The sequence below is a fragment of the Anabrus simplex genome, chromosome 2, assembly GCF_040414725.1.
Source record: "Anabrus simplex isolate iqAnaSimp1 chromosome 2, ASM4041472v1, whole genome shotgun sequence".
Lineage (NCBI taxonomy): Eukaryota > Metazoa > Arthropoda > Insecta > Orthoptera > Tettigoniidae > Anabrus > Anabrus simplex.
The window spans coordinates 598083614-598155702 of NC_090266.1; positions in this window are offsets into that span (position 1 = coordinate 598083614).

Here is a 72089-nt window from a genome sequence, read left to right on the forward strand (position 1 = left end):
GTAATAGGGAGATCGTTGGTTCCAACCCCACTGTTGGTAGCCCTGGAGATGGTTTTCCGCGGTTTCCCATTTTCACACCAGGCAAATGCAGGGGCTGTACCTTGCTTAAGGCCACGGCCGCTTCCTTGACATTCCTAGCCCATTCCTGTCCCATCGTCGCCATAAGTCCTATCTGTATCGGTGCGACACATTTCTAGAAAATAGAACTCAGGTTATTAGGGTAGGTGGAGCGTTATCTGATCCTGTAATGATTAAGAGGTGGGGAGAGGGGTTCCCGCAGGGCAGTATTATTGAAACTTTATGCTTTCTTATATACCAGGCGGTCCGCGAGCGCCGTGCTTTCTACTTATTAATGTCCCGCATGCAGTAATGGATGCAGTGGGATGCCCGCTAACTCTTTTCACAGGGGTACTACTGCCAGCAGGCAAGCTACGTCAGAATATGAAGAAATAACAACCAGACGGTCACTCGCAGCATGTCCCGCATGCAGTAGTAATGCATGAGATGCCTAATCACTTGTTTTCGAAGGAGCGACAACGCGCTGTATTTCGGATGTGAAAGAAATAACACACTGCACACGTTCTATAATAGGGTGCATTCATAAATTCGTCAAAGATGCAGAAAAGAAAATGTAATAACTTACAGTAATTGTTAGTTCTGAGTGAGTGCATTGCTATGCAGATTTTAAATGCAAGGGATATCCATCCCATGATTTTAATTCCCTGTGAGATATCCCAGCTATATGCATAAGTTTTTGCCGGTTTTGTGGTAAAGAAAACACGTAATTTTCAAGGGAAATTCATTTTTGTTTTTTTCAAATTATTGGCCATCGGCTTCTACACAATTCGCCCATCTTTCAGGTTATTTATAAATTGCATACCAGAAATACTGCTTTACTTTGGTGGCAAACCAATAGTCAAGCCATTTTCCAACTTCCTCGAAATTTCTGAAGTGCTGCTCTGCGAAAGCGTGCCCCATTTATGCGAAGAGGTGATAAGTCAGATGGCGCCATGTCGTGGCAGAACGGCAGGTGAGGAAGGATGTCCCACCCATGCGATTTCAAGGTGTCTTTCACTGGTTTTGCTGTGTGAGACGGCGCATTGTCGTGTAACAAAATCACTTTGCCATGTATTCTGATCCATTCAGGTCGTCATTCGATCAATGCGCGATTTAAATTAATCATCTGCTAGCCTTAGCGCTTCCCATTAACAGTTTCGCCAGGCTTCTTTTTTTTCTATTGGCTTTACGTCACACCGACACAGATATGTCTTATGGCGACGATCGCCAGGCTTCAAGTATTCATAATACACAATACCGCTCTTGTCTCACGAGACACAAAGCATGTCTTCTTGCCGAAGCGATTTGGCGTTGGTGTTGAAGACTGGATTCTCCAGGTGACAGCAACGATTTTCTCCGCTTAGGGTTTTCAAAATAAATCCATTTTTCGTCACACTTCACAATTCGGTACAGAAATGATTTTCTTCCGTGGCGTTGAAGCAGCATTTCACAAGTGACTTCGCGATTGTCCATTTGCCGTTCATTCAAATCATTTGGACCAATTTACCGAGATGATTGATCTTCCCCATTGTTTGCAAACGTCTGCTGATTGTTTCTTGTGATATATCTAATGCTTGTGCTAGTTCTCTTGATTTTGAGTAGGGTCATCATATACGTAGAGTGCGCACTGTCTTTCACATTGAAGTCACCACGTCTAAATTGTGGAAACCATATCTCACATGTTCTAATCGATGGAGCGTATTCACCATATGTTTCTACCAGCAAACGATGACTTTCAAAAAAAATTCTTTTGATTAAATAAGAAAAGCAATGCGTGCCGCAAATGTTCATTTTCAGCAACAAATGTCGACATGATCACTGAACGATGCAACACAGACGCTAGTGTTTGGTGGACTCAACATGTGTGTGTTTGTAGGTTATTGTCAGACGAACAAACTGACGTATGTGTAAAATTCATACGCTGCGTACTGTTCGCTGGTGCCATCTCTTAGTGAAACTGGAAAAGACTTATCCATACACCTGGTAGGTAAAGTCGTTTAAGTCCATGTGACGATTTCATGTCGTGATAGCGGAGTGTAAATTGGTAACTGACCTAAGGAACGAAGTAGATTTCGACTCAGTGTTCTAGGTAGCTTACTGCTGCTTGGAGATTTATTTTTGTTTCTTCAACTTCACGTAGCGAAATAAATCACGTTTAGGAAGCATTGTAGGTCAGCGTGGTGGTCTTGGCGGATTGAAGAGAGCCAGTATGTTTAACGCGTGAGTTTAATTAAAGTTTAACTTACTGAATAGTTTATGTTGTCATACTAAGCTGACATTGCAGGCAATTTAGTTCATCGTAGCATCGGTCATATAAGAGTTTGCTTGATGTGCGTGATTGTCGATGATGACGATGATGATGATCTAGGTCAGCGGCCTACAGAAGGTGAGATTAATGACAGTTATTTCTAGGGGGCTGATGCTGATGACCTAAAGAAGTACTGAAAATTATCAGTACAGTTCCTTTGAACTGATGGAAAAATGCTATAAAATAATTTAAAATGAGCTTTAAAATATTGGATCGAACTGAACTCTGGTGAATGTGTAACAGTGGTTTTACAGGTAATACAGCATATCCCTGTTCAGTTCACTACACAGCTCTAATTTACTTGCAAGTGGATATAAATATGGACATGATGTTTCGATGGATGTAGTGCCCCCCGAATAACCAAGGAACACTTGTTGTTCTTCGCACTCGATACAGCTTTCAGATGTTCTTTCCGTTTAATGTGCGGTTTTACAGCGAACTTCATTTTCTCGCCCACTACAACACTACACAATTTACAAAACCTAGAACACCCCCATCTGTTGTAGACACGTCTTTTCCAAATTCATTCACTAGATGATTTTAAAAGAACATCTTGTGGGGTTTCACTTTCGGCATTTTTTTTGCACAGAACTATAATAATAACTTGGGGGATGAATCTGATTTTTTTTTTACAAGTTGCTTTACGTTCGACCGACACAGGAAGGTCTTATGACGACGCGACGATGGGATAGGAAAGGGGTAGGAGTGGGAAGGAAGCGGCCGGGTTCATAATTAAGGTACAGGTGAAAATAGGAGACCACGAATAATCATCTTCAGGGCTGCCGACATTGGGGTTCGAATCCACTATCTCCCGAATGCAAGCTCACAGCTGCGCGTCCCTGATCGCAAGGCCAACTTGCTCAGTGATAATTCTATACTGAAGCGGAAAGTTACAGAACTGTTTCTTCCAATCCTTTCTCTTTTCCATTTGTTCCTGCGCGGGGGTGAGTGACGGGCAGTAGGGGCTGGTGCGAAGGCTGGTGAATTCCTCGTGCTTGAGACACGTAACGAAATATTTCTCCTAAATATCCGAATTCTGCGTTGTGTTTCTGCAGATACTCAGGAACACAATTCTCACAGGTGTAAGTCCTTCCCTTAAACCTTTCTTAGTCACCAACAACTGCTGGTCAGTTTTCTTGCTAATGAAGGATATTTAGCAAATTGTATCCATACATTTTTTAAATACATAGCCACTTGTATACTTTTATCCGTCTGGCATAATGAATGCTTGCATACATTAAAATCATTTTAAAATTATCAAAAAATGCTATATATTGACCTAAAGCCTTCCTTAAAGTTGAAATAATGACTGATAGTCCCTAATCGACAAAAAATTGAAACGAATTCAAAATAGAAACGTGTTATTACTGTATATTTGTTATATCGCAGAATGAATTTCTTTACTAACTGAGCAACGCTCTGTTGCAAAGGGAAAACAAGAATACATTAAAAAAATATGCGCCCCACAGTTCTATGTAACTCTCTTCATTTTTGTAGTGGGGTCGTCCCATGCTGTAGATGTAAATTACATATACACTATTACTAGTTAAATAGGGATGTGAAATCAAGGCTTCACATCACAGGCCGTCATTACAGGAGACTAAAATGACACTTCCTGCACTACATCACATTCGTTGTGTCTAAAGACAATCCTGTGGAAGGTAATAAAGAATGAAGAATCAGAGTGAGTGGCTCAGGTGGTTTACTGAGTTAGATCCGGCTCAGTCCAGTGGTATTTGAAAGTTCTCAAATACACCAATCTCATGGCATTAGATTCACTGGTACGTAAATGAACTCTTGTAAAAAACAATTCTGGCACCATGGCGTCTCCGAATAACGAAAAAGTACGGTAGGTAGCGGGACGTAAAACAGGCAACATAATAATATATAATATAATAATATTCTTCTTCTTCTTAATCTGTTTACCCTCAGGGTTGGTTTTACCCTCGGACTCAGCGAGGGATCCCACCTCTACCGCCTCAAGGACAGTGTCCTGGAGCTTCAGACTTTGGGTCGGGGGATACAACTGGGGAGAATGACCAGTACCTCGCCCAGGCGGCCTCACCTGCTATGCTGAACAGGGGCCTTGTGGAGGGATGGGAATATTGGAAGGGACAGGTAAGGAAGAGGGAAGGAAGCGGCCGTGGCCTTAAGTTAGGTACCATCCCGGCATTTGCCTGGAGGGGAAGTAGGAAACCACGGAAGACCACTTCGAGGATGGTTGAGGTGGGAATCGAACCCACCTCTACTCAGTTGACCTCCCGAGGCTGAGTGGACCCCGTTCCAGCCCTCGTACCACTTTTCTAATTTCGTGGCAGAGCCGGGAATCGAACCCGGATCTCCGGGGGTGGCAGCTAATCACGCTAACCACTACACCACAGAGGCGGACATATAATAATATTACGTAATAATATTAAAACATTTTAAAATTATCTACAAATGCTATATATTGACCTAAAACCTTCTTTAAAGTTGAAGTAATGACTGATCGTCCCTAATCGACAAAGAATGCAAACGAGTTCAATATAATAACGAATATAATAATATTATATAATAATATATTTTTATTATTATATTATTATTATTATTATTATTATTATTATTATTATTATTATTATTATTATTATTATTATTATTATTATTATTATTATTATTATTATTCACGAGGAGAATTGTTGTTATTGTACAGTACGATTGCAAAGAGCCTGTATTACTATAGAATACAGTATTCACATGCTTTTACCACCATGAACGTTTAGAATACTGTAGACAAAAAATTACGTATGAGGAACGTTCTTCTGCTACTTGATTCCATGATAGTTGACATGGCAGGATTAAGTCCACAATATCATTTATGCGAAATAAGGATCCATACGAGGGTTTCTCGAAAATTTGGGCACTTTGATGTACATTGCACTGGATTACTTTGCCTCTGGTATCTAAGAAGATAAAATGCGTAACGTTCTAGCGTTAGCGAGTTTGGTTCTTACCGGAAAGCCCTGGGTTCAGTTCCTGGCCAGGTCAGGATTTTTTTTTTTTTTTTTGCTATTTGCTTTACGTCGCACCGACACGGATAGCCTATGTCTTATGGCGACGATGGGAGAGGAAAGGCCTAGGAATTGGAAGGAAGCGGCCGTGGCCTTAATTAAGGTACAGCCCCGGCATTTGCCTGATGTGAAAATGGGAAACCACGGAAAACCATCTTCAGGGCTGTCGACAGTGGGGCTCGAACCCACTATCTCCCGATTACTGGATACTGTCCGCGCTTAAGTGACTGCAGCTATCGAGCTCGGTCAGGAATTTTTACTTGGATATGAGGGCTTATTCGAGGTTCACACAGCCCTTGTTAGAAGAGCATTAAGGGGTTGTCTGAAAACCAAGAATAACGGCCGGAAGGATACGTCGGGTTGGTTCGTCAGGTCTTCGGCATAGCAGCATTTGATTAGTAGACTAAGGTTTATCAGGGCTGTGACACCATTCGTTATTTATCTAACAAGATATCGATGCAATATTGGAAATCGAGATCCCTTCGTGAGAGACGGTGCCCTGTCAATACAACCGACTGATGTGTTAAGAAATACGTTTATTTAAGTAGTATAATCACATATTGTGTGGATTGACTATATAAAATATAGTATACTTAGAGTCATATAGAAGCTGGAACACCCAAGAATTATTGTACTTGAATTGTGCACCGTGGGAACGTCCCTGCTTGGTGATCGGAATGGAAATACGTCTCTCACGCCGAAGGACGACTACTTGCTTTCACCACTGCGTCATTCCTTCTTACAAATAGTCTCCTTTTCCTTAAGTAACTGTTTCCCGATATAGAGGTAGGAAGTCAAAAGACAACGTCAAACGTCGTAAAATATGAGGAATTTCTTCAATGAGAGCGTGCATCACACGAAGGTCCCCCCAAGTTTAGTGATCCCTAATATAACCATGGCTCTCTTGTGGAAGATTCGAATTATCACCGTGCATTTCCGAACATTCATTTGAATGTTTAAACAAAAGCGACACATAGACAAGGTTGATGCCAGACAGTAAGAAAGATTAAAACCTATGGTTACATTCTATTCTCATGTATAAATTTTAGGACATTTGTTGCTAGTTGCTTTATGTCGCACCGACAAGGATAGGATTATGCCCACGATGGGATAGGAAAGGCCTAAGAATGGGAAAGAAGCGGCCGTGGCGTTAATAAAGGCACAGTCCCAGCATTTTCCTGGTGTGAAAATCGGTAACCACGGAAAGCCATCTTCAGGGCTGCCGACAGTGAGGTTCGAACCCACTATCTCCCAGATGCGAGTTCACAGCTGTGCGCTCCTAACACTTTTAGGAATAGCAATGATGAGATGTGTTTAACATGTATTCAATAATTACTACCAGCCTCCACTGTTTTGGTGGAACTTCAACATTAAAGGTCCGTTAATATGTCAGTAAATCTACCTTCTCGAATCTATCACATTTTCTTCCTTCTTTCTTTCTTTCTTTCTTTCTTTCTTTCTTAATCTGTTTACCCTTCAGGGTTGGCTTTTCTCTAGCACTCAGAGAGGGATCCCACCTCTACCGGCTCAAGGGCAGTGCCCTGGAGCATCAGACCCTGGGTCGGGGCTACAACTGGGGAGGATGACCAGTACCTGGCCCAGGTGGCCTCACCAGCTATGCTAAACAGGGGCCTTGCGGGGCGATGAGGAGATTGGAAGGGATAGACAAGGAAGAGGGAAGGAAGCGGTCGTGGCCTTATGTTAGGTACCATCCCGGCATTTGCCTGGAGGAGAAGTGGTAAACCACGGAAAACCACTTCCAGGATGGCTGAGGTGGGAATCAAACCGACCTCTACTCAGTTGACCTCCCGAGGCTGAGTGGACCCCGTTCCAGCCCTCATACCACTTTTCAAATTTCGTGGCAGAGCCGGGAATCGAACCCGGGCCTCCGGGGGGGGGGGCAGCTAATCACACTAACCACTACACCACAGAGGCGGACATCTAACACATTTTAACACAGTAAAGTTTTGACCAACCAAACTGCGATTGGTTATCACAACTTTAAACAGAGGGTGGGAAGGCATAATGAAAATAACATAGCCTATTACTGAAATGTTGTCACCCACATAAGAAAACAGTAGGTAAATTACTAATCAGTCCTATAAAGAGGGACTGCCTGGCCGAGACGGTAAAGGCGTGCTCGGTTCACCCGGAAGGACGTGGGTTCGATTCCCCGTCAGGAAGTCGAAAACTTTAAGAAACGAGATTTCCACTTCCGGAGGTGCACATGGCCCTGAGGTTCCCTACACCAAAAATGAGTAGCAGGTTACTTCCTAGGTGCAAAAGCGGCCGGGCGTAGAGCTAACCACTCTACCACATGAAGTGCCGAGGTTACGGGTAGTGGGAGCCTTTACCTTCCACCTCTCCAAGGGCCTTCATGGCCTGTACGGAGATGAGAAAATGGTGCTATAAAGCAAGTTTTCAATGTGATCACTTTGATCTGGAGTTGCGATCCGTGTAAAAACATTTTAATGTTTGTGTGCGGTAAGAAGGAAATACTGAGTTATTATGACAAACAGACAAAAAGACTTTTTACGATTCACCAACCACTTCTGATTATAATCGGAATAACAATTATACAATCGCACATAAAAACTGAGGTAGAATCACCATTAGGCCTAAATATTTTAGGCCAGTGTTTTTCAACCGATGTGCCATCACAAGTTGAAAGGTGTGATGTGAATATTTACTTATTGTAATAATTATATTTCTTTATTATCAAAGTTGCTGTTCTCATATGCTTGTATTGCATTCTCTGTCGCAGCACTGATGAATTAAGATTATGTTCGTTTATTATTTATTGCATGTAGTGAATTTGTATGTATTTTAAGAAACTAAATAAAAATTGTTTCCTCACAGTTGCTATATGGTAGTTTTGCTAATCGGTGTAATTTTACTTCTCGCCTCTACCTCTGAGACATGCAAATTCTTTGTTATCCATGTCACATGATCTGTGCTCGTGCTTTTCCAAAAATTTCCGGGATTAGTAAACCTTTCCTTTATTCATTTAATACATTATTAAATTGCTTTTGTACTTGCCCCCTTTGTTAGTGCTTATTCAACTTTATTACTTTCTTCCTTTATTACTTCCTTCACGGACGTTTTGTTAGACATCTCTTTGAAGCATATAAGTCCCACTTCTTGAAATAATTCTATTTCTATCATAACTGTGCTCTTAAGTAGTTAAAAATTGTGTTTGCTGATCAAATACAATTTTCTATTATTATTGAATTATTTAAAGGTGGGCAAATTCATTGCACGGAGTGTTCCGTCAACGAGTGCACGAAGTGAATGAATTGAACCCGATAAAAAGTGTGCACCGGCAGTGTAGTGATGTGATAATTATTTAACTTACGGTTATTTGTGGTATGGTGGTAAAACATGCCGAATCACTGAGTGCGGCGAAAAACTCAGTAATGCTGTTACGCTTCGCAGTTAACTAAAATTATATTTGTCAACAAAATATTCTTCTCTGCCAAGCAAAGATGTCATTTATTTTTGTCGGTTGTTGGGACAAAACAAAAAAACGTTCATGACTACAACAGTACGTGTTCCGGAAAGGAGTACAGGAAGATAGCTATGAGGTAACATAACCTATCGCAAAGCCCGAAAAGAACCGCATACAATAGTTGAAACATTATTAATGCCTGCCTTTAAATCGATTAGGTTTAGAAGGTGCTAATAAAATTTAATATTTTCTTCTCTTTGGTGGCACAATCAATCACTGAGTTACTGTCATGTCCAGTGATATCGAAGGCATTATGATGGAGAAAATCAGCAACAGTCCACCGGACGAGTTGGCCGTGTGGTTAGGAGGGCGCAGCTGTGAGCTCGCTTCCGGGAGATAGTGGGTTCGAACCCAACTGTCGGCAGCCCTGCGTTTGGTTTTCCGTGGTTTCCCATTTTCAAACCAGGAAAATGCTTGGGATGTACCTTAATTAAGGCCACGGCCGCTTCCTTCCCATTCCTAGGCCTTTCCTGCCGCATCGTCGCCTAATGACTAATGAACAAGTGCTCCAAAATGAATTAAAATGGAAAGCTTGTGTTAGCGTCCGTACAGGTGGAGCCACTCCCATGACAAACCCAGTGAAAGGATTTGCAACTCAGGTACACGAAGTCAATCCTAAAATGTAATGCTATCATTGTCTTATTCACAGCGAAGCTATTTTTGCTAAATCTTTACCATATTTCCTGACAGATGTGGTGAACAAAGTAGTAAACCTCGTCAAGTCATGACACCTACATTCGTGGTTGTTTTCCGTTTTGTTGAGAAATGGAAATGGAAATGCTACACTTAAAAATTCGGTGGTTACTACAAGGTAATATGTTACCGCGAGTATTGAAACTTAAAGACGAGGTACGAGCTTTTTTCACTGTTGAGGGGCATGAGTACGCGTATTTATCTGCAGTTGATGAATTTTACTGTACCGGGAGGTACACCCGCCCCGTTCATCCAGATGAAGCGCCTTGGAGAATGCCATCTGTAAGTAGTTTGGACTTTTCTCTAGAGATGTCTCTACTAAAAAACTGATGTTATGCCCTCTGGTGTGAAGGGGAATTATTAAAATTGTTAAGTAATTTTTTATTTTAAGGTTTACTACACTGAGTTGATTATTCCTTGTTTTTGGTATGTTAACACTTTAAGTGCTGAGTTACAAGTTGACTGTTTTCACATTGAACAGAAATGAGTCTTCTTCTTCATCTTCCGCTTTTCGTACACCTGTGGGGTCGCGGGTGCGAACTGTGTCACGAATGTGGATTTGGGCCTGTTTTACGGCCGGATGCGCTTCCTGACGCCAACCTTATATGGAAGGATGTAATCACTATTGCGTGTTCCTGTGGTGGGTGGTAGTGTAGTGTGTTGTCTGAATATGAAGAGGAATGTGTTCGAACAAACACAAACACCCAGTCCCTGCGCCAGAAGAATTAATCAAAACGATTAATATCCCCAAACCAGCCGCGAATCGAACCCGGGACCCTCTGAACTGAAGGCCTGAACGCTGACCATTCAGCTAATGAGTCGGACACCAAAAAGAAATGAGTATGATCATTTATTTTATTTGTAACGGAAAAATATACTTTTTTGATATTTCCGCACTCTGTAGTGAATTAAAATTCATAAATTTTAATAAATGCACGAGCCAATTTCTGTCCAACAATAGTAATAATGGGCTATCTCCGGTTCTCTTCAACTTTGTTTTAGAGCAGATCATCCGCGAATGGCAAAACGAACTGGACATAAAGGACTGCTCAACCAAGTATATTTGTATATTGGAGGATAACAAATGGCATCAAGATCAACTGCCTTGCATTCGTAGATGACCTCGTAATCCTGTCTAGAAACATCAACACAGCTACAGAGCAGATAAAGCACGCCTCCTTTGAAAAAAATTGGTACAAATATATGACGAACACCAAAAGAGGCCCTCATCACTTGAAGACAGATTATAGTAAGATGGAAATGGTTGAGAACTTCAAATAAATCGGAGTAATCGTAAGCTGAAAACTAGCGATAGTGAAGCCACCTACACCAGGAGAGAGACGATGGCCGCTGCTTTTCGCAGGACACATGCTTAATACTACAGGAAAGCCATCTCAAGGCGAGCTAAACTAAGATAGTACAGTAATCAAAACAATGTGTTGTATGCTAGCAAATGCTTCCGAATGACAGGAATGTTGGGACTAAGTGAAGCCGATAAATTTGAGCGGAAGATCCTTCGCAAGATAATTGTCCCCAACATCGTGGGTGGCCAGTACATGTTACGTGGAAGGGAAGAATTATACCAAGAAAGTGAAATATTGATTGAGTCAATGCAAAAAAGAAGACTCAAATTTCACGGCCATCTGTTTAGAATGGACAAGAAGAGGTTGACGAAACAGATTTTGAAAAAAATTGGTAGTAGACGTAAAGTTCAGAGAGGTAAGAAAGCACCTTAGACAGTCTTGGTTAAACGGAGAAGACATCTTAAACAGAACGATGTAGAGATCAGTGATCGATAGCTTCAGAGGCTTCCTTGACGAACAGAAAATGAATAGGGGATGGACAGAGGAAAGAAGACACGCTGCTAGAGAAAAAATTGTAAAAAATTTGGGCTGCAAAGAAGGCTACCACTAATGTATGATTGTTGCATAACGTGGTCTCAAATGGCTGTAAACGAATGTAATAATAATAATAATAATAATAATAATAATAATAATAATAATAAATAACATATAACATATAATATATAAAATAATATATAATAATATAATTATTATTATTATTATTATTATTATTATTATTATTATTATTATTATTATTATTATTATTATTATTATTATTATTAAAACACTATGTTGATCGCACGATCATAATGGCGTATGGTAGCTAGTTGTGTGGCGGCGAAACTCCCTAATATTATGTAATATCTGTGCTTTATACCTTGTGTATGCAGCTAGAAGGGAATGTACATGAAGCAATTAGAATTTTACTGTTAGATAACAAAGACGTGTGCAACGAAACACTGAAATAACTGTAACATTTCAAGTAAAATTAGTACCAAGTGTGTAGGGTGTACGTAAACCAACAGTTGTGAATACATTGTTATCAACAGACAGTTTCAAACTGAATGAGTACGATTGCAGAGGAGTTATCGATTCTCCGTTTCGCAACATCAGCATAATGAGTTCTTGTGTAGAGCACGGTAACTCGGTTGGCAAACAGAACCGTTTACAGAAAATTGAGTAAGGAGCTCCTCAGGGTTAGCCACATGGAAAGTGAACTAGAACTGGGCAAGAGTTTAAAATTAACTCACGAGAAACTTGACAACAACGCTGATTTAATTAAGCTACAATCGAAAACAATAGCTGAGTGCTTGAAAACTGAACGAGGAGAATCTGCAAGTGAAACCGCAGTTTACTGATGTGACATTGCAGCGTGACGAGTTAGAATATGGTATAAGGAATGCCATCGATATTCATGGAATTCCTGAAGGTAAAACGGTAGACCTATTTGAATTAGTGAAGGCGTTAGGTCGAGAGTTGGACGTAAAATTGAACAACTACCAGGTGTAAGCATAAGTTTCTGCCGGTTTTGTGGTCAAGAAATCACGTAATTTTCAAGGAAATTCATTGTTTTCTTAGTCAAAATATTGGCTTTCGGCTTCTATACACCTTGCCCATCCTTCAGTTAAGTTATGAATACTATGCCAGGAAAACTGCTTGTCTTGTGCGGCAAACCATTCGTTGAGCCATTTTTCAACTTCCTCGAAATTGCTGAAGTGCTGCTCTACAAGTGCGTGCTCCATTAATGCGAAGAGGTGATAGCCAGATGGTGCCAGGTCGGGGCAGTATGGTGGTTGCGGAAGGATGTCGATTACAAGGTGTCGTTCACTGGGTCTGTTGTGTGAGATGGCGCATTGTCGTGTAACAAAATTATTTTGCCATGTCTTCTGGCACATTCCGGTCGTCTTTCGATAAATGCGTGATTTAAATTAATCATTTGTTAGCGATAGCGTTGTGCATTATCGTTATCGCCGGGCTTCAAGAGTTCATAATACACAATGCCGCTCTGGTCCCACCAGATATAAAGCATGGTCTTCTTGGCGTTTAAACTTTTGAATTCATGTCTCGCGTGTTCTAATCGATGGAGCGTGTTCACCATATGTGTCTACCAGCAAACGATGACTTTCAAAAAAAAATTCTTTTGATTAAATAAGAAAAGCAATGCGTGCCGCAAATGTTCCTTTTCAGCAACAAACGTCAACATGATCACTGAACAGTACAACACAGACGCTAATGTTTGGCGGACTCAACATGTGTGTGTTGGTAAGTTCTTGTCAGACGAACAAAGTGACGTATGTGTCAAATTCATACGCTGTGTACTGTTCGCTGGCTCCAATTCTCAGTGAAACCGGAAAAGACATATACATACACCTGGTGAATGATTTAGACCTGTCACAGATTAAGGAAACAATACAATCAGTCTTCGGCGGGAATCATCTTGAAAATTGAACATTTTATTCGGAGACGTAAAGTGACGATTAACCGGAACGCATCCCAGCTTGGCTTTCAGAGTAATCAAATATTCTACATAAACCAGAACTTGACCCGCTCCGTATCGTGAAGATTTATGGGCATGTGCGTAGATTTATGAATGGAAAGAACTACGCGTATTTATGGATGGACCCCTGGGACAACATTAAGCTTCGCAAGGGTACTGGTAACTGCATAATCTAAAAACACTTGAAGACGTCGGTGAGTTGAAATAAAATGATCTGTCTGTCAGATTTACAATAGATTCAAATTTAATTTATTACAGTTATCAGAATGTGAGAGGAGTTTATACTAAATTAAATTAATTTAAATTGTGGTATTCAGTTACTGCACCACAAGACTAGCAGGGTCCATTTAGTGTTCATCAATTATTGTGTCTAAAGGCGTGATGTCATTTATTTACACATTTAGATTGTGAAGTAAACCTATGAACTCTCCTGACATACCCCTTACCTTGTTAGTAGGCTGTTTCCTACAGTCAGAAACGTCAACAGGATATTCATATAAAGCGCTGATAACGCCTTCAGCTCGATTGTCATACGTGTTTCCTACCGCTGGAGAAAAGACTGACCAGGTTTTCCATTTTCAGGCACGTGTCTTATAACGAGGATTTCCTAAGTAAGATGTGAGCGCAATCACGTAGGTAGAAGAAAGTACATTTTGTGTTCATCGCAGGGTAATCACCGCTAGTAAAGCTGCAAGATGTTGTTAAAATGAACCAAAGCAAACTTTCTTCCTAGTTCTAAAATACGATGGAGCCTACTCTCTTCTCTCATGGAACCATGAAGCAGAACACAAAAAATCATTATCATAAACACGTTGGTCATCAAGAGAGGAGGCATGTACATGTCCGTATGAAAAATGAGAGAGTGTAATGAAGGCTCTCACTCATGTCAACAAAGATCTCCGCGAGAAAGTACAGTTGTGAATAGAGGTTCCAAGCCCGTTGAATGAACTTTGGTAAGTTTGAATCTAAGTATTGTATTGTACGTTGCCAGCAAATATTACCTTAATATGTGGAGTTTACACGAATCCCTTGCACACCTTTTTTCCGGGCAATATTCGACCAAGTGGAGGAACCCTTCTTGTAGAGCTGACATGTCTGTATCTACCCCAGAGGTTCTGGGCTCAATTCTCGGCTAATTTAAAAGTGTTTACCACCTACTGAGAGTCCATCAACCAAGAATATGTGGCAGGTAGTGAATATGGTAAGAAAAACCAAACAATTTGATTGAGGAAATAATCACTATGACCGAATACACTCCAGTAGCTGCAGGCCTTCTACAAGGCTATAGACACGAGAATATGACAATACTGCAAAACACTGAACAAGGATTTCCTAGTAAGAGGAGAAAACATCCACTTTCGTAATGACAGCATTGACACAACTCTTTCACGCTATTTTAGAGCTGTGTTTGGTTGTATTATGACTATTATTATTATTATTATTATTATTATTATTATTATTATTATTATTATTATTATTATTATTATTATTATTAATGAAACAGTCAGTAGCCTCCGTGGCTCAGCCGGCAGCGCGCTGGCCTCCCATCCCTGGGTTCCATGCTACAAATCCCGGTCACTCTATGTGAAATTTGTGCTGGGCTAAGCGAAGGAGGGACAGGTATTTTCCGGGTACTCCGTCCGGTTTTCCCTGTCATCTTTCATTCCAGCAACACTCTCCAATATTATTTCATTTCATCTGTCAGTCATTAATCATTGTTCCAGAGGAGTGCGACAGGCTTCGGCAGCCGGCACAATTCCTATCCTCGCCGTTAGATGGGGGCTTCATTCACTCCATTCCGGAACCAGTCAAATGATTGGAAACAGGCTGTGGATTTTCATTTTCATGAAACAGACAATAAATATTCTTTAGTGCCGATGTTGTATGCTTTTATAAACACTAGTTAAGTAACAGAGCTGTTTTATAATTTGATACGTAGACTTACCCAAGCAAGGAAGTTCTTCCTTATAGAAATAAATTCTCTGAGTTCAAACATGCAGACATGAATTAGAGAGATGTGTTTGGAGGCACTTGTGTGGAGTGTTGAATTTTATGCAAGTGAATCACTGACAATAACTACTACAGAAAGGGAATAGAAGCATTTCAATTGCGGCATTACAGGAGAATGCTGTAGGTGATATGGAGAATTCGAATCAAATTGGATGAAGTGATGATGATGATGACGTTTTTTGTTTAAAGGGGCCTAACAGCCAGGTCATCGGCCCCTAATGGTACGAGGTGTAACGAAATGAAAATTAAAACTTCGAAATGTATCCAGTGACTAGAAGCTAAAACGAATGGTGATGGGAAAATGATCGTGAAACAATCAGTGGATCCAATTCACAATGTGTTAATTATTGGGATGATGCTTATTATCTAGAGTGTTCCAAAATCCAGGTCACCGGCCCCTCACAATGGTGCTAAGCACTAGTAAAAGAGACCGACTCGTTGGCTGAATGGTTAGCATACTGGCCTTCGGTTCAGAGAGTCCCGGGTTCGATTCCCGGCTGGGTCGGGGATTTAACCTTCATTGGTTAATTCCAATGGCCCAGGGCCTGGGTGTTTGTGCTGTCTCCAACATCCCTGCAACTCACACATCACACATAACACTATATTCTACCACAATAACACTCCGGTATCTATACATGGCAGATACCGCCCACCCTCATCGGAGGGTCTGCCTTACAAGGGCTGCGTTCGGCAAGAAGTAGCCACACGAAATTAGTATCACTAGTAAAACAGAACCACGGTGTTCCTCCTACAGTGGTACTAATCATAGGTAATGTAGACTCGTGGTGTTTCTCGCATGGTGGTAGTAATCACAGTTAATTTAAGCCACAAACTTGGTACCACTCGCAGGTAGCATGGCGTTTCGCTCATAAGGAAACCACTCACAAGCAACGCAGACTCATGGTGCTCCTCACCTAGGTGTACTAATCACGGGCGTATGTATTCCCGTGGTGTTCTTCACTTGGTGGAACTAATCACAGGCCACGAATACTCGTGGGGTCGCTCACACAGTGGTACTAATCATAGGCAATGCAGACCCATGATGCATCACACATTATGGTAACGCCCACAGGCAGCACAATCCCATGGTGTTCCTCGCGTAATAATACTACTCTCTGGAAACGCAGACCAATGGTTTTCCTCAAATAGTGGTACTAATCACGGGCTCCGCTATTTCCGTGGTGTTTCTTACATAGTAGTACTAACCGCAGGCAACGTAGACCCATGGTGTTATACATAAAGTGGTACTACTCCTAGGTAACGCAGGCCATGCTGAACACAGTGGAACGGACCAATGGAATACACATGACGATCTCTTTCACAAGCAACACTCAGACCCATAATGTTCTACACAGAATGGTACTGCTCGTAAGATGGTACTAGTCGCAAGTAACGTCGACCCATGGTGTTCCGCACATAATGGTACTAATCAGAAGTAATCTCATGGTTTTAATGTCGTCATCCCTTGGTCGCATCTGTTAGTCGTCTCTTACGACAGCCAGGGGATACCGTCGGTATAGTCTAGGTCTCTGTCCCCCACCCACAGTGGGTAGAGAAAGAGAGGGAAAAAGGAAAAAGAGGGTATCCGACGTTTCGAGAAATGAAGTACCAGACAAAGAAAGACATGGGCCACGAAGGGCGTGAAAATGAAAGACTCCCTAGACCTCGAATACTTTAATAACGTCGGGGTCAGAAAAGAACAAGAGTTGACAAAGGGAGGTCGGACAGGATAGCTGAAAGTGGGGAGCCTGTTCAAGTAAGTGGAAGCAAAGCCAGGATTCAGCTAAGGGTCCCTTGGTCGCCAACGCACGTTGAGAGCCCCGGGACCCCTTTTAGTCGCCCCTTACGACAGGCAGGATATACCGTGGGTGCATTCTTCATTTGCGTCCCCCACCCACAGGAGGCATTGGATGAAGTTATGGACTTGAGAACGACTTAACGAAATTTGGCTATAAGAAGGGGTAGATTGAATGGACATATCCTGAGACACCAGGACATGTTCAATTAGAATTTGGTGGTCGTGTAGGGCGTTAAAATGTTAGGGAGGAGACCAAGACATGAATAAGACAGACACATTAGCGTATATGTACGGTGAATTAGTTATGTAGAGGTGAAGTGTTTATCACAGGATATTGCGCCATGAAAGGCTGCTTCAAATCGGACAACCGATTGATGACCCAAACCCATATATCGACGGCTACAAGTACTTTTTTACAATTGGCTTTACGTCGCACCGACACAGATAGGTCTTATGGCGACGATCGGACAGGAAATGCCTAGAAGAAGGAAGGAAGTGGCCGTGGCCTTAATTAATTGCCTGGTGTGAAAATGAGAAACAACGGAAAACCATCTTCAGGTCTGCCGACAGTGGGGTTCGAACCCACTATCTCCCGGATGCAAGCTCAGAGCTGCGTGGTCCTAACCGCATGGCCAACTCGCCCGGTGCTCCACGTATTAACATCGTAACTTCAAATTGTCAAATGTACAGGGGAAGCAAAATGACTTGAAATAATTACTGTAAATCCAGTTAAATTTCAATTTTATTGAAAGTTCAGAGATGAACATTTACAAAAGAAAAGACGGTAAGAATAGGCTCTAATAATGTTAAAAAAATGGATTTTGCGGACTTAACGCTGTTTTGTCTGGAAATGTGTGCAAAGTATTTAGATCGTAAGCAGCGCTAAATCGGTTTCCTGTTTCTCACATGATTAAAACACTGTCAGATGTCGAAGTCCACTTTTTCACAAGAACACATTCATCAGCACATGGTACATCGCTTTTACTGTGTTCTGGTGTACCATTTTACTCTAAAAACAAGCTTTAATAAAAGTGATGATAAGCAGTAGGAATGCCTTTGCTGTCGCATATGGACGATAGGTCCTTCAACTTCTGATCGTTGATCGACAAGGATCCATGATACGCCTGGTCAAGAATATTACGAGATAGTGCCTGCCTTCCTCTAGATCACTTCTGGACAAAAACATATTTTGCTTCTTCCTGGTAAGTGTACTTGAGGTATACTTCGTATGGTCGACCACCTAAGACAGAAACTTCCCATACATTACTCGACATTACCATATTTTTATTGGTATCGTCCATCCAAGTTTTTTGCTGCACCACTGAGTCTTTTCGTGGACTGTGTATGGCTTGTCATCGTAACATTAATGTGGTCTACTGATCCGAAACATACACAGTTTGGTTCTTCATTCTTCGTTTAATCGGGGCATGTATGGAGTCCCTTCCATTCTGGGAGCGCTTCCATTCCAGAAAGCGATGTATGATTAAAATTCCAAACATTTTGCATGCAATGAAGAACACGGAAAATTGAAATCTGTTCGTGTTTTGCCCTCCGGAGCTATCCGAGAAGAGTTTGAACGTTTTACCACCCTTACCAGCTTGCATCTGTAGGAAACGGTAAAGGCAGCTGGCTATTTCATTTGGACCACGACGAGCACTGATAAGTTCAACAGTATTCGTAGGGTTGTCAATCATAGCAATAAATTTTAAGGTTCGAGTGGAGTACATAATTATTTAAGAACTTAACAGACCCAGAAAGACATATATAGCGACAACGGAACCCGTTCTCAAAGAAGCCACTGGTTACAGTAACACTAATGACGTTTTCAATTGGCAAATGACTAGTGGCGGCCATAGGTAAGAGTGCTCATAACTACAACGAGAACGATTAACATCGATATAAATCGTACACTTGTAAACAGTAAACTTTTTTCTATCGTAACTATAGTTACGATTTTAATTGTGTTATCATTCTCCCAGGAGATACATCGTAACATGAGTTGCGATTCCTTTCATCGGTGAATGCGTTCCTGATATGACTTACGATATTCTTAAGATGTAGGCCTATACTGCTGCTAAGTTTGGGGCGCTGGTGATACAAGTTTTACACAGGAGAAACAAATTGAAGTAGCGGGTTAGGCTAAGACCGTAACTCATTTTGGCGTCTTTTGGACTTACGATATTAATAATTGGAGCCGTCGATATAACATTGAATTATTATAACAATAAGTCTCGATTGATGATACAGGGTTACCTTTCCGTCGTGTTATTGTGTTTAATCATGTCAAGGACATGGAACCCCCGGGTCAACATCCATGAGTAATGTGTGTGTGTCAAGTTGGTCTGATAAACTGTGTTGTAATGTGTATCCATTGGTAATCTATAGGTTATACCGATAAGATTAGAGTCTGGTGTACGTATACTTTAGGTAACTCTACCGACATTCTGAGAGCTGAAGGAAGAAGCACGACGAATCCCTTCTGGGATAATGATAACAATTTCTTGTTTTTATTGGTAGCATAGTGCAGCCCCTATTGGGCATACCCTCCGGTGAGAGTGGCCGGCGTCTGCCATATATAGTAAAATGTACATACGTCCTGTTGGGGATAGTGTTGTTTTGCGGTGTATGAGTTGCAGGAATGTAGGGAACCATACAAAAACCAGTTCTTGAGCAAAGGGAATTAACCGTTTGCAATTAAAAACCTCGATCCGCCCTGAAATCGAACCCGGGGCCAGGAGGACGGAACGCTAATGCCCTGACTCTTCAGTCATGTAGCCAGCCCCTTCTGGGTTGCCCGAGTGTGAAACCTTATCTCACAGGTGCGTTACCAGAAGCTGAGTGCTTGTCGTCTAATCCCCGAAAACTAGTCTTAGAGTCGAATTAGAGCCTAATATCGAACTCGGGTCAACTGGATATGATTCATTTAATCCAACCCATATACCGTGACTGTGAACTTTTAACAATATTAATTATTTTATAGAGTTTAATAATAAACCTTCAAATCTGGTTCGAGCCAACTAGCTTGGACACAGAGCCACCCGGTGTGGCTTAGTAGCGCTTAACAACCAAGTCGTCGTCCCCTGTGAGAGATTCAAGCGGAGCGCGAGTAAGTAGAATAGTGTTACAGACTACAATCGTTTATTCTTAGTTTGGAGGACAGATGAAACTCGGTTAATGGCATCAGTTGTTGTTGTTTGAGTCATCAGTCCATAGACTGGTTTGATGCAGCTCTCCATGCCATCCTATCCTGTGCTAACCTTTTCATTTCTACGTAACTACTGCATCCTACATCTGCTCTAATCTGCTTGTCATATTCAAACCTTGGTCTACCCCTACTGTTCTTACCACCTACACTTCCTTCAAAAACCAACTGCACAAGTCCTGGGTGTCTTAAGATGTGTCCGATCATTCTATCTCTTCTTCTTGTCAAATTTAGCCAAATCGATCTCCTCTCACCAATTCGATTCAGTATCTCTTCATTCGTGATTCCATCTATCCATCTCACCTTCAGCATTCTTCTGTAACACCACATTTCAAAAGCTTCTATTCTCTTTCTTTCTCAGATAGTTATCGTCCATGTTTCACTTCCATACAATACCACGCTCCACACGAAAGTCTTCAAAAACATATTTCTAATTCCTATATCAATGTTTGAAGTGAGCAAATTTCTTTTCTTAAGAAAGCTCTACCTTGCTTGTGCTAGTCTGCATTTTATGTCCTCCTTACTTCTGCCATAGTTTGTTATTTTACTACCCATGTAACAATATTCATCTACTTCCTTTAAGACTTCATTTCCTAATCTAATATTTCCTGCATCACCTGCCTTCGTTCGACTGCACTCCATTACTTTTGTTTTGGACTTATTTACTTTCATCTTGTACTCCTTACCCAAGACTTCGTCCATACCATTCAGCAACTTCTCGAGATCTTCTGCATCAGTAAAACAATAATAATAATAATAGTAATAATAATAATAATAATAATAATAATAATAATAATAATAATAATAATAATAATAATAATAATAATAATAATATTAATAATATTAATAATGACAATATTTACTTGTCTCTCGGTAGATATAATGTAACAAAACTTCAACGTTTTTATTCTTTCGAACACAAGATACAATTGTATTGAAAAGCAGTGAATAAATGAAAAAAAGCAATTTATTAATCATAGAATGACGTGTTTCGTTCTGTAAGAACATCCTCAGATTTTATCAAATGACTTAAAAATCATGAGCATGTACTGTATGTACAATATCTTTTTAGTTGACTAAAATTGTCATTGATTATGAACAGGTTATAAATGATTACGAACAAATAAACAAAATATTTGAATGTTGAAATTCTGTGCTTAATAATTTATTAACCACAAATACGTTTTCTGAAATTATCTTCGTGCTTTCTGGTCGCTGTACGTCTACTCCCTCTGATGATGATGATGATGATTATTATTATTATTATTATTATTATTATTATTATTATTATTATTATTATTATTATTATTATTATTATTATTATTATTATTATTATTATTATTATTTACACGTTACTTAGCACCGACACAGATAGGTATTATGACGACGATGGCAGAGGAAAGGGCCTTGGCCTTAATTAGATACAGCCCCAGTATTTATTTGGTGTCAAGATCGGAAACCACGGAAAACTATCTTTAGGGCTGCCGACAGAGGGGTTCGAACCTACTATCTCCCGAATGCAAGTTCACAGCTGCGCGACCCTAACCGCACTCCCTGTTGTTACAATCGCACTTAATGTCTTATTCTCAATGGATGTCCTAAAAGTGTGTTTTATTCTCTGCTTGACCATTCTGAGTAGTGCTATATTATAATTATGTTTACCTTCTTAAAGAAATAATGTCGTGTGGCTATTTCTAGCCGGGTGCATCCCTTGTGTGGCAGACACACTGACCATAGTGGGCGGCATCTGCCTTGTATAGATAACTGTGTGTTATTGTGGTGGAGGTTAGTATTGCATGTGGTGTATGGGTTGCAGAGATGTTGGGGACTGCACAAACATCCTGTCCCCGAGCCAAGGGAGTTAACCATTTAAGTTTAGAATCTCCAACCTGGCCGGAAATCGAACCCGGCGGCTCTCTGAACCATACAGCACTGTGCTGATCATTCAGCCAAGAATCCGGTCTTTTTACCTTTCAAATTATTGGTTAGTACTTTGTTTCTAATAATGAGACTGATTTCCTAATTCTGATTTAGAATTATGACATGTGTTTGTAGTCATGGTTCCACGGCCAAATGGTTAGCGTGCTGATCTTTAATCACAGGAGTCCCGGGTTCTATTCCCGCTAGGGTCGGGAATTTTAACCTATTTTGTTAATTTCGCTGGCACGGGGTCTGGGTGTATGTGTCGTCTTCCTCATCATTTCATCCTCTTCACAACGCGCAGGTCGCCTACGGGAGTCAAATTTAAAGACCTGCATCTGGCGAACCGAACTTGTTCTTGGACACTCCCGGCACTAAAAGCCATACGCCATTTCAATGAAAGCAGAATGAAAGGAGAGTTTAACGGAAAGCCTTCCCACCTCAAATTGACAACTATTATGACATTGAACAATAACAAGTACTATCACCTGCCGAAGGGATTCTTGAAATAGAAAATCGTAAGCTTCCCTTTTGAGCCTTAAAGAAAAAGTTTATCATTCGTTTTACAAATTTTGCCCTTTAAATGTTGGCATAAAAGACTGGGTTTGAAAAGTGAAAAAATGAAGAAAGGAAATTATGTAGAGAAAGATAGAAAGGAATAAAGAAAGACAGAAAGAAAGAGAAAAAATTGGACTCCACACAACAAACTGCTAGCCACATTGGCCACTGAGATACTGACAGCAGGGAAAGTGTCATATGTTCAACTCGATGGATTGTAGTAGACTATTTTTAATATAAAATGGAATATCTGCTTCACCTAGTTTTGGAGCGTCAGAGTCTGAAGAGGGAGTGTTTTTTACTGTAACACAAATTATTTAATACATACGTTCCGTAATAATTTTTAGGACTTAGAGTAGATGTTAAACAGTGTTATAATTTCTAGTACAACAGGTACCCTAGCCCTGATTTTTAGCATTACTGCTTTATGTATGTTCCTTATTTTCAGTTGCCACATATTACTAACTAGCAAGGTACCCGTGCTTCGCTACGGTATTATACTGAAATTTATAATTGAATGCTTATTGTTTTAGATATATAATCCGCCGAAATTCGCGATCTGACACGTTTTCAGCGAGAATCCACCAAAATTCCCGATCTGACTCGTTTTCTATTAGATTACGGCACGTTTCCTCCCATTTTTCAATATTCCTTTCCAGCAATCGATTTCGTACTTCCCGGGCTAGGCTCAGGTATTCTTCCCGGTCGGATGGGTCCGTAAATCTTTGCCATACCGTATTTTCTTATAATCATTTTTAATCTGGATAAAATCCTTCAGGAGATCCGGCGTGGTGTCATATTGGGTGCCTTGGCGGCACTGAACCCGCGGCCGGACTGCATTCTTAGTCATTACCCGTCCAGGAGCCGTTTCCAGCGCGGTCCGCATATTTGACGACGGTCCGGAACATTATTATTATTATTATTATTATTATTATTATTATTATTATTATTATTATTATTATTATTATTATTATTATTATTATCATTAATGTTATTATTATTATTATTATTATTATTATTATTATTATTATTATTATTATTATTATGTGTTGCTGGGATGAATGATGACAGGAAAAACCGGAGTATCCGGAGAAAAACCTGTCCCGCCTCCGTTTTGTCTAGCACGAATGTCACAAGGAGTGACCGGGATTTGAACCACGGAACCCAGCTGTGAGAGGCCGGCGCGCTGCCGCCTGAGCAACGGAGGATCCTTATAAGTACATTAAGAACAGTAAAATCAATTGGTCTCACCTCCTTTTACACCCCACCGCAGTTAGTTTTTACTGCCAACCCCCCCCCCCCCCCTCAAATTAAAAGAAGGCGTGTTTCTTTATGTTTAAGGGAGATTCCAAACACCAATGTTCACGTCTATTACCTTCAGTTTTGAGATATAAGTATCCCCATAAATATAATTTACTTTTGTCACTTCATTTCAAACTACTCCCCCCCCCCCAAAGTGAATTTTCCCGCAAAAAAATACTTGTTTCTTTAATAGTGAAGGATCTTCTAAATACCAATCACGACTCTAACTTCTTCACTTTTAGATTTATGTGTCCTCATGAAAGGAATTCAACTCCTTTACACTCCCGCCCCCCAAGATGGTTTCCCCCCCAAAACGCGTTTTTCTTTGTTTTTAAAGGAGATCCAAATACGAATTTTCACGTCTGTAACAACTTTAGTTTTTATTAGATGTATATATTCTCATACAATTAAAGTCAATTAATTTTTCAATTCTTTCACCCCACTCCCCCCGCTTCATTGGATTTTCCGAGAATACGTGTTTCTTTACTTTTAAAGCAGATTGCAAATATCAAATTTCACGTCTGTAACATCTTCATTTTTAAGATATCAGTAGCCTAATTAAAAGAATTCAACACCATTTTCAGTCACTTTCACCCCCCCCCTCCACCCAAGTGGTATTTCCGAAAATTAAAAATACACGTTTCTTTATGTTTAATAGAGATAAAAATACCATTTTTCACTTCTGTAACATGTTAAGTTTTTTTAGATATACTGTAAAAATTCTCATTTTAAAATTTCACCCCTTTTGAGTTCCCCTTAAGTGGAGTTTCCAAAAACAAATCACCTATGTTTCTTTACTTTTCCAGGAGATTCCAAACTCCCACTTTTTACGTCTGTAACATTTTACGTTTCCAAGATAATCTTTCAAAAATTTCACCCCAATTTGTCACTTCTGTTTAACCGCCATTAATAGGATTTTCCCAAAACTAAAAAAATACGTGTTTCTTTATTTTTAAAGGAGATCCCATATACAAATTTTCAGTTCTGTAATATCTTCGGTTTCCGAGAAATATGTATCCTCATTAAAGGCATTCAACCAATTTTTTACCCTTTTCCACCCCTCCTATTGGGATTTACAGGAAACAAAAAAATACGTGTTCCTTTATTTTTAGAGGAGATTCTAACTACCAATTTTTACATCCGTAAATTTTAAAGTTTTAAGATGTAGACACATTCATTTTAAAAAATTCACCTCCCTTTTCACCCCTCAATATTTGAATTTTCCAAAAACGAAAAAATACGTGTTTCTTTACATTTAAAGTAGATCCCAAATACCAATTTTCAGGTCTGTAATATCTTCAGGTTCTGAAATATAAGTAGCCTCATTAAAGGCATTCAACCCATTATTCACCCTTTTACACCCTTCCTATTGGGATTTTCCGAAAACAAAAGAATACGTGTTTCTTTATTTTTAAAGGAGATTCTAAATACCAATTTTTATATCTATAAACTGTAACAGTTTTGAGATATAGATACACTCATTTTAAAAAATCACCCCCTTTTCACCCCCCCCCCCCATTAGTTGGATTTTCCAAAAACAAAAAATACGTGTTTCTTTATTTTTAAAGTAGATCTCAAACACCAATTTTCAGGTCTGTAATATCTTCAGTTTCTGAAATATATGGAGCCTCATCAAAGCCTTTTTCACCCCTTTTCACCCCTCCTATTGCGATTTTCCTAAAACAAAAAAATACGTGTTTCTTTATGTTTAATGAAGATTCTAAATACCAAGTTTTACATCTGCAAACTTTAAAAGTTTGGAGATATAGATTCACTCATTTTAAATATTCACCCCCTTTTCACCCTCCCATTAATTGGATTTTACAAAAACAAAAAAATACGTGTTTCTTTATTTTTAAAAGAGATCAAAAGTACCAATTTTCAGGTCTGTAATATCTTCAGTTTCTGAGATATAAGTACTGGTATACTGATTAAGGGCATTCAACCCATTTTCCCCATTTTCACCCCTTTGCACCCCTCCTATTGGGATTTTCTGAAAACAAAAAAATACGTGTTTCCTTATTTTTAAAGAAGATTCTAAATACCAATTTTTACATCTGTAAACTTTTAAACTTTCGAGATATAGACACACTCATTTTAAAATTTCACCCCTCTTTTCACCCCCTTAGCGAAGGAATATCCAAAAATCCTCTCTTAGCGAGCACCTAGATCTTAATATGAATATATCCCCAAAATTTCATTTCGTTACGTCCAGTAGTTTTGGCTCTGCGATGATGAATCAGTCAGTCAGTCAGGACAAGTTATTTTATATATATAGACTAGCAAGATACCCGTGCTTCGCTACGGTATTATACTGAAATTTATAATTGAATGCTAATTGTTTTAGATATATAATCCGCCGAAATTCGCGATCTGACTCGTTTTCTAATAGATTACGGTATGTTTCCTCACATTTTTCAATCTTTCTTTCCAGCAATCGATTTCGTACTTCCCGGGCTAGGTCCAGATATTCCACCCCGTCAGTTGGGTCCCTAAATCTTTGCCATCTTTTCCTATAAGCGTTTTTAATATGGATCAAATCCTTCAGGAGATCCGGCGTGGTGTCGTCTTAGGTGCCTTGGCGGTACTGAACCCGCGGCCGGACTGCATTCTTAGTCATTACCCGTCCAGGACCATTTTCCAGGGGGTCCGCACATTTGACAACGGTCCAGAACATTATTATTATTATTATTATTATTATTATTATTATTATTATTATTATTATTATTATTATTATTATTATTATTATTATTATTATTATTATTACTATTATTACTATTACTATTATTATTATTATTATTATTATTATTAAAAGATGTTCTGAACCCCACAGCAAGCTGCAAGATCGCTACTTGGCGGTAAATTACATCTGCTGCCAGTGTCATTGTTGCAATGTGACCAGCACCATCGTCGCGCGTAGGCAAGTGTGCGGGATTTCTGGCGATACCAATGACATACTTCCGTGCATTGTTGACCTTATTATAGAGGTGAACAATTTGACGGTCCATCTCATTCCTATCGTTTATTTCAAATGTGTTTAAATTTTTATTTACATGCCAGGAGGATCTACTGTAATCTAAGAACGTTCTCCGAAGGAAAAGATGGCTGTTGAAAACCAGCCCAGGAAAGATTAAAAATGATCGGTTTATGATCAGAATAAGTACATCGAAACTATATAGCCTGTTTCCAGTCATTCGACAGGGTCAGGAATGGAATGAATAAAGCCCCATCTAGCAGCGACAATAGGAATTGTGCCGGCTGCCGAAGCACACCTCTGGGGCAATGATCGATGAATGACAAATGAAATGAAATATTGGACAGTGTTGCTGGAATGAATGATGAGAGAGAAAATCGAAGTATCCGGAGAAAAACCTGTCCCGCCTCCGTTTTGTCCAGCACGAATATCACATGGAGTGACCGGGATTTGAACCACGGAACCCAGCTGCGAGAGGCCGGCGCGCTGCCGCCTGAGCAACGGACGCTCCTTAAGTACATTATGAACAGTAAAATCAATTGATCTCACCTCCTTTTACACCCCACCGCCGGTAAGTTTATTTACACACCCACCCCCCCCAAAAAATAGAAGACGTGTTTCTTTATGTTTAAAAGATATTCCAAACACCAATGTTCACATCTGTTACATTCAGTTTTGAGATATAAGTATCCCCATAAAAATAATTCACTTTATTTTCACTTCCTTTCACACTCCCCCCCCCCCCGTAAGTGAATTTTCCGGCAAAATATACTTGTTTCCTTAATAGTAAAGGATCTTCTAAATAGTAATTATCACGACTCTAACTTCTTCAGTTTTTGATTTATGTGTCTTCATGAAAGGAATTCAACTCCTTTTCTCTCCCGCCCCCCAAACGCGTTTTTCTTTGTTTAAGGAGATTCAAATACCAATTTTTACGTCCGTAACAACTTTAGTTTCTATTAGATGTATGTATTCTCATACAATTAATTCAATTAATTTTCAATTCTTTAATCCCCCCCCCCTTCATTGGATTTTCCGAGAATACGTGTTTCTTTACTTTTAAAACAGATTTCACGTCTGTAATATCTTCATTTTTGAGATATCAGTAGCCTAATTAAAAGAATTCAACACCATTTTCAGTCACTTTTACCCCCCCCCTTCCACCCAAGTGGTATTTCCGAAAGCTGAAAATACACGTTTCTTTATTTTTAATAGAGATAAAAATACCATTTTTCACTTCTGTAACATGTTAAGTTTTTGAGATATACTGTAGAAATTCGCTTTTTAAAATTTCACCCCTTTTTATTTCCCCTTACGTGGAGTTTCCGAAAACAAATCACCTATCTTTCTTTACATTTACAGGAGATTCCAAATACCCACTTTTTACGTCTATAACATTTTACGTTTCTCAGTTATTCTGTAGATATAGTCTTTCAAAAAATTCACCCCCGTTTGTCACTCCTGTTTAACCCCCATTAATTGGATTTTCCAAAAACAAAAAAATACGTGTTTCCTTATTTTTAAAGGAGCTCCCATATACAAATTTTCAGTTCCGTAATATTTTCAGTTTCTGAGATATATGTATCCTCATTAAAGGCATTCATCCCATTATTCACCCATTTACACCCCTCCTATTGGGATTTAAAGAAAGCAAAAAATACGTGTTCTTGTATTTTTAAAGAAGATTCTAAATACCATTTTTTTACATCTGTAAACTTTTAAAGTTTTAAGATGTAGACACACTCATTTTAAAAATTCACCCCCCTTTTCACCCTCCATTATTTGGATTTTCCAAAATCAAAAAAATACCTGTTTCTTTATTTTTAAAGTAAATCCCAAATACCAATTTTCAGGTCTGTAATATCTTCAGGTTCTGAAATATAAGTAGCCTCATTAAAGGCATTCAACCGCTTTTTCACCCTTTTCCACCCTTCCAATTGGGATTTTCCGAAAACAAAAAAATACATGTTTCTTTATTTTTAAAGGAGATTCTAAATGCCAATTTTTACATCTTTAAACTTTAAAAGTTTTGAGATATAGATAGACTCATTTTAAAAATTCACCCCCCTTTTCACCCTCGCATTAATTGGATTTTCCACAAACAAAAAAATATGTGTTTCTTTATTTTTCACAGCGATCAAAACTAACAATTTTGAGGTCTGTAATATCTTCAGTTTCTGAGATATAAGTAGCGTATCCTGATTAAAGGCATTCAACCACTTTTTCACCCTTTTTCACCCCTCCTATTGGGATTGTCTGAAAACAAAAAAATACGTGTTTCTTTATTTTTAAATAAGATTCTAAATACCAATTTTCACATCTGTAAACTTTTAAAGTTTTGAGATATAGACACACTCATTTTAAAATTTCACCCCCCTTTTCACCCCCTTAGCGACGGAATATCCAAAAATCCTCTCTTAGCGAGCACCTACATCTTAATATGAATATATGCCCAAAATTTCATTTCTTTATGTCCAGTAGTTTTGGCTCGGCGATGATGAATCAGTCAGTCAGTCAGTCAGTCAGTCAGGACAAGCTACTTTATATATATAGATTAACTTGTAGCTACCAAAAAAAATCATTGTCCTCCCTGGTGTGATCCACGCTTTGTGTAGTAGTTCGTCTATTGTTTGAAATGTTTATTTTATTTATCCATCTGTTTTCATTTTAGATTCAGCTCCAAGATATTTGATTGCAAGTGATTCTATCCCCCACAGACTAATAAATTGATGTGCCACTATGGTTGTTCCCTGGCACAACAAACAACGATTACCGTCAAGTTTCTCTCTTTGTCATTTATTCTTCTCCATTGCATACCCATTAACGATCAAACCATACCTATTACTTCATTGCTAGTTGAACTTTCTTTCTATCATCATAGATTTGCTAACTTTACAGAGTTATAGTTATGCTCCTTTGATCTTATATTCTGACTTTATCGTCTTTTTTTCAGTATGTTCCACTTTTCTTATTCAGCATTTTTTCTTCATTCTGAATCGTTTTAATCCATAAGTCCCACAATGCTATTCCGTCTAACATCCTTTTCACATTGTTTACTCTTCTTCCACATGGTGTTACAGCCACGATGGGCCGAAGGCCTCCAGGTTACGAGGCGACGCGTTGTAGCAACGACGCATTCTCTCGGCTATTATTCTTGGCTTCCTAGACCGCTATCTCAGCATTATGAATCTCCTCAATTAATCATCATGTAAGCTGAGTGGACCTCGGACCAGCTCTCAGATGCAAGTAATTATTCCTGACCTGACCGGAAATAGAACTCGGGGCCTCCCGGTAAGAATCACGCTCGCTTCTCTTAGATTCCGGGGCTGGCTTTGGTTAACCTTAATATCGTTCTTTTTTTTACAATTTGCTTTACGTCGCACCGACACAGATAGGTCTTATGGCGACAATGCGGTAGGAAAGGAATAGGAGTGGGAAGGAAGCGGCCGTGGCCTTAAGGTAATGCCCCAGCATATGCCTGGTGTGAAAATTAGAACCCACGGTGAACCACCATCAAGGCCGCCGACAGTGTGGTGCCCTTAATATCATCAATATCAGTTCAGTATAACGGAATCGCTAACTTCTTCAATCCGAAAGTTTGTCTGAAGTTCTGATTGACCATCATTCGAAACTTTAGAAAACATCACAGCATATCTGGGATAGAATCCTTTCCTCATGAACAGTTTCATACTGCACTAATCTTTGCACTGTGGGGTGGTCAAAATTAATAGTTATGAAGATAACATTTAAGTAAATATTATCCGCTTTTCAGCAATCTACCTCCTCTGGGTTTGAAAAAATGTTCGTGTCAAATGGCTATGTCTTATCCAGTAGTTCTTTATAGAGAAACGTGTCAAAAGGACATGTTGCTCGTGACCCGCGTGGTCTAGCAAATGTCCTTCGCATGGCAACGTGATTGCTAGTAGTAGGGCAAGGCCGGTTCTAAAACATTGGGTATTAAGTCAGCATTTTCCACGAGGTCATTGACCACTAGTAATAAGCGGAAGTATGTTTGCAGCCGAGGTAGCCATTTCGGAGGGGCCTAACTACATAGTCGCCATCTTGGGCCCAGTTTTACAAACAGATGCCCCTCCCGTCGCCATTTTGGAGAAGCCTAAATACATAGGGCCCTGTTTTACGGTCAGAGATACCTCTCCCGTCGCCATTTTGGGGGCCTAACTACACCGTCGCCATATTGCCCCAGTTTTACGGTCAGATGCCCTCTCCGTTACAATTTTTGAGGGGTCTAACTACACCGCACCATCTCGGCCTAGATTTACGGTTAGATGCCCCTCCCGTCGCCATTTGGAGGGGCCTAACTACACTGCGCCCAGTTTTACGAACTGATGCTACTTCCATCGCCATTCTGGCGGGGACTAACTACACCGGGCCAGTTTTACGGACAGATGGCACTCTAGTCGCCATTTTGAAGGGGCCTAACTATACAGGACACAGTTTTACAGTCGAATGCCCTTCCCGTTGCAATTTTGATGGGACCTAACTACACAGTCGCCATCTGCCCCTCCCGTAGCCATTTTGGAGGGCCTAACTACATAGTCGCCATCTTGGCCCAGTTTTATGACGTTCCCTCCTCTTCCTCATCATTTGGCGCAGTTTTAAGGATAGATGCCCTTCCCTCCTCCACCTCATCTGACGTAGTTTTACAGTCACATGCCCTTCCCTGCTCCTCCTCATCTGGCCGAGTTTTACGGTCAGATGCCCTTCTCTCCTCCTCATCTGCCTAGTTTTACGGACAGATGTCCTTCCCTCATCCTCCTCCTCATCATCTGTCTCTACTTAGTTGCGTACCTGTATCTGAGTTGTCTCCGACGGAACAAAGCATGTGTAATACCAAGGTCATTCTGTAACAAGCAGCGATCACGTCGACATGTTTATGCATGTTGAGACTTGTTCGTTATCAAGGTTACTCTCTAATAAACTCAAGACTTTTACGATAGGTGAAAGGAGGCAAAGGGAATGCAGTAAGTAGAACATTTTTTATTTAATAAAATATTAATTGTGTAATTATTTTCAAAATTTAACAAACTACTACCGGTTTTATCCCATTTCTACTTGTGATGTCGCCATCTACAACGGTAGGTGCAATGAGTTCGTTGTTGAAACTCATGTGCGTCTTCACTTATAAAGAGCTATTACACAATAATACCCATACGGCGTAACGGCTGTTAACATTGAGAATGCGTGTAGACAGTTGATGCGTAGGAAAGAGAAGACCTTGTTCTGATGTAGTATATGCTTCTGCAATGTCATCTATACATAAAAACTTAACACGGTTAAATTGTGAAGAAGCGGTAAAATCTACATTTTCATTATCTTCTACTACCACATCTTGCTTCTCTTCTTGAGATGTTTGCACAGCGACAGAACATGCAGTCGGCTTAGAAAATAAAGTAGAACGAATTTTTTTTTGCTAGTTGCTTTTACGTCGCACCGACACAGATAGGTCTTATAGCGACGATGGGAGAAGGAAGGGCTAGGAATGGGAAGGAAGTGGCCGTGGCCTTAATTAAGGTACAGCCCCAGCATTTGCCTGGTGAGAAAATGGGAAACCACGGAAAACCAATTTCAGGGCTGCCGACAGTGGGGTTCGAACCTACTATCTCCCGAATACTGGATACTGGCCGCACATAAGCGACTGCAGCTATCGAGCTCGGTGGTAGAACGAAAAAAGCTCCGATGGTAAAGAAACGTTGAGTTCTTCTTCCCCGTCCTTTCTTCCTTATGCATCTCATCTTCTTGATTCTCTTTATCTGGTGGTGTGAGTTTAGTAACAGAACTTGTAGTAGGCTGACACGATATTGTATCGTTTGGACCACGCTTCTTTATATTGCGCTTTCGACATTATTAGTCAAAGTTTCTATGCGTTCTACTGGTAGATTACTTACACACATGAGTTTAGAATTCACATGTCGTGTGAGATCATCACGCCTGTTGAATGTAGCAGTACATTGTTTGCATGCAAATATTCTGAATTCATGCTTTACAGCATAATAAAACTTGCTACACTTCGGTCAGACGGGGCTACAACACTCACAGTGGTTTAACGGCAGTTTTCTACCTTCTGACGTAATGATTGGCTTACAAACATATACTTTCAAAATGTTACTGTTACGATATAAAGTTTGAACTCAAGTCAAATCATATTTTACCCAAAACTAGAAGAGCTTTACTCTGCTAGACTCCCACCACCTCGGAAATAAAGTGTCCTACAAGATAAACACCGTCTTAGCATAAATAATGCCTAGACTTAGCGAAAGACCTTGAGTTCGCTAACCCATGCCCCCGAAATCGTTATTTGCCCTCAGTCCATATGTGCACTGTGGTCCCCTCAAAAATGGCGACGGGAGGGTCATCTGTCCGTAAAAATAGGTCTAAGAGGGCAACTCTATATTTAGGCCCGTCCAAAATGCCGCCTGTAAGGAGGGAGATATATCTCATAGTAAAATTGGGCCCAAGATGGCGACCGTGTAGTTAGGCCCCCAAATGAAGACAGGAGGGGCATTTGTCCGTAAAACTGGGCACAACTGGCGACTGTTTAGTCAGAACCCTCCAAAATGGTGACAGGAGGGGCATCTGACCGTAAAACTGGGCCTAATATGGCGACTGTGTACTTACGCCCCTCCAAAATTTTGCAACGGGAGGTATATATGGCAACTGTATAGTTAGGCCACACCAAAATGGCAACGGCAGTGGCTTCTGGATCCTGTGAAGTTATGCCCCTCCAAAATGGCAACGGGAAGGGCATCTTACTGTAAAACTGGGCCCATGATGGCAACTGTGTAGTTAGACCCCACCAAAATGGCGACGGGAGGGGCATCTGACAATCAAACTGGGTCCTGTGTCGTTAGGCCCCTCCAAAATGGCGACGGGAGGGGCATCTGACCGTAAACGTGGGTCCTGTGTAGTTATGCTCCTCCAATATGGTGACGGAAGGGGCATCTGACTGTAAATATGGGCTCATAAAACTAGGCCCTGTGAGGTTAGGCCCCTCCAAGATGTCGTCGGGAAAGTCATCTGACCGTAGAACTGGGCCCTGTAAGGTTAGGCCTCTCAAAGATGGCGTCAGGAAGGTCAGTTGACAAGATGGCGTCCGGAAAGGCATCTGGCCGTAAAACTGGGCACCGTGAGGGTAGGCCCCTCCAGGATGGCGACTGCGAGGTTAGACTTGCTCTCTTAGGCATATCCCCATTGCCCTACCACTCAAGATGGCGTCGGGAAGGGCATCTGGCTGTAAAACTACGCGCTGTGAAGTTAGGCCCTTCCGAGATGGAGCCAGGAAGAGCAACTGACCGTAAAACTAGGCTTTGTGAGGTTAGGAAGGGCATCTGGCCGTAAAACTGCGCCCTGTGAGGTTAGGCCCCTCCAAGATCGGTCGGGTACAACATCTGGCCGTGAAACTAGGCCCTGTGAGGTTAGGAAGAGCATCTGGCCATAAAACTGGCGTAAAGTGTGGTTAGGCCCCTCCAGGGTGGCGACTGCGAGGTTAGGCTTGTTCTCGTACGCAAAATACGCTAACGTACATTTCTCCTACTATTCAACTAAGGGTCAATGACCCCGTGGGAAAATGCTGACTCAACACCCATTGTTTTAGAACCGGCCTTGCCTTATTTTTACTGCTTCCCGGCTGAAAGGCCTAAAATATTGAAATGTCGCGTGATGAGCGTGACTACTTTAACAGAATTTTTGTTTAATTTTCTTGTCCGAGTTCGCTGCCTCTCATACGGAGCAGCTCCTCTGTTGATCTTACCATGCGAGAGAAACACATCCCGGGTCAAAAGTCTTTTGGAGGCGCGCGGCTGTGAGCTTGCATCCGGGAGATAGTAGGTTCGAATCCCACTATCGGCAGCCCTGAAAATGGTTTTCCGTGGTTTCCCATTTTCACACCAGGCAAATGCTGGGGCTACCTTAATTAAGGCCACGGCCGCTTCCTTCCAACTCCTAGGCCTTTCCTATCCCATCGTCGCCATAAGACCTATCTGTGTCGGCGCGACGTAAAGCCCCTAGCAAAAAAAAAAAAGTCTTTTGTTGAAAGGGAATCGAACTCAGGGCGTTAGGCTGGGAGACAGACATGTTCCTCGTAAATCACAGGGCTGGCCTGTTTCTGATTTAACTTAGCGATACTTTAACCCCAAATACTACGGTGAACGTTCAACTTTTAGCTGTTTGGGGCCGATGACTTTCGATGTTAGGCCCCTTAAAACAACAAGCATCATCAACTTTTAGCTGTATTTCGGTTAAATGATTTCGTGTCATGTGCCAAGAGAGTAGAATGTGCTCTTAACCGTTCACCTGCGTCCATGAAGCCTGAATTCTTTTAGCTTCGTTCATATATGTTAAAGGGAAGAGGGCCTTAAAACTGAACTCTTAAAAGCAGTTCAACTAATATCGAAGCTAAACGTGGTGTGTCTACAGGCTGCTGAGATACGTAGTAAATGCTGGTCTGCACATCAAAGGCCCATGCTCTATGAGAATGTGTAATGTACGTGTGCCAGTCGCGTCGTTGAACTTGTCTCCAAGGTCAACAAAGAAGTGCAGAAGCAGCGGCCGCGCCAGCAATGTCGGCTTGCCTGATTGATAGGACTCATTGAAGTATTCTGTTGCTGCATGTCGTACAGTCCGGTAACATTACAAATGCTTACTTTCCGCTGGGCAAGGAATGCCCCCTTTCTATTCAAGAATTGTTTAACTGATTGAGACAATGCAACGATATAAAACTTAACAGACCGCATTGTATCTCGGTGGGTTGAAATGTGTAATAATTAATGCTGCAGGCGGGAAACTAGCATTTTTTACGTTGCAATTGCGAAGAACATTTCATTTGGATGACGTAGGAGATGAGGTTACCTCTCCTTAAACCTAAGTCCTGGTATGTATATTTACCGACTTATCTAGCAATAAATTTTACCACATTAAAGGAAGATTATGTGCGTGCATTACATAATGGTGAAAATACTGTACTTCATTATCAGAAAGTGTTTGTATACAACTGTAGTGGAAGAAAGTGATAACTGATCTTACTTATCAAATGACCCAATATGCCACTTCTGCTATAATCATTTATCTGGATATGAGGCATTCAAACAAAGCAGTCATTCTTATAAATATACAAAAAAATCGGCTCAAATAAATTAACTGAAAATATGGAGGCTTCCCGGCAAATTTCTTGCACCATTCTCTTTTTGAACAACATGGTGATGAATAGGACAAGTGAGTGTGAAATTATTAGTGAATGAGAATGTCAAAAATCTTAATTTCCTTTGAAACCATTCCACCCAATATGGAAATGTATACATCTAAATCTACATAAAATAACATGTCCTGACTGACTGACTGACTGACTGACTGACTGACTGACTGACTGACTGACTGACAGATTCATCATCGCCGAGCCAAAACTGATGGGCATAAAGAAATGAAATTTTGGGGATACATTCATATTACATTGTAGGTGATCGCTAAGAGAGGATTTTCAGATACTTCGTCGCTAATGGTGTGAAAAGGGGGGTGAATATTTAAAATTAGTGTATCCATGTCTGGAAAACTGAACAGTTTAAAGACATGAAAATGTAATATGTTACAGTCATGAAAATTGGTATTTGGAATCTCCTTTAAAAATAAGAAACATGTATTTTCTTGATTTTGGAAAATCTATTTAAGGGGTGGTGAACAGGAGTGAAAAAGGGGATGAATTCTTAAAATGAGTACATCCTAAAAGAGTAACATGTTACGAACGTGAAAATTGGCATTTGGAATCTCCTGTAAAAGTAAAAGAACACGCATAATTTTTTTTCTGGAAATGCGTTTAGGAGGAAGTGTTACTGGGAGTAGATTCTTAAAATGAACATATATACAGTATATATAAAAAACTTAACACGTTACAGATATGAAAATTGATATTTGTATTCTGTTTAAAAACGCAACTCGTGTTTGTTTGTTTTCGGAAAAAGCAGTTCAGTGTGGGGGTGTAAAACGCACTATAAAAGGGGTTGAATTCTTTTTATGTGGATACTTACATCTCAAAAACTGAAGATGTTACAGACATGAAAGTTGGTATTTGTAATCTCCTTAAGAATAAAGAAAAACGTATTTTATTGTTTTTAGAAAATCTATTTCAGGGGTGGTGAACAGGAGTGACAAAAAGGGTGCATTTTGAAAATGAGTATATCTCATAAACTTAACATGTTACAGACGTAAAAATTGGTATTTTGAATCTCCTGTAAAAGCAAAGGAACACGCATAATTTCTTTTTGGAAAATCTTTTTAAGGGGAAGTGTTAATGGGGGTAAATTTTAAAATTAGCATACATACAGTATATATAAAATACTTAACACGTTATGGACATAAAAACTGGTATTTTTAATACATACATACATACATACATTATCATTATAGACTGTTATGCCTTTCAGCGTTCAGTCTGCAAGCCTCTGAGAATTTACTAAACGTCGCCACAATCCTCGATTTGCAACTAGTGTTGTGGCCTCATTTAGTTCTATACCTCTTATCTTTAAATCGTTAGAAACCGAGTCTAACCATCGTCGTCTTGGTCTCCCTCTACTTCTCTTACCCTCCATAACAGAGTCCATTATTCTCCTAGGTAACCTATCCTCCTCCATTCGCCTCACATGACCCCACCACCGAAGCCGGTTTATGCGTACAGCTTCATCCATCGAGTTCATTCCTAAATTAGCCTTTATCTCCTCATTCCGAGTTCCCTCCTGCCATTGTTCCCACCTGTTTGTACCAGCAATCATTCTTGCTACTTTCATGTCTGTTACTTCTAACTTATGAATAAGATATCCTGAGTCCACCCAGCTTTCGCTCCCATAAAGCAAAGTTGGTCTGAAAACAGACCGATGTAAAGATAGTTTCGTCTGGGAGCTGACTTCCTTCTTACAGAATACTGCTGATCGCAACTGCGAGCTCACTGCATTAGCTTTACTACACCTTGATTCAATCTCACTTACTATATTACCATCCTGGGAAAACACACAACCTAAATACTTGAAATTATCGACCTGTTCTAGCTTTGTATCACTAATCTGACATTCAATTCTGTTGGATTTCTTACCTACTGACATCAATTTAGTCTTCGAGAGGCTAATTTTCATACCATACTCATTGCACCTATTTTCAAGTTCCAAGATGTTAGACTGCAGGCTTTCGGCACAGTCTGCCATTAAGTACCCTGAACCAAGAACTCATTCTACCATCAATTCTCACTGAAGCCCAATTGTCAACATAAATGCCTTTGATTGATTTTAATAATCTACCTTTAATTCCATAGTCCCCCAGTATAGCGAACATCTTTTCCCTCGGTACCCTGTCATATGCTTTCTCTAGATCTACGAAACATAAACACAACTGCCTATTCCTCTCGTAGCATTTTTCAATTACCTGGCGCATACTGAAAATCTGATCATGACAGCCTCTCTGTGGTCTGAAATCACACTGGTTTTCATCCAACTTCCTCTCAACGACTGATCGCACCCTCCCTTCCAAGATGCCTGTGAATACTTTGCCTGGTATACTAATCAATGAGATACCTCGATAGTTGTTGCAATCCTTCCTGTTCCCTTGCTTATAGATAGGTGCAATTACTGCTTTTGTCCAATCTGAAGGTACCTTACCAACACTCCACGCTAATTTTACTACTCTATGAAGCCATTTCATCCCTGCCTTCCCACTATACTTCACCATTTCAGGTCTAATTTCATCTATTCCTGCTGCCTTATGACAATGGAGTTTATTTACTATCCTTTCCACTTCCTCAAGCATAATTTCACCAACATCATTTTCCTCCTCCCCATGAGCTTGACTGTTTGCAACACCACCATGATGATTTCCTTTTACATTGAGAAAATGTTCAAAATATTCCCTCCACCTCTCCAGTGATTCCCTGGGATCTGTTATGAGCTCACCTGAATTACTCAAAACACTGTTCATTTCCTTTCTCCCTCCCTTCCTAAGATTCTTTATTACTGTCCAGAAAGGTTTCCCTGCTGCTTGACCTAGCCTTTCCAGGTTATTACCAAAATCTTCCCATGACTTCTTTTTGGATTCAACAACTATTTGTTTCGCTCTGTTTCTTTCATCTACGTACAAATCCCTGTCTGCCTCGGCCCTTGTTTGAAGCCATTTCTGATAAGCCTTCTTTTTACGTTTACAGGCAGCTCTCACTTCATCATTCCACCAAGATGTTCGCCTTTTCCTATCTTTACACACAGTTGTTCCTAGGCATTCCCTTGCTGTTTCTACTACAGCATCCCTGTATGCCAGCCATTCACTTTCTATATCCTGAACCTGCTTACTGTCTACTGTTCGAAACTTCTCACTAATCATATCCATGTACTTCTGTCTAATTTCCTCGTCCTGGAGATTTTCTACCCTTATTCGTTTGCAGACAGATTTCACTTTCTCTACCCTAGGCCTAGAGATACTTACTTCACTACAGATCAGATAATGGTCTGTATCATCGAAAAATCCCCGAAAAACTCGTACATTGCTAAAAGATTTCTTGAATTCAAAGTCTGTTAATATATAGTCTATTATGGATCTGGTACCCCTAGCCTCCCATGTGTAGCGGTGAATAGCCTTATGCTTGAAGAATGTATTCGTAACAGCTAAACCCATACTAGCACAGTAGGCCAGCAAACGCTTCCCATTCCCATTAGCTTCCATATCTTCCCCACATTTACCAATCACCCTTTCGCATCCTTCAGTTCTATTCCCAACTCTCGCATTGAAATCGCCCATTAGCACTATTCTATCCTTGCTGTTGACCCTGACCACGATGTCACTCAATGCTTCATAAAACTTGTCAACTTCATCCTCATCTGCACCCTCACATGGTGAATACACGGACACAATTCTTGTCCTAATTCCTCCCACTGACAAATCTACCCACATCATTCGCTCACTTACGTGCCTAACAGAAACTATGTTGCGTGCAATGGTATTCCTGATAAAGAGCCCTACCCCAGACTCTGCCCTTCCCTTTCTAACACCCGTCAAGTACACTTTATAATCTCCTATCTCTTCCTCCTTTTCTCCCCTTACCCGAATATCATTTACTCCTAGCACATCGAGATGCATCCTCTTTGCTGACTCAGCAAGTTCTACATTCTTTCTTCCATAAGCCCCATTAATATTGATAGCTCCCCATCGAATTCCATTTCGTTCGCCAAGTTGTTTCCAAGGAGTCCCTCGCCTGTCAAATGGGAGTGGGACTCCATTACTCCCATAGGTCCGAGGCTTGCTTAAAGTGTTCTGAGCTCGGTAAATTCATGAAGCAGGATGCTGCCCTACTTGCACATAGTCCAAGTGAGGATCTCTCCTCTAACGGGTTATGGACCACCGGTTAATATCTTTTAAAAATAAAAGTTACACGTATTTGTTTGTTTTCGAAAAAACACTTCGGTGTGGGGGGGGTTAAACAGGACTGGAAAAGGGGACGAATATTTTTTATGTGGATACTTATAGCTCAAAAACTGAAGATGTGACAGACATGAAAATTGGTATTTGTAATCTCCTTTAAAACTAAACACGTATTGTGTATTTGTTTTCGAAAAATATTCTTAAGGAGGTGCGGTTGGTGCAGAGAAGTGAACTTAGTTGAATTCATTTTCAAGGGGATACTTATACATCAAAACTGAAGATTTTACAGACGTGAAAATTTGTATCTGGTATCTCCCTCAAAAATAATGAAACACGTATTTTTGTTATTATTATTATTATTTATGTGAGACGTTGATCTACCGATCACTGTAGTTTGGTTTAATGGGACAATTGTGGGAAGACAGTTTTGTAATTGTAGTCGTAGTTATTGAAAATTGGAAATATTTCTTTTTGTTGTTTTTAAATTGTGGACTTGTAACAAATTTAACGACGTAATTTTTCATAACTTGAAAGTTGGTTTAGTAAGAACATTTTCAAGTGATTTATCACTTTTCTTTAACTTCAGTGTTTGGCATTTCTTCTAAACGCATAATGAATTTATGTTTTCTTCCCAATCTAATTAATAAATTATCGTGATTTACATTGAAGAAATATTTTAGTAAGCACATTTGGTCCTCATTTGAAGTAGTTATGCTCTCCCATGAACCCTATTATTTCTTTTTTTTGCTAGTTGCTTTACGTCGCACCGACACAGATAGGTCTTATGGCGACGATGGGAGAGGGAAGAGCTAGGAGTGGGAAGGAAGCGGCCGTGGCCTTAATTAAGGTACAGCCCCAGCATTTGCCTGGTGTGAAAATGGGAAACCACGGAAAACCATTTTCAGGGCTGCCGACAGTGGGGTTCGAACCTACTATCTCCCGAATACTGGACACTGGCCGCAGCGACTGCAGCTATCGAGCTCGGTCCCTATTATTTCGTCGATGAAGTGACAGAAAGAAAACTCGTAACGGCCCCAAGATTCAAGGGTACGATATTGCTTTACTGAAGCAGCCGAGGCACACGACCAACGATGGAACAGTAAATTCAAGGGTTCAATACGTCCCTAAATCCGCCAACAGTTCAGGTGTTTCCCGGCTCGATTTTATCACGATTGTCAAGGGCCTACGTCATTAATAAAGGAAATGCGATCGTCGATTATTCTGACAGCCAAAGCGTTAAAACGTTATTGTCCATGAGTTCCATAAATCAGTTTTAACCCGTTTTAGAGCACTGTTAGAGTACTATTAGCTTAGATAATTTTTTTCCACATTTACAAATCACCTTTTCGTATCCGTCAGTATTATATCCAACTCTTTCTTTCTTTCTTTCTTTCTTTCTTTCTTAATCTGTTTATCATCCAGGGTCTGTTTTCCCTCGGACTCAGCGAGGGATCCCACCTCTACCGCCCCAAGGGCAGTGTCCTGGAGCTTCAGACTCTGGGGCGGGGGTAGAATTGTGGAGGATGACCAGCACCTCGCCCAGGCGGCCTTACCTGCTATGCTGAACAGGGGCATTGCGGGGGGATGGGAAGATTGGAAGGGATAGACGAGGAGGAGGGAAGGAAGCGGCCGTGGCCTTAAGTTAGGTACCATCCCGGCATTTGCCTGGAGGAGAAGTGGGAAACCACGGAAAACCACTTCCAGGATGGCTGAGATGGGAATCGAACCCACCTCTAATCAGTTGACTTTCCGAGGCTGAGTGGACCCCGTTGCAGAATTCGTACCACTTTGCAAATTTCGTGGCAGAGCCGGGAATCGAACCCGGGCCTCCGGGGGTGGCAGCTAATGCCACTAACCACTACACCACAGAGGCGGACATTATATCCAACTCACGTATTGAAATCGCCCTTTAGCACTATCCTATCCTTGCTGTTCACCCTGACTACGATTTCACTCAATGCTTCATAAAACTTGTGCACTTCATTCTCATCTGCACCCTCACATGGTGAATACAATGAGACAATTCTCGTCCTAATACCTCCAGATCTACCCACATCATTAGCTCATTTACGTGCCTTAACAGAAACTACCGGGTGAGTCAGGCCCGCCTGACGTTTCATGCTGTTAGGTATCACACCGAACGTCACTGGTGTCGTTATGGTCCGTTCCCCTTTGCCGGTTACCAAGCAACAATCGCCTTTAATCACTCACTGCACCATTACCTTTGCACAAACATGTACAGGCATTTACACAATGTATCAAACTGTCATACGTTTATATAAAAAGTACGTGCCAGTTATAAGGTTTCAGTAGGGTATGAAATGAACGCTAAAAGCGATGGTTCCGGGAGATAGTAGGTTCGAATCCCACTATCGGCAGCCCTGAAGATGGTTTTCCGTGGTTTCCCTTTTTCACACCAGGCAAATGCTGGGGCTGTACCTTAATTAAGGCCACGGCCGCTGCCTTCCAACTCCTAGGTCTTTCCTATTCCATCGTCGCCATAAGACCTATCTGTGTCGGTGCGACGTAAAGCCCCTAGCAAAAAAAAAAGCGATGGCATTCTAATACAAAATGCGTGTGCATTTGTGAAGTGGAAGTAGTAGTCCATGAAGAAGGCTTTCGGGAACGCTCCACGCTGGAGTCATAGTGGTGTCATGAGATAAGTGCGATGCTAATAATGCAGTTGCGTTTGGTGGGTGGGTTCGAATCCAACTTGAGCTTGCAAATTTTATTCGCATTTTTGAGTATCGTCCACAGAGCCAATGTATCCGAATGCCCTCACGTCGTGGTTTATTTAATTTATTTATTTAGTTATTTACTTATTTATTTTGGCACTGTTCTAGGCCATTATGACTGCTTATGAGGATGTTTTACAAGCAGGGCTGGAGGAGGATAGAATGGTTGGGGGATTGAATTCGCTTGACTGAGCAACATCCTGTTAGCGCCGAAGTGTTCGAATAGATGGCCTTCTGCAGTATGCACGTTTCAGCACGTTGTTGAACTGCAATTCGGGCTCTTTGTAGCATTGTGGGTGTTACGAATTCACAGGCTTCCCACCGAACGTCAGTGGTGCCGTTATGGTTCATTCCTCCTTGCCGAATACCAAGCAACAATCGCCTTTAATCACTCACTGGACCATTACCTTTGCAAAAACATGTACAGGCATTTACACAATGCATCAAACTGTCACACGGCTTTCAGGATTTTCCGGCTGCGGAGCGTACACTACATTCTTCAAATAGCACCATAGGAAGAAGTCCATTGACGTCAAATCGGGCGATCTAGCATGCCAGGTGACAGGTTCTCCCGTTCATGTCAATCGACCGGGATATGTAACATTCAGGTAGTTGCGAACATCTGCTGACATGTGATGGGGAGCTCCGTCGTGTTGATATCACATTGTTACACGCTCACCCGGGGCACATCCTCTAGCGGCAATGGTAGTAGGACTTGAAGAAACTGTAGGTACGCTCACCCAGGGGCACATCCTCTAGCGGCAATGGTAGTAGGTCTTGAAGAAACTGTAGGTACGCTCACCCAGGGGCACATCCTCTAGCGGCAATGGTAGTAGGTCTTGAAGAAACTGTAGGTACCGTTCTCCTGTCAAATCATCCTCGAAGAGTCATGGTCCAATTAGGTGATCACTCAGTATACCACACCAGACATTTACTTCCCATCGTGCCTGAAATGCTTCCTGCCTTACCCAGTGGGGATTTTCAACATTCCAGTAGTGCATATTATGAAGATTCACAGAGCCATTATTATGAAAACGTGCCTCGTCCGATAATAAAATGTGAGATACAAACGCTGCATCATTTGCCATTTGCGTCAGTATTCACGCACAGAAATCAACACGAGTTTCGAAATCTCGTCCGTGGAGTTCTTGATGTAGCTGCAGGGAATACGGACGAAAGAAATTAGAATGCAGTATCCGTACAACAGACGACTGGCTGATGTTGGCCGGTTGTGCTACTGCCCGGGAACTCGCGTGAGGATTCTCCCGGAAAGTGTCCATAACCATCTCAGTAGTTTCACCGTACGTAGCTGGTGCCTCTCTAACAGGACCTGTTCGGGAAAGTGACGAAGTTATACGCAAACGGCTCTCCACCCTCATAAACGTATTTGCGTTTGGTTGCTGTCTGTGTGGAAATCTCTCCCGGTGCAGGCGCTGTGCTTCCTGTACGTTCTGTCTTGCTTCCCCGTAGATGAGGAGCATGTCAACATACTCACCTGTTGAATACATAGCGAAGAAATGACCAGGACTACTAGGCTACACCAACTGTCAGGCCACTACACATTCAACATGCATGGTATTGGTCGAATGTGGCACGAATGGCAACTTATTTGATTCTCAAAGTTTAAAATGTGAATAGGAATATTTATCGCTCATGGGATACGAATCCATCCACCAACGCAACATGCGTCAATACGTCTGTGGTTAGTCCACTACACCACGGTGGCTGTTGCCTCCAGTTTATCAGAAAGCTTACTTGGTGTAAAACTACGCCCCGCTTCACAAAAGAACACAAGTTTTCTATCACTATGCCATCGCTTTTAGCGATAATTTCATAACCAATGGAAAGCTTATAGTTGGCACATACAGTATGACAGTTTGATATATTGTGTAAATATCTGTCGCATGCATGTTTTTGCAAAAGGTCGTGCAGTGATGACGCGGAAAGTGCTTTAAAGGCAACTGTAGCTTGGTATGCAGAAAAGGAAAATCGACCATCACACCACTGACGTACGTTGCGGTGCCTAAAAGCAGAAACGTCAGGCGCGGCTGACTCACCCGGTATGTTGGGTGCAATAGAATTCCTGAAACAGCACCCCCCGCATTCTGTCCTTCCCTTTTTAGGACCCGACAAGTACATTTTATAATCTCTTCCTCGTTATCTCCCCTTACCCGAATATAATTTACTCGTAGCACATCCAGATTCATCCTCTTTGCTCAGCCAGTTCTACATTCTTCCTTCCATAAACCACATTAATATTGATAGCTCCCCATCGAATTCCATTTCGTTCACCAAGTTGTTTGCAAGGAGTCCCTCGGCTGTCAAATGGGACTGGGACTCCGTTACTCCCATGGATCCGTGGCTTGCTTAAAATGTTCTGACCGGGCGAGTTGGCCGTGCGCTTAGGAGCGCGCAGCCGTGAGCTCCCATCCGGGAGATAGTGGGTTCGAACCCCACTGTCGGCAGCCCTGAAGATGGTCTTCCGTGGTTTCCCATTTTCACACCAGGCAAATGCTGGAACTTACCTTAATTAAGGCCACGGCCGCTTCCTTCCCATTCCTAGGCCTTTCCTGTCCCATCGTCGCCATAAGGCCTATCTGTGTCGGTGCGACGTAAAGCCACTAGCAAAAAAAAAATGTTCTGAGCTCGGTAAATTACGTGAAACAGGATGCTGCCCTACTTACACGTAGTCCAATTGAGGATCTCTCCTCTAATGGGTTAAGGACCATCGGTGGATTGTATAGTCCTAGCCGCTTGATCACAAGGAGGGTCATGATCAAGAATATGTCTTAGATGCCCACTCCCATTCCTTAGCAAATGGTACACCCACTCTCAGGACCGCTTAATAGGCCACACAGCCGTTGCCCATGTTTCACGAACTAGGACGTGACTACAGCAACTCACACAATGAACCATATTATTATTATTATTATTATTATTATTATTAATAATAATAATAATAATAACACCGTGTTTCCGTGGCTCACAGAGGGAAAGGAAGCGCCTTGGTTGAATGGGCAGACAAGCAACTACAGTGACTCACATAATTATTCGGACACGTTAATTATAGCCTTTGCTACACACTGGCCCTATGTTTCAGAGAAAATATTGTACACGCAAACTAGTTCCTGACAGAACCCAGTTTGACAGATTCAACAAACTTACAATTCCCGAAATCCCTAGGTTAGCACATCGGGTGGGACAAGTAATAAACCGGGATCCGGTCACGGGTACGCTACACCTTGGGGTGAAGCCCCAAACAATTACGATCACTTGAATTTAGTATAAAATTTTACACAACAGTGTTTAAGTCGTAGACATAAGCGGATACCATTAGGCTGGCCTCTATAGGGGAAACAATACTAGAGTGAGACGTAGCTCCTATTTGCCTTTCAGTCGGCTTAACTTCACCCTTAATACGGTACTATTAAACGTAAGCAGGTCCGTTTACAAACCCTGGTAGTACCCCATTGCTTAAAGCTAGAGTAACCGGGCGAGTTGGCCGTGCGGTTAGAGGCGCACGGCTGTGAGCTTGCATCCGGGAGATAGTGGGTTCGAATCCCACTGTCGGTAGCCCTGAAGATGGTTTTCCGTGGTTTCCCATTTTCACACCAGGCAAATGCTGGGGCTGCACCTTAATTAAGGCCACGGCCACTTCCTTCCAATTCCTAGGCCTTTCCTGTCCCATCGTCGCCATAAGACCTATCTGTGTCGGTGCGACGTAAAACCACTAGCAAAAAAAAGCTAGAGTACACTCGTTAGTTAGGAAGCATAAAAGCAAGGGTCAACACACGCCAAACCGTAAGAGCGGAAGGCCCATATTAAGGTATGTATTCACGTTTCGGACCAAAATCTATACTATTTTATCAATGTTTTTGAAATTTTTACAATGAAATACTTGCATTTACGGAATATATTTACACTATAAAAATTTCACACTTAAGGTACCGTTTCCTAAATAATTGACAAAAACTCCGAAATTTTGCATAAATTTCCAAAAATCATAGCTTTCTGGAAAATAGTTCAATTCCAATTATTTTTGCGCATAATTCATCCTAATAATGCATATAATGTGATGAACTAAACAGAATTTAATAATTCACTGATATCATATTTTTTTATAATATATTTTTCATGGCGGTCAAAATTTTAGAATATTTAGATTTGTTTCTTCATTTGGTACCTTTTTATTATAGTCTTATTTATTATTATGTTTAGTTCAGAACATTCTACTTTTAATAAGCTTCAATTTGACATATCAATCTCTTCTATAACTTTAAATTTGAAGACGTTATGATTTTTTGAATTATGAAAAATCTGGAGAAATTCACTGTGTGGAAAATTGAACTTGAATCTTGGAAGTTTATTTCGGGATTGAAATTGCTTACTTTGGCTAATTAAAACCCTCCTGAGGCATAAGTGCCGGCCCCGTGGTGTAGGGGTAGTGTGCCTACCTCTTACCCGGAGGCCCCGGGTTCCATTCCCGGCCAGATCAGGGATTTTTACCTGGACCTGAGGGCTGGTTCGAGGTCCACTCAGCCTACGTGATTAGAATTGAGGAGCTACCTGACGGTGAGATAGCGGTCCCGGTCTAGGAAGCCAAGAATAATGCCAGAGAGGATTCTTCATGCTAACCACACGACACCTCGAAATCCGCAGGCCTTCGGGCTGAGCAGCGGTCGCTTGGTTGGCCAAGGCCATTCAAGGGCTCTAGTGCCAGTGGGTTTGCTTTGGTTTGATGCATAAGTAGGTCCCTCTTATTGTAGTATTTTGTCCTCTTTGAGTCGTTTTCTTCCTCTGAGATACTTTCAGTGGTAACTTCAGCCAGAATCTTGACATGTTCAGTATATACTGCAGGTGCGGGCGGTGGAGGTAAATTCAAAATATTCGAAAATTTTCTTGCTTCACTTCCACCACACCCATTGAAGCGCATCCCATACACAAGTCTTCTATTAATTTCATAATCTGACAATTTCCCCTTGATGTACACTGAGGTTCATATTGAAAATCACTATTACTACACACCAAACTAACAAAAAAAAAAAAAAGCCCAACCTAACCTCTGTTTACAGAAGTTTTTCAGCGATATTGATCCACATTTCATACAGACAGGACATACCAGATAACAGTTTTTCTACACATTACACACTAAATGTAATGTTAAAAATACTTCAGAATCACCACAATTACTGTCATAATGCGAAGTAGAAAGTTTTTGACTCGGAAGCACTACTGACATTGGGAAGTTGATTTTTATTGTTCTCATTTTGGACTACTGTCTCAGTAATATCTTTTTATTCATTGTATACTTATTTCCATAGCAACGGCGCTTTCTTTTATAGCCACTATGTCTATTACTACCCATTATTCACTTAGCAGAAGTTAGTTACTCGATATAAACACAAATAACATAGCACGTGGCATTCATAGTTGGATTGCACAGCATTTATGCAAGATTCAACATTCCTTCTCCAGAGATATATAATGTGACAACCACTGCTATCTTTTGGTTCACAAAGGTACTACATGGGGAAACACCAGTGCGATGTATTGAAATGTAATTATGTGGAAAAAACTGCTTGAGTATGGAAAGCTAGTGAATGTTAGCACCTGACCACGCCCCCAGAGCAGATAAATCATGAATGCAGTGGTCCATTTAAATGCAATTTACGGCCGTTCTATATGTCTCAGGCCAATGATACTTACATATTTGGAAACTAGAAATTCCAGGCTTTCATTTGACATCAAAAGCTAAATATTGATTATTTTGACCTAAATCGCAATTTCAAACGTGAATACATACCTTAACTTGACCACAAATGTAAGGAGAAATACAATATTAAGCTAAGTTGGGAGCAAAATATAAAGAGCTAGAAGGCCCTATCATGTGGAGACTGCTCCGTTCAACAAAGTGACTACGTTAAGTAGTGAAATACCAAAGTGAGGGAACAATACAAGTTTGAAGTTAAAGCAAAACTAGTCACCTAATTCAAATGTGACAGGATTAAGGAGTGTACGTCCCTCGAGTTTCCTTGTACGTAGTATGTCCGGAAAATACGTATAAAAGTTGAATAATAACTTTATTTGACAATTATTCAGGTATTACAATATGGTCTCCTTCAAAGTACTCTCCCTGAGACAAGATGCACTTCTGCCAACGCCGTTTCCACTGTTGATAACATTGTTGAAAGTCTTCAGTTGTGATGCTGTTCAGTTGCCGTGTCGTTTCTCCCTTGATGGCTTCAACATCACCCAAGTGCCGCCCCCGAAGCACCATTTTGCATTTCGGGAACAGGAAGAAGTCACAAGGGGCTAAATCGGGTGAATAAGGCGGGTGGTCTGTCACGGTGATTGAGCTTCGAGCCAAAAACTCACGCACAACGAGCGACGTGTGAGCGGGCGCATTGTCGTGATGAAGTATCCACCTGCCCCCTTGTGCCAAATCCGGTCGAACTCGGGCCACACGAGCTCTGAGACTTGATGTTGATGCGCTGTTCCTCAATCAGAGAGAGCTCCATACCGACGGCAGGTGAAAACGGGTAACTTTCAACAAGCAGCCGCACACTGCTACTGACACGCAGAGCTCTCCGACTCGAACTGAGCTTTGAGAAGATTGGCGACAACAGCAGTGCCACCTGGCGGCGCCTCCACGATACGTGATACGTCACCCCGACGGATTTATACGTATTTTCCGGACACACTACGTATTACAAAAAAGCCCATAAGGCCAGAATTCGTACTTTATATTCGTTACATTATATTTACAGTATTAGCGAGGATCCTACATCCAAAATGTAAGTATTATGACGCAAACCTAGATATTACATTCTACCGGAATTCGTAGGAATCTTCCCACCACAGAAGTATGCAAATTAAGTTTTCTGCTGTACAGTACGTTAGTTCCTGCCGTAGTGTTCCATTACTTCGCCAGCCCCCGCCATACTTCTCTCAGAAGTTGGAGCCCCTAGCAACAACGCTCCTCAGTGATCCATGTTAGATAGATACTGGGCTCAAGGCACGCTCAGTTTATGTGGAGGGGCTGGTGGATATTTCCAGAATAATGACGTAATGTCTATAGCAATTGGAAAGTTATCGAGAAGACGAACACTGTTTGGTTGTGAAAGGTAAACAAGAGTAGTTGATATCCAAAAACAATTGGCAGTGAAACAAGGATATCAAACTTTAACTACACATCCACTCGGAAAGTAATGTTAATGATCGCTAGGAGGTGCTAGATGTGCAACAGTAGTTGTGAATTCATAAATCATTTCAATATTAAGTCTTGAGTCTTTTCTGAATAGTTAAACTTCATTATCATTATTATTATTATTATTATTATTATTATTATTATTATTATTATTATTATTATTATTATTATTATTAATATTTTTATCATCATTATTATTTCTATGGTCCCTTGGTCTGGGTTACTGCAGGCACGTCCTTTCTTTTCCCATAGATAGCCGCAGAATGGTCCTGAGTGTCGTGGTAGAAGTTCCTATGGAACAGAAGTGAGCACCTCGGACTTACTACGAATCATAATCTTCCTTGCGCTCAGACGGCTAGGACTATACAATCCACCGGTGGTCTCTAAACCTTTAGAAGAAAGATTCTCAATTCGGCTATGTGTGAGTAGGAATGCCTCATGCTTCACAGTATGTTTACCGAACACGCTCAGAACGTGTTAAACAAGCCTCGGACCAATGGGAGTAACGGAGTCCCACTTCCATTTGACTTCCTTAGAAGGTACTTGGTGAACGGAATGGAATTCGATGGGGAGCTGTGAATGTTAATGGGAATTGTGGAAGAAAGAAAGCAGAACTGTTTGAGTCAGGAAAGAGGATGCGTCGGGATAACGAGGGGAGATAACGAGGAATAGAAATAGAAATAGAAATATATTTATTTAAAGTTAATTACAAGTAGGACCAGAGGTCCCTTTGGCTGTAACTAACTGCCACTTTAACTTAAATGTATCACCTAACATACAAAATCTAATGAAAAAATACATAAAAAGCGTAAGATACATTTTCCTACAGAGGATATAAGAATAAGATTAAAAACTAAACATCTAGGAGGTTACAATAATACTTTAACATTTCATAAACATACACTATACTAACAAGGAACAGAAGACGAAACAGAAACCTAAGAATTTTAAAGCCGAGGATGAATTAAGAGTAAAACTGAGCATCTAAAATGTATCTAGGGGATTATGATATTTCGTACTATTTAATTAATTTGGTGAAAATTCATTTACATGGCTTAATAAGTGGAAAGGTAGCGGTATTTAAGATATTTTTTCTGAGTTCCAACACTACTTTGCTGAATTTCATATAGTTTAAGATCGTTGTATAATTGAGAGGCAGTGACAATGAACGACTTACTGCACGTTACCGTACGATGCTGTGGAACCTGAAGGGTGTTAGCTGTAAACCTATTGTCCCGGTCGTGCACTTGACTCATCTGGACAAAGGACTTGGTCAAATATGAGGGAGCATTAGATTTTAAAATTCTCAGAAGTAAACAAGCAGCTGCGTATGATCGTCTATCCCTGAGTTTCAACCACTCTGCGGCTTTGTAGTAAGATGTTACGTGACAGTCTTTACGAATATTGAAGACGAATCGAACACAGGCATTCTGAATACGTTGGAGTTTGCTATTATATTTCTCAGAGATATCGCTGTAAATTACAGCGCCGTAATCTAAAATAGGAAATACCATAGTTTGGATCAGCATCTTTCTCACCGAGAAAGGAAGATACGGCAAGTTTCGTCGAAACTGATGCAATATGCCAGACACTTTCTTGACCAAGTGCTTGGCATGAAAGGTCCAGGACAGAGTGTTATCCATTAGAATACCTAAATTCTTAACACATTCCTGATACTTGACTACAGAACCGTTTACAATTACTGGAGGAATGTCCCTGTTGAAAAGATTTGATAAGTTTCTTCGATATCCTAGAAAAATAGCTAAAGTTTTGTTTTCATTTAATAGTAAATTATGACTTAGTGTGTATTGATGTAGTCTTTCTAATATCTAGATTTATTTTACTAATACTTTCGAAAACACGATTCACAGGAAAATGGTAATAGATCTGTAAATCATCGGCATACATATGATGTCTCGTGTAGCGTAAAACTCCAGGCAGATCGTTTATATACAGCGAAAACAAAACAGGACCCAACACGGAACCCTGAAGGACGCCAGAATGCACACTAGACCACTTAGAAAAATTTTGTTTGTCAAATACTACACCCTGAGATCTCCCTTTCAAGAACGATTCAAACCAAGAGAGAGCTGATAGAGATATGCCCATTGTACGTAATTTAGTCAGAAGGAGGTCATGATGAACTCTATCAAATGCCTTGCTTAAATCGAATAATACCAGAAGCGTTAGTTCCTTTCTGTCCATTGCAAACTTGATATCATCGGTGACTTTGAGAAGTGCCGTCGTAGTGCTATGGCCTGTTCGAAAACCAGACTGAAATGTGTTAAGTATAGAATGAGTATTTAAATACGAAGTGAGTTGTTGGTAAACAATCCTTTCTAATCCTTTACCTAATATTGACAAAATACTGATTGGCCTGAAATCATCAAATTTTTGAGGAGAAGGAACTTTAGGAACAGGTCTTATATTGGCCATTTTCCATACAGCTGGAAATACTCCTGATTGTAAACAGAAATTATACAGGTGAGCTATAACCGGAGTGATTATATCCAAACAGTTCATTAGGAGGGGATGTGAGATACCATCTGGTCCAACAGCCTTGGTATTCATGCTCTTAAATACCTTGACTATATCCTCTGGGTAAATGTACGAAAAGTGAAAGAGATCATGTTGAGGTTCATTTGTGTTCATGTAACTATGAATAATTTCGGATATTCTGTGAGAATTGTTCACTGGTGGGATCTTTAAGAAATAATCATTTTTCAATTCTGCAGATATGGATGAGGAAGTATGTTGCGAATTTTTCTTAGCAATACCTAGTGATTTTATAGTTCCCCAGAGAGCAGACGGAGTTGTTCTCTTATTGAACAAAGAATGCATGTGATTGACTTTAGCATCACGGATCGCGAGTTTGGTTTTATTACGCAAGATGCGAAAGGTTTCAAAGTCTTCAGGTTTCCTGGTTTTGATGTGCTTTCTTTTTGCCTTGTCCCGCGCAGAGATTAATTTCTTTATTGTAGACGTTATCCACGGGTTAGGTGGGTGTTTGGCTCGAATTAGTTTTAATGGGGCATGCTTGTCGTACAACGCGGAAATTAAACTATTAAATTTGACGACTTTATCATCGATATTACGCTGAGAAAATACTTCATACCAGGGAGCGGAAATTACGTCTTTTCGAAAATCTTCAGGATTAAAACTGCGGAAATCCCTAAATGTGATCCATTTTCTTTCATATTTGGGTGTCGATATAGAGAAGACAGCATATAGCATATCATGTCCAGAAAATCCACTCGCTGGGGTCTGCCCAAATTTAAGAAGGGTATCATTACAATTTGAAGCTATGATATCGAGATTAGAATGACAATATGCAGTATGGTATGTGTCATCAAATGGTATTCTAGTTAAATTGCATGAGTCAAGTGCATCATCGATTACTACAGTTTCCGAGGACCCTGATCCAAAATGCCCATTCATATCACCTGCAAGTATAACATATTTATAATGAAAAACGTAATTATACATCGCCTCTACAAACGAATCCATGAAACCAATTTTGGGAGGACGGTAGATGCATGAAAATAATACTTTACCTATTGGTAATTCAAGTTCTAGGAAAATATACTCTGGCTTACGACAATATTCTGCAGGGGAGGTGTGAACTATTTTACATTTTATATTGCTCCTCACGTACACAGCCACCCCTCCTCCTCTCTTGCCCAATCTATCGTTTCTATATAGATTAAAGCCAGGAATGTTAATCTCTGAGTCCGGAATGGACCCCTTGAAAAATGTCTCACTTACAGCAATAACGTTAATATTTGAATCAACAAAGCAGTCAAAAAACTCATCGAAATGTACCTTATCAACTAATGACTGAGCATTTAAGTGAATTATTTTCAAATCACAGGGATAGGTTTCTGATAGATCTTCAATGATTTTGTGAATTTCAGAACACTTAAGTTTAGAAGACATACTTGAATTTGGCTGGTTGCAAAATTCCAGAAAATTAATATTCAGTTATAGGTCCTAATAAAATTACATACAGTTTTAGATTACCTGAAGCAAAGTAGAGAAGAGAATACTGAATAGAACATACTAATTTAATTTCAGCGAGGAGAGATCTTTTTAAGTTCGACAGTATTTCTCACACGGTGTTTAACACCCCCTTGTAGTACGATAATTGTGCCATCAGAAGTCCACACCTGCTTTTCGCCAAAGATGGAAATTGCCTGTTTCAACAGATGATGTCTGGTAGAGGTAAGATCTTCACGAATCGTCACCTTGGATCCACGTAACAGCCTCTTCGCACGGAAAACTGCCGATCTCTTGGTGTAGGAGACAAATTTACATATGATAGCCCTTGACTTCCCAGACCCAGGGGCACCAACCCTATGCGAGCGGTCAATATCTTCAGCGCTTAAGGGGACTTTCAATTTTTGGGCCACATTGAGCACTAAGTGAGTTAAATCCTCACCAGATTCTTCGGGCAACCCAAAAATTCGAATACTGTTTCGCCTTTGGTATTGTTCAATTTCGTCCATTTCATAATTCAATAAAGACTTTAATTCCAGAATTTCATTTTCGCGAGCTTTTAACCCATTTCTTAAATCGCTGATAACTTTAGAATTGAAGTCTATTGTTTCTTTTAGTTCTTCACAAACTTTTTGTGCGAGAACTGTTACCAAGGGTTGAAGGAAGTCGCTATTTTGTAACCAGTTCCCCACTATACCTTGCACCAGGGTCACAATCTTGTCTTCAGTTAAATTAGTGTTACCTGTGATGTAGGAGGGCTCTGTGTTCGGCATGTTGGTGTTGCCGCTAGTTGGTGTTGTGAGGGAGAGCTGCTCACTTACAGCTGACGATCGTGAGGCCCGGGTCGAGCCAGATTGAAGGGATGGCGCTGCTTCCTGCGAGGTGGTGGTGGTCCCGTCAGTCTCCGAGGGAGAGCGCTTGCGTTCAGCCGAAGGTAGGGTAGCAGAATGGTGGAGGGTTGACCGTGTTTGTGAACGCTGTCTGGTAACAGTTGACAAGCGTGATGTGGGAGTCGTAGCTGCTCCCTGACCCTGGACAGCTGAAGATCGCGCCACATTTCTTCTGTTTTTCTTACTTCCAGCCATACCTAACCTAACTTCGAAACTTATGGATTTAAAAGAAATAAATGCTATATTTCCACAACGAGATACACTGCCCTAACACATTCACAGGTCACTTTCACTTCACTAAATCAATGCTTGCACACAGGACCGTACCAAGAGTACTATACACCTTCAAAACACCTGGAATTATGAGCCGCAAATTACGCCACCATGACACTTGTTTACAGTGTACAATAGATAGGAGATTAAAATTTTTTCTTAACAATTCTTAAAGAGGACTATTTCTTTCTATCTTAATCTGTTTACCCTCCAGGGTCGGTTTTCCCTCGGACTTAGCTAGGGACCCCGCCTCCACCGCCTCAAGGGCAGTGTCCTGGAGCTTCAGACTATGCGTCGGGGATACAAATGGGGAGAATGACCAGTACATCACCCAGGCGGCCTCACCTGCTGTGCTGAACAAGGGCCTTGTGGGGGAATGGGAAGATTGGAAGGGATAGACAAGGAAGAGGAAATGAAGCGGCCGTGGCCTTTGCATTTGCCTGGAAGAGAAGTGGGAAACAACGGAAAACCACTTCCAGGATAGCTGAGATGGGAATCGAACCCACCTCCACTCATTTGACCTCCCGAGGCTGAGTATACCCCGTTCCAGCCCTCGTACCACTTTTCAAATTTAATGGCAGAGCCGGGAATCGAACCCGGGCCTTCCGGGGTGGCAGCTAATCACACTAACCACTACACCACAGAGGCGGACAGGTAGGACTATTCATCGGTAATACTATTTCACGCAACATAGTTCATGTTAAGCAAGTAAATGAGCGAATGATGCGCGAGGGATTAGCAGATAGAGGAATTTGCTCGAGAATTTTTCTCAGTCTATTCACAATGTGAGTTTGCAGATGAGTACGGCTCGGAATATGAAACCTATAAATTGCCTAAAATACCTATATAAAATCTAAAAATATCATAAAAAGTACCGGAAATTTGCAAAATGGACTTAAAAATACTATCCAAATTCATTCATAATTTTAGTTTTAATTACATATTTAATGAAGGAGTATAATGTTAAAACATGCAAGGTTCTGGTGTCATACATCTTACAGTGCAAAAATGTATGAATGAAATACTTCTTCTTTCAGATATCATATACTTTTCGGTTAACATAATTTAAAATAGGAATTTATAATTTGGAATGAAATGATTCTTCCACCTAGCATTAATTCAGTGAACACGCAATGGACATCCTGGAGAAAGAAATTGAATTTAGTATAGCCGGTATGATATTTGGCTAAACCACAGAAATTGGAATTCGGAAACCTCACCTCAATTGGCTTTGCAGTATATCATAATAGTCTTATCCAGGTTTTTTTATTTATCCGTGTCCGAAATCACTACAATATATTTAAAACTACTCTATTTACACTTTGTTTTTCCAGTATTCAATTGTCGAGATGGCACATTCATTGGCTTCCACCAAATCCTTCATACTACATGATTTAGGCAGATTTCTATAGATGAGAAGGTGTCCATGATCTTGCTTTTCACCACACTCACACAAATCTTGATCACCGTACCCCCACCTTTTCAGGTTGGTTTTACAACGTGTCACTCCGGATATTAATCTTTTAAGTGTCTCCCAATGTCCATATTGAAGATGATATCCCGCAGCTGGCTTCTCTTTCACTTCCCACAATCCTACAGGCGACTTCCTTCTCCAGAGTTCCTTTCGCCGAGATTCGGCTGATGATGGGATTGGGCCGATGACCTTCGATGTTAGGCCCCTTAAAAAAACAAGCAACAACAACAAGATGATGGGATTGACGTTGTTGTTTGTAAGAAGCTCTTCTTCTATTTCAATCTTGATGGGTGGGCGTGAAGTCCAAACATTGGATGTCTTGGATCTGTTTCTCGCTTCTCCGCTGCAACTTGTCTCCTAACATCTGGAGGTGCTACTCCTATAAGTGTAAAGATCTTATTAACAGGAGTTGGTCGTAAGCAGCCTGTAACAATGCGACCTGTCTCATGGAGGGCAACATCCACTTGGTTTGTATGAGCGGAATTCCTCCAAACTGGAGCAGCATACTCTGCAGCAAAGAAACACAGGGCAAGGACAGATGTACGAAGGACATTAGTCTGTGCTCCGAAACACTAACTTATCCAGATTCTTAGGTGTAAAGAATCGTCGGTTTTCTGACAGCACGCTGCAAAACATTGAGAAACTTTTCTCCACATCAACGGATGTTACATGAAACAAGTAAGAACATCCTCTTCATAAACACTCGCATCAACATTTTTCCTTTTAATATTTCACTTATCTTGCACTTAATTTGAGACCCCTTGTATTTCTCAAGCATCAGTTTCATTTTTCATTTCAGTTTTTCTCTTCTACGGAAAAGATGTTAAGAGGTGATGAATGAACTAGAATAATGATAATCCGAATAAAGAGTGAGCGGTACAAATGTAGTAGAAAGAAAGTGAAGTTGCAAAAAAAAAAAAAAAATCCTTAAGACCTAAAAATACTAACAAAAGGCCTATAATAAAAAACGCGGGAAAAAGGCTAAGACGGACAAGTTTTACCCACCATTTTCTGTCCTACAATGTCTCAGAATGAACGTATCATATTATGTTGGGCCTCGTCTTAGGACACTCGAGAAAACAAAATTCATCAACTTCCGAGCCCTAAAGATGAGGGTGAAGTTGACAAGTGTTATGAAGCATTAAGTATAATCGAAGTCAATGTCAACAGGAAGGATAGGATAGAGCTAATGGGCGATTTCAATGCGAGAGTTGGAAATGTAACTGATGGGTATGATGAGGTGATGAGTAATGATGGGATGATACGGAAGTAATGGGAAGGGGAAGCGTTTATTGGACTCCTGTGTTATTGTGGGATTAGCAGTTACGAATACATTCCTCAAACATAAGTGTATTCCCCGCTACATATGGGAGGGTACAGGCACATCATCCATATTAGACTATATCGTAACCGACTTTGAATTCGAGAAACAGATACGAATGCGCGGTATCCGTAGATTTTTCGATGATACAGACTACTGTAGTGAACCAAATATCTGTAGGCCCAGGATAGAGAAAGTGAAATATGTCTACAGACGAAGAAGGTTGAGGATTTCCAGAACGTAGTTAGACAGGAGTTCATGGTTATAATTAGTGAAAAGTTCCGAACGATAGGCAGAAATTAAGTTCAGGATATAAAAAGGCTGCCTGGCCGAGGTGGTGCAGGAATGCTCGGTTAACCTGAAAGGACGTGGGTTCGATTCCCCGTCGGGAAGTCAAAAAATATACGAAAACATGTTTTCCACTTCCGGTGGTTCACTTAGCTTACCCTAAAAATGTGTACTAGGTTATTTCTTGGGGGCAAAGGCGGCCGAGTGCAGAGCTAACCACTTTCCTCACAGTGCCGAGGTTACATTTCACCCTTCCCAGGGCTTTCATGGCCTGTAGAGAGATGTCTTCACATTATCTGCTTGACAGGTGATTGAAAAATCCACGGAAAAGATAGACATTTAGGTTTATTATTCGTTGATCTAGAGAAGGCGTATGAGAGGAAGTATCGAGCGAAGACATGTTGCCCAAAGACAACAAAGGTATTTTATGTTGACAACTGGACCACGGTGAGTATTGACGAAAGAATGACTTCCAGTTTCAAGATATTTACAGGAGTTAGGCAAGGTTGTAATCTTACAATTTTTGCTTGTTCATTGTTTAGTTGTATCATCTACTAAAATATATAAAGTGGCATGGACCGACTGAGTTAGGTGAAAATATTGTACTCATTTTGACCTTAAAGTCAGAATGCGTTGAACGCCTTCAATACAATATCTTGGAATTTCATAATAGGTGCATTGAGTGTGATATGAAAATTACCATATACAAGACTGACGTGATGTCAGTAGTGAAGAAAGGTTGAGAATACAAAACTGGAACATGTAGATCATATCAAGTATTTACAATGTATATTCTCTGAGAATGGCAGTATGGTAGATGAGGATGATACATGGTGCAGCGATGCGAATGCAGTGAGCTTGCAGTTGCGATCAACAGTATCCTCTAAGAATGAATTCGTCCCCCTTAGCTGTACGGGAGTGAAAGTTTTGTTGACTCAAAATATCTTATTTCTTCGCTAGATGTAACAGACCCGTAAGTAGCGAGAATGATCGCTTGTACAAAAAGGTGAGAACAATGGCATGATGGTGCTCGGAATGAGATAAATGCAAAGTTAGGAATTAACTCGATGAATGAAGCGGTGTGCATGAGCCGTCTACTCTGGTGGGATCATGTGAGAAGAATGAAGGAGGATAGATTACCTAGTATAACAATGAATTCAGTCATGAATATAAGGGGAGTAGAGGCAGATCCAGACGACGAATGTTATACCCAGTTTCTAATTATTTAAAAATAACACGTATGGAACCAAATGAGGTCAAAGAGCTAGTTAGAAACATAGGATTGTGGGAGTGTTTAGTAAATTCACAGAGCTTGCAGACTGAATGCTGAAATGTATGACAGTCTATAATGATGATGCATATATATATATATTCAGCGTTATTGTTAGCAGTATTAGGGAAACTGAACCAGTATGTTCAGCATCAACACTCTACTCCAAATGATAGAAAGTAGTAAGAATGGGAGTAATTGTCTTTAACCGGCTCTTTTTAAGTCTTCAGTTTCATAATTTTTTCTAATGAACGATTGTTCTTTCTCTCACTGGCTAATTGCAATAAATATTTGCTCTCCGAATATATTACAATGGTTTTTAGAAGGGATGCATTCTGATAACAAACATGCCGTTGACCTACGGTCTGGACTCCAGCAGACTATGCGAAGACATGAATAAGTAGAGTCTAGCATCATTGAGCCCTAGTGAGACCAGAAAAATATGTTCTAGAAATGTCGTTAAGAATGTATACATAATTCAGTTGAAATTAATTAATTTGAAATATATAGAGGAATTCCTTGTCATAATAGTATATTTCATTATTGTATCTGGGGTCGAAATTATGGGATACTGGTCTTGTACTCTTTCATTATGCAGCATGGTCACGAGATTTCATTCTTCTCTCGATTAGGAAGTTTGTTGTTGAAGATCCTCTTCCAATCGGAAAGTGGAGTGTTCCTTGTTGAGATTTGCATGGAGAGCCATTTCAATTCTTGAACTAGATCGTGTGCTCTTTGTTGATTCTTCGTAGTGTCTCCCAGTGCACCTGATATGTATTTTATTGTTGAAATTTGAGATGTTTGTTAATGCGTAATGTGTGTACAAGGACGTTTTTTCTATGGCATGTTCCTATATACATAACGTGACATTCTATATTCTGGTATATTTCAGCAGAGATGATGACAAATTCTCGGACCGCCTGAAAGTTATCCTTATTGTACTTCATTCTCCAGCGGATGCTCTACCCTAAACAGTACAACAGGATATTTATACAATCTTTTATATTTCAATATCAATGGCTTTAAGGCAACGGCAACATTTATTCTATAGTGCACTTTTCTAAAGTATAATCGAATTGTGCATAATGGGTTTACTGCTGTCAGCCTAGTGATGTGAAATCAGAAAGGAGAAGCTGCTTTACTTCGAATACTGTACCCATGATCGGTGTACCTGCTTATAGTCCGTAAGCAGGGAATCGTCAACGTAATAATCGTAAGAAATCTTTGAATGGGCCCAGTCGCTAGCAGAGTTGCTGCTAATCTAAGAGAAATTTATTTCCGTAGGGGAACATTATCGTTCTTCAATAGTTATTGCTTACAGACTATAAATTGATTACCTTCCATACAAGTTTCAAAAACCATTTTCTGTTGTTAAGTTCACAGCAATCGTCTTCAGTTATTTTAGCAACTACTGTTCAAATATTTCGTGCATATACACAATACCTGTCAACTTCCGGTACAGGTACTCAGACAGTGGTCCCTTCGGGAACTTATGGACGTTTACTATCAGGAAGTTCCCCCATTTTCTTCCCTTGTTCTCTTAAGCATTCTCTGGATATTTTCCCAGCATTTCTTGCATTTCCAGTAATCACAAAATGTTTTCGCGTAACATTCTAACCATAGCCTTCTTACCCATAATACTCTCCACAGATTATGTGAACTTCTCATTTATATGTTTGACTATCGGGACATGAAAAGCAGACTGAATTTTGTGATTGAATCAGAACATGACTTGTTGGTGTTCAGTGCTGTTCGACTTCAGAATATGAAAGATATACTTCTGGGGTATTGTTTTCATCGATATGGTCATCTGAAATGGAATCTATAATCCATTCTGTTGATTATCTCCTGTACTTTCTTGGAAAGTTGTGAAATCCCTAGTCCAATCTTTAATTAACATCCGGAACGAGCTTCACATGCTTATAACTTTACTTTATATTAGTTTTTGACTTTAGCAATGGCGAAGTTAGAGCTCGTAGCTCTTTCTTACACTTAAGCACATAATTTACAGATAATAGATATATAAAAGAAATGTACTACTTTATTATAAAATCAAACATAATCTAGGAATTACATATTTGGATAACATGTATGTGAAAAAAGCAAAGGTAAACAAATAAAATAAAAAAGTAAAATAAATCTAGAGCATAAAGGTAAAAAGAAAGAGACAAAGTCATAATGAAAATGTAAGATACAAACTGAAAAATATGAGCAATACATAAAGAGAACACAATATGTAATAAGGTAAATGGAAATATAAATATGTACATGAGTAAGAAGCTAAATATTATTTACTTTTAAACAATAATAATAATAATAATAATAATAATAATAATAATAATAATAGCCACAATAGCACAACCTATCATACGTCACCATACTCACGAAACAATCACACGGAACAATCAGCGGTATTCAACAGGTAATCTTTACATGCAGTCTTAAATTTTGATTTTGAGCTGAAGTTCCTGGCAGGAGCTGGGAGTGAATTCCAAAGACGTGACCCAACTACAACGAAGGATCTATTATACATTGAAGAGTGGTTGACGGGAGTAGCGAGGGAAGTGCCAGACCTTGTGTTACAATTATGTAATGAGGATAACAGATGGAACTTTGAAGAAATGTATTGGGTAGATTTTTCTTCTGAGTTCGATATATCAACGTAAGTATGTGGAATTTCGGTCGCTTTTCGGGTTTAAGCTAGGAAAGATATGTGTAGCTAGGGGTTATGTGAGCATCATAAGTCAAGTTAAAAACAAATCGAAGAGCAGAGTTAAATGCTCGTTGAAGTTTCATAGTTTGTTGAAGGGTCGCATCAACGAGGATAATGTCGCTGTAGTCAAGTATTGGTAGTATCAAAGTTAAGAGACGTTTTCTACCTTTACGTCTTGTGGCAAAATGTCCTTATGTTGCTTCAGGGGGTGTAGCGTGGCGTAAGTCTTTCTACACGTATTTCTTACGTGTGTAGACCAATCAAGAGTTTCAGTCAGGGTCATACCTAGGTTCTTCACTTCCTTACTGGACGGGATTACGGTGGCAATTAATGTCACTGCAGGGATAGTATAATTTGTATACATGATGCTTAATAATTTCTGAGAGCCGATAATGATTGTTTCAGATTTATGGGGTTGAAGAGGAGAGAGTTTTCACTGGCGTACACACTGAGTTGTTGAAGGTCGGAGTGAATATCACTTATTGCGTTCGATACGTCATTTATATTAACGTAGCAGTAAATTTGGAGGTCGTCGGCAAAGAGGTGATATCTATTATACTTTATTTTAGAAGATATATCATTGATACAGAGGACAAAAAAGGGGACCAAGAACAGAACCCTGGGGTTTCCTGTCCCTTTTTGCTTGCACGATGAGCACTATTGTTCATTAATAATTGTACGAATTTTTGTCCTTGTCAGTGGCGTTATGTCCTTATATTCCTTATGTATTGATTAGCTCGTTGGAAGGTACCTTGATGTTGATTATGCTTTGGATTGCAATGAATATATTTTGTTCAGACGAATAGTGTTTTAAACCTGAAAATATGTTGTTAGCGCACTCTATTTCATTTTCTGACTGGAGAATGCTCAGTACTCCGAAAAGAGTAATGATAATAATCAAATCAAATCAAATCAAATCAAATCAAATCAAATCAAATCAAATCAAGTCAAATCAAATCAAATCAAATCAAATCAAATCAAATCAAATCAAATCAAATCAAATCAAATCAAATCAAATCAAATCAAATCAAATCAAATCAAATCAAATCAAATCAAATCAAATCAAATCAAATCAAATCAAATCAAGTCAAATGAAATGAAATGAAATGAAATGAAATGAAATGAAATGAAATGAAATGAAATCAAATCAAATCAAATCAAATCAAATCAAGGGACCTACGCTGAGATGGCCTCCACCTGAACCGCAATGCTGCATATAAGTTAGGGAGTTTGTTTTAGAAGATTTAGAGGGACGTACATTCGGGGAAACGCTCTGGACTAGGAAGAGCTGAGAAGTTATAATGTGGATGCAGAAATGTTCTCACGAAACTGGAGTAATTGTCGTAGAGACAGGAGTGGAATGGTAGGTGGGAGAATATTCATACTGGTGAAGGATGAGGTTATTAGCTACGAAAATATTAAGGATAAGAAACATGAAATTCTAGGTGTAACACTCACATCTGATGATAATAGGCAACTTGATGTTTTGGGGTGTACAAACCTTGCAAGGATGGCGCAGAAGCTGGGAAGGTTATGCGAATAACAGAAAGTATGATCAACAAGGACATTTGAATGACGAAGTGATGGAAACAAAGAGGAGGGAAAATATGAGGGCTGGTAATAAATTAGTGGCAATATTGATAGAACCGAATATTTAATAAACTAAGAAGTATAATTATATTCCTTCAATGTAGTCACCCGCAAAGTCTATTACATTCTGCCAAATAACGGGAAGCCATTGGGGACCGTTGGCTAGGCGTTCTCAGATGATGACAGCGACGGAGCGCCCTTACTGCGCGTAGAACAGATGCCACGTCATGAAATCGGCGACCTCGAAGGGGGTCCTTCTATTTCGGAAAAAGGTCGAAGTCACAAGGGCTCATGTCAGGTGAGTACGGAGGGTGTTCCACGACCTCCCAATGCTACCGTTGCAATAAGAGCTTGACATTTTTTTCCGACATGAAAACATGCGTTGTCATGCAAAACGATGGGTCGATCGTCTCGCAATGGACGTGGACGTTTGCACCGCATAGCAGAACGCAGATGTCACTCCAAAAAACGGCAATAATAGTCACTCTTAACGGTTTGTCCCTCAGGCACAGCATGCGTAATAATATCACCCTCGTAGTCTTATGCCACAATCAACACTCAACTGAGTTCCTGTCGAAATTACTGTGGACGTGATTACTACGAAGCGCACGATCCGAGTTGGATGAAAATAGTTCAGTAGATAGGGTGTGTAAGGGGCTACAAATTGATCATCCATTCGACTCTGCAGGATGACTAATAACGGAGCGAATATGTAAACGTAGAAGGGGTGTTACCTTTCCATAGCGAACTTCACTAGTCGACTATATAAGGCGTTTTACTCTGCATATTTCAGATTATTCTATGTCATGGTGTGTTCGATTCACGTCATAGTGCAGATGAAGTGTTTCTTCGTGCACATATCTACATTAATTATGTGATAGGTGTGTGTGGTATTGACAGCATTACGTGTGACCAGTACTCATCTTGTGGTGGAGTGAATACAAGATACTGTAAGTGATATTCTAGACAGGCTAAATAAAAGAGTTTCATTTAGAGATCGGGTCACGCTAACTGTTCTCGTCAGCGTATAGTGAGATTTTGATTACAGAGAGCTAAAGATCATAGTGCTATAGTTAGCTCGTGCGCCGCTACCGGAGGCTATAAACGCTATCAAATAAATGTAGTCGTATCAGTCAGGGATGAGTAAGTTAAATAGTGACGCTCAGTTTGGGGGATAGATAAATTGTCATGTGTCGCTATTTGAAATGAACGGGGCGCGAGTGGCGATTTTTAGGGACATTAATCGCTAATTGTGGTAGTCCATCTCGAGCCTCTGATTGGTCACTACCATTATCGAACTAATATTTAAGTCAGATAAACAGTACTTCGAATAACTCTACTTACATTTGTGTTCACATGTATGCGAGTGTCCTTGAAACCAGTACCTACAACTACGAGAAAGAGCCTTCGTGTGCCAGCGGTATTCCTGAGTGGAAGGATAACGTGGTATTTTAAACGGCTTGGAGCCAGCAGTTTCCAGTACATCATGGAACCAGCGCGGAGCCAGATGAACCCAGGATGTTCTACTAGCGAGATGGCGGTCAAGGATATCTAAATCCATATGGATGACAGCAAGTTACACACCGAAACTCTTAGTATACACTGACTGACAGAGCAAATGCAACACCAAGAAGGAGTGGTCAGAACTTTATGCCAATTGCAGGGTAGACTGACGTCACTGAGGTATGCTCATGATGTGAAATGCGCCGCTGTGCTGCGCACGTAGCGAACGATAAATGGGACACGGCGTTGGCGAATGGCCCACTTCCTACCGTGATTTCTCAGCCGACAGTCATTGTAGAACGTGTTGTCGTGTGCCACAGGACACGTGTATAGCTAAGAATGCCAGGCCGCCGTCAACGGAGGCATTTCCAGCAGACAGACGACTTTACGAGGGGTATGGTGATCGGGGTGAGAAGGGCAGGTTGGTCGCTTCGTCAAATCGCAGCCGATACCCATAGGGATGTGTCCACGGTGCAGCGCCTGTGGCGAAGATGGTTGGCGTAGGGACATGTGGCACGTGCGAGGGGTCCAGGCGCAGCCCGAGTGACGTCAGCACGCGAGGATCGGCGCATCCGCCGCCAAGCGGTGGCAGCCCCACACGCCACGTCAACCGCCATTCTTCAGCATGTGCAAGACACCCTGGCTGTTCCAATATCGACCAGAACAATTTCCCGTCGATTGGTTGAAGGAGGCCTGCACTCCCGGCGTCCGCTCAGAAGACTACCATTGACTCCACAGCATAGACGTGCACGCCTGGCATGGTGCCGGGCTAGAGCGACTTGGATGAGGGAATGGCGGAACGTCGTGTTCTCCGATGAGTCACGCTTCTGTTCTGTCAGTGATAGTCACCGCAGACGAGTGTGGCGTCGGCGTGGAGAAAGGTCAAATCCGGCAGTAACTGTGGAGCGCCCTACCGCTAGACAACGCGGCAGCATGGTTTGGGGCGCTATTGCGTATGATTCCACGTCACCTCTAGTGCGTATTCAAGGCACGTTAAATGCCCACCGCTACGTGCAGCATGTGCTGCGGCCGGTGGCACTCCCGTACCTTCAGGGGCTGCCCAATGCTCTGTTTCAGCAGGATAATGCCCGCTCACACACTGCTCGCATCTCCCAACAGGCTCTACGAGGTGTACAGATGCTTCCGTGGCCAGCGTACTCTCCGGATCTCTCACCAATCGAACACGTGTGGGATCTCATTGGACGCCGTTTGCAAACTCTGCCCCAGCCTCGTACGGACGACCAACTGTGGCAAATGGTTGACAGAGAATGGAGAACCATCCCTCAGGACACCATCCGCACTCTTATTGACTCTGTACCTCGACGTGTTTCTGCGTGCATCGCCGCTCGCGGTGGTCCTACATCCTACTGAGTCGATGCCGTGCGCATTGTGTAACCTGCATATCGGTTTGAAATAAACATCAATTATTCGTCCGTGCCGTCTCTGTTTTTTCCCCAACTTTCATCCCTTTCGAACCACTCCTTCTCGGTGTTGCATTTGCTCTGTCAGTCAGTGTATTTCAATGAGATCTTAGAATGAAAATCCGTCAAAGGTCGCACTAATATGATCGAGACGGATTCAACATCGTGCATTTTGATTTTTTTTATTTACAATTTGCTGTACGTCGCACCGACACAGATAGGTCCTATGGCGACGCTGGTATAGGAAGGGATTAGGAATGGGAAGGAAGTTGCCGTAGGCTTAATTAAGATACAGCCTGGTGTGAAAATGGGAAACCACGGAAAACCATCTTCAGGGCTGTGGGGCTCGAACCCACTATCTCCCGAATATTGGATACTGGCCGCACTACAACTATCGAGCTCGGTGCATTTTGATTTCATGTATAATGCGTAGATAGCGAAGTACGCGTGTCTCAAAGGGGTATTGTCCCTTTATTAGTTTTATTTTAATTGTCTTCTGGGAGATTATTGGTTAATCACAAAATTCATCTCCAGAAATCTGCATAAATTAGTGTCTAATGTCCTATATGTTGTTAGGGCCTCCGTGCGTTTGGGGAAGAATTCGTAGATGTCGTGTATTTACTGTAAATAATTCGACTGACTTTCATAATATTTCCATTTAAATCAGCTGGTAGGATCTTCCTACGTTCCGATTATTAATTTTCCAGGTGCTTCACAAATTAAGTTCCTACATGGTTATAGGCATCCTCCTTTAGCTGAAGGATGCTGATAAGTGAAGAAAGGAAAGGACGACTCGAGGTGCGAATTAATGACCTAGAAAGGTACGCGACTTGTGAAGTATTATATTTTAATTCCCTGTCGTTAAGGATCATCGTAATATATTTCAGAGGTATTTGAATAGTGTGGATATTAAGTACATGTGTTTGAAATTGAGGGTGATAGAGAGGATATGTGAAGGATATGTAGGATACTAGAAATAATATAATGTAAGCCAGTATAGTAATTTGCAGAGGGATTGGAAGAAAGTGAGTAATATGTGATTAATGTCCATTGAGGATAATATGCCCGTAAAGACATGCCATAGATATGAATTAATAATTAATCACTTATTGCGGATGTAAAATTGTGCAGCCGCTCAGCTGTGTTGACCAGGCCGCGTTTTCCTAGACGAGTGAAATATGGTCTCAGAATGGTGAGGTAAGAAGAAAGCGAGATTCCCGACCCGTCGTCGTATTTGTTTCCTTTTTTGCCGGCCTTGCCCCAAGCATGGGATGTTCTTGATCTGCAAAGGTAGTTTCGTCCATTTATACACGTACTACTTAAAATATTCACTTGCGCAGTAATTTGCCTTTGCCAACGGAAGGCTCTGTGTTTAATGAGCCGGTAGTTGATGCATTTCCTCCACTTTAGGGTATTAGAATAAAATCGTATTCAGGGAATTTAAGCTAGCACCTCGAGTCAGGATGGCGGGGTTCGAAACCCGACTGGTACCGAAATTTTTGTGTCGATAACAGAAGACCTTTTTGGGGTCACAGATTCCGGACAGCTTTGGAGTGTATTTTATTGCTTTGTTTACAGGGGACATCCTCCATCGTATTATGTATTTTATTGTTTGTGTCTTGCGTAATTGTGTGGTGATTTAATTTTTGAAGTTACAGGCTCAACAGCGTTGTAATGTCTACATTGTAAATAATAGTTATAAGTTTGTCACCCCGGAAAGACACGTGTATTCGGTAGTATGGTCATTTTTAATGATATATTATAGGAACCATTAGTAATAGGCGACTGTGTGATTTTCATGACTAGGTAATGTTTAGATTTGTGTGAAAGAACTTATTAAATACTCTCACAATCGCTAACATAAAAACCACTAGAGATGCCAAAGTATTCGTGTAATTTATGTTGTTCTTTTACAATAACAAGTGGATGGTGTATTAGCCATAGGAGCAAACAGGGTCATTGAGCCTTGTAACTAAGTAGATATCCAAATGATATCGTTATCAAAGTGAAAGGGAAAGTCCTTAATATTTGGCAGGAATTTATAATATATGCGGTGTTGAGTGGTTTCGACTTGGCAATGTCAGAATGCAATTCAAGAGTTAATAACGAACTCATAAGGACGGTAGATTGTACAGTATCACCCATGCGATTAGTTAAGTGTAGTATATCTCAAAAATTGCTAAGCAGGCAAATAATTGGCATTCCATGTTGTACAGAACATTTCATAGATGATCTCTCAGTGAATAAAATTGTGTCTTGAATTTGGTAAATTTCCGTTATTATTATTTCTTAGATTAATGTATTCCTATTACTATAGTGCCCTACTTTCAAGATGTTTACGTTACATGCCGACTTTCTTTTCGTCAGACAGAGCCAGGACCCATATGCTCTCGAACAAAGCCGTTGTTCTGAATGAAAGTAGGGAGGATGGGATTTCGATGCCCGGGTTTAAATCTCCGAATATCTTCATCCATAAGATTTTTATCCGTGACACATTTGTGAAGCAGGATTGTTATACGTAGTACTCTATCGATGCCCGGGACAGGTACAATTCAGGTTATTATTACGGACATACTGTGACGCAGTGGCCCGTCGCTGTTTGTCGCTGTAGATTGGTTACTGCTTGAAGGTACACCAACAGTGCCTTGGTACAATATCAGACTTAAGAAAAGGACTATCAACCTTCGTGTCCTATGAATAAGAAATGTGTCTAACATCGATTAATATATTGGGAAGAAGACTCGCTGGGTATACAATTGAGCTTTATACACTAGCTGAACACCCCGGCTTTGCACGGGAGCAGTTATGAATCTATATATATATATATATATATATATATATATATATATAAAATAACATGTCCTGACTGACTGACTGACTGACTGACTGACTGACTGACTGACTGACTGACTGACTGACTGACTGACTGACTGACTGACTGATTCATCATCGCCGAGCCAAAACTACTGGACATAATGAAATGAAATTTTGAGGATATAATTTTAGTACAATGTAGGTGTTCGCTAAGGGAGAACTTTTGGATATTCCGTCGCTAAGGGGGTGAAAACGGGGGTGAATTTTAAAATGTATCTATATCTCAAAACTTTAAAAGTTTACAGATGTAAACATTGGTATTTAGAATCTCCTATAAAATAAGGAAACACGTATTTTTTTGTTTTCGGAAAATCCCAACAGGAGGGGTGAAAAAGGGTAAAAGATGGGTTGAATGCCTTTAATGAGGATACCTATTTATGAAAAACTGAAGATATTATAGACATGAAAATTGGTATTTGGGATCTCCCTTAAAGATAAAGAAACACGTATTTTTTGTTTTTGGAAAATACAATTAATGGGAGGGTAAAAAGTGGGTGAATTTTTAAAATGAGTGTATGTATATCTCAAAACTTTAAAAGTTTACAGATGTAAAAATTTGTATTTAGAATCTCTCTTAAAAATAAAGAAACACGTAATCATTTGTTTTCGGAAAATCCTAATATGAGGGGTGAACAGGGGTAAAAAATGTGAATGCCTTTAATGGGGACACTTATATCTCAGAAACTGAAGATGTTACAGACCTGAAAATTGGTATTTGGGATCTGCGTCAAAAATAAATAAACGTTTACTTTTTGTTTTTGGAAAATCCAATTAATGGGGGGTGAAAAGGGAGTGAATTTATAAAATGAGTGTATTTATATCTCAAAACATTTAAAGTTTACGGATGTAAGAATTAGTATTTAGAATCTCCTTTAAAAACAAAGAAACACGTATTTTTTTTCAGAAAATCCCAATAGGAAGGGTGAAAAAGGGTGAAAAAAGGTTGAATGCCTTAAATGAGGATACTTATATCTCAGAAATAGAAGATATTACAGACCTGAAAGTTAGTATTTAAACACTCTTTATAAAATAAAGAAGCACGTATTTTTGTTCTTGGAAAATCCAATGAATGGGGGTTAAACAGGAGTGACAATTGGGGTGAATTTTTAGAAATACTATATCTACAGTATATCTCAGAAATGGAAAATTTTACAGACGTCAAAATTGGTATTTGAAATCTCCTGTAAAAGTAAAGAAACATAGGTGATTTGTTTTTGGAAACTCCAATTAAGGGGAACTAAAAACGGGCTGACATTTTAAAATGAGCGTTTCTTTTTTTTTTTTTTTGTTATTTGCTTTACGTCGCACCGACACAGATAGGTCTTATGGCGACGATGAGGCAGGAAGGGGCTAGGAGTGTGAAGGAAGCGGCCGTGGCCTTAATTAAGGTACAGACCCAGCATTTGCCTGATGTGCAAATGGGAAACCACGGAAAACCATCTTCAGGACTGCCAACAGTGGGGTTCGAACCCACGATCTCCCGAATACTAGATACTGGCCGCACTTAAGCGACTGCAGCTATCGAGCTCGGTAAAATGAGCATTTCTACAGTATATCTCAAACTTAACATGTTACCGAAGTAAGAAATAGTATTTTTTACTCTATTAAAATAAAGAAACTTTTTTTTTTGCTTTTTCTGAAAAACCACTTGGGTGGAGGGGTAAATGTGACTGAAAATGGGGTTGAATTATTTTCATTAGGATACTGATATCTCAAAAGCTGAAGATGTTACAGACGTGAAATTTTGTATTTGGAATCTCCTTTAATAATAAGGAAATGCGTAATTTTTGTTTTCGGAAATACACCTAAGGGAGGGGGGAATTGAAAAATTAGTTGAATTATTTGTATGGTGATACTATTATCTCAAGAACGAAAGATTTTGCAGACGTGAAAATTAGTATTTGGAATCTGCTTTAAAA